Source organism: Diadema setosum, chromosome 5 (genome assembly GCF_964275005.1).
Source record: "Diadema setosum chromosome 5, eeDiaSeto1, whole genome shotgun sequence".
NCBI classification, from domain to species: domain Eukaryota; kingdom Metazoa; phylum Echinodermata; class Echinoidea; order Diadematoida; family Diadematidae; genus Diadema; species Diadema setosum.
In genome coordinates, this window is record NC_092689.1 from 1,636,834 (window position 1) to 1,698,071 (window position 61,238).

Genomic DNA, 61,238 nt, shown 5'->3' on the forward strand with positions numbered 1-61,238 from the left:
TTATGGTTCATTCGAGCATTTCTGTCTGCGGAAATATCGAATAATATACGCCGTCAGCCTACATACTTTTTGTGTTTTAATATGTTCCACGATTATTTTCACTAGTAATTTTTATAGCTTCATCATTACGTAATATCACAGACACTGGTCATGCTGGTAGCAATTACCCATGATTATCCAGATTGGCTCTTTCCAAGTGGAAACATCGTTAAACAATGCCTTCATATTCGTAAGTAGGTTGATGTGCAAAAGTGCATTTCGTGATCTGTTGAAGGCTTTAAATCGCAAAACCAGTTAACTAAGCTGTAAGGATTTTGAGAATATATTACTAATCAACGCTTCTAAAAACAAAGTGAATCATGGGAAAATACATGTATGCATAACTTTAAGAATATTCCTTGCTATGTTACATGTGAGGCATCAATGGAAAGGTTTTATTTGGCTCTATCTGTTGGCGGACTAAATACTGTAAAATGTATGGAAATGGCGCTTAACTCCTTTTGCCATCAAACTCTTTAGTCTGTTCGTGGAAGTGCAAGAGAGACCCTTCTCATAATGCTCTCGGGTAGGGCGCCCTTCCCAACCTCATGACTTTATGACTCGTGATAGGGCAGTGTAACTTTTTTAAAACAGAGACTGCCGGACAGACGTTAACTCGTCTAGGCATCTTGCTCGTGGTGATATCGACCAAGGGAATGCAGAAATAGGATATCATGACTTTAAAGTGATTTGGGTCATACCATTAAACTTTTGATTTGCCAAACATGTGTCAGTCCCGAATGATCATACAGAATAGTATTCTTAGTCAGTTGTTGGTTAAAATGAATGTTTGCCGGAAATGTCTGCTATTTGAATACCTTTCAGTTTATACTTCTTGTAGCAGATTCCGAGAGAATTTTATATAGAGTATAGTTTAATAATGGATTTACTCTGTTGTTGGTGTGGTTGATGCGTATTCATTGATATGCGCTGAGTCAGTTTGAAGTACATTAATCAGAGAGGTGAGCGTGATGCCACATGACTGTTAAGATGAATGCACGTGAATAGTTTTCCTAATCATGGAAAGCATTGTGTTACACATCGTCACAATTGATGGGAAAAGGTGATCGTACAGCGTTGGGTGTATCAGGAGGTTATTCTATACAGAGTGTCCTGACTACGGTGCATAGGAATATGATGTAGACCAAGACCTGAATGAGAAATATCGGCATGGTAGCAGGTCTAAATCAATAAATATTAATTGCTTCATATTTGCTTTCCTTTGCGATAACTTCCAATTGTGACAACAGTCTGAGTGAAAGTGAGTTTACGCGTAGGGGTGTTCTAAACATTATGCAGGAAGAGAAAAAAAAAAGGAAAAAAAAGAAAGAAAAAGAGAGAATGTTGTATTGTTACCGTCTTCTTCACTATTTTCGTCCCCCGGTTTCTTAATTTGAAGATATTATGGTGTAATTTTATACATTTACAACATATTACGATCAATATACTTCACTTCAGGACGTATAGAACTTTTTCCCGATGAAAACCACTGTCATTCTTAGGATCAGTCATTTAGATACCTTGTAACTATTATGGATGATCAAAGTATTTCTACCAAAATGGTTTCGTTTCCTTTTTCTTACATATTTTTTTATGTTTATTTATTTATTCATGTTTTCTTTAAAAGCAGAGTTGTCCCGTTCAGAGCCACATGGCCTGCTTTGCAAGGGAGCCCTGCATCAAATGCAAGGTTACAAAATCAACAACAATACGGATTACAAAATCGAGTGACATAATTATATACAAATGGAAAATACAAGGAAAACATATGAAAACATAATACGACATAATACAAATGGTGGTCATTATACAAAATGATAACTAAATCAAAAGATAGACTGGTAAAGCCGGAGGCGTTTCTTGAAAATTTGTAATGAAGGGGATAATTGAATGGAAATTGGTAACGAATTGAACATTTTACAGGCGGAGTATGAGAAGGACCGTTTTTTATTGTCTGTTTTTGGCTTAGGTAAATATAACTGATTTGTTAGGATATGTCTAGTAGGATATATAACGTTACGTCTGGATAGAAGTCTACAAAGATAACATGGGGCTGCGTCATTAACTATTTTATAGGCCAATATACAATACTGATATTCTAATTTTTTTCAGTAGATTGCAATTTAAGTGTATCTAATAAGGTAACAGTTGATGTCCGATAATCTTGCATTCAATACCAAACGAGAATATTTATTTTGACATATTTGAAGTCTATGGATGTTCTTCTTAGTTATGGATCCCCACACTGTGCAACAATAATCAATGTGAGGGAGAATCAAAGTATAATATAATTGGATTAACATATCTTTTTCTAAACAGTGCTTAATTCTACGTATACACATAACAACATACGATACTTTTCTTATGACTTCATTTACCTTAGGAGACCAGTCGAGGTTTTGGTCAACAACATGTTCTTTTCTGTTTTGAAGGACTTTGAGAACAGGTAAGAGACGAGTTTAGGTATCTCTCGAAAAAGAAAAAAAAAAGTTTTACTCAAAATGTGTAATGATATTATTCAGTTTGTTCATCCCTCTAACATCCATTATTTGTTGGCTTGAATGTTTACAAAAACTAGTTTTCACCATTGATGAACAGGTTTTCTTTGTAATACCACTATTAATGTAACGCGTACCCATTAGACGTAAACAGGAACAGTGAGTTCAGCATTTAAAAAAACAACAACAAACGTTGATAATCGGGTCATTAGGAAAGCATGTCTTACCAACATGTGGAGCTTGAGAACTTCTCGTCCATTTTCAAAACCAATTTAGACGGCGCCATTGATATGCAGGGTATACTACTACACGGTCATGACAAATCTGGGGTACTCGGTGAAAATGTAAGTAGCGCGAAGCCGCCGCCACCTTTTCACGTTCGTGGTGGAGCACGTGTTAACGTGACCGGATAGCTTCCGGGGAAAGTAAGAAGAAGTGAGAAAGGTGGCCGACGTTAATCACCCTAAAAGGGTTATAATGGAGAAAGTCTCACAAACTCGCTCAATAGATGGGAGGGAGGAATCTCGTGTTTTGCTGCACGCATCGTGAGTGGTCACGGCCTATCCCCGCCCCATCACAGTTGGGATTGTCTCGTCGAAGATGCTCTATTGTGTAAAAAGAAATTGGGGGAGTTTGAATGGATTCGGACTATTTTAATGGCCATTGCGATTCGTGATTGCACATTAAATGGTCTACCAGTCATCCTCGTGCTATTTGATCAAGATGAGTGCATCACGATGAAACCCTGATGTCATTCTGTATATTTCTTTATCTCTACCCCTGTCTTTCTTTTTACTTCTGTCAAATTCTATAGATTCCTTTGGATGAGGAACTCCTATCCAAGTCTGTGAAAAATGTAAAACATATTCCTCTTTGCGCAATGAATTTGTGCAATGGAAAATGTCTGTATTCGTGAAAAAGAAACATGACAATAAAACTGTTCAGCAATATGTATTCATAAATAAAAACGCCACGCATGTCCTTTTTTCTTACATCAACACTAGACCACAAACTGAACATAAACAAGAATCATTGTCTACTTCTACTTGTTCGATGGAACTGTTTTATCAATATTAGTGATATTAGTGTATGTTCATGTTACTTTAATGCCGTTTTTTTTTAGGCACCAATCTCGAATGACCTGCATCCCTTGTGTGTTATATTCACTCATTTCATGGTCAGCGAGGTTGAAATTGTTTCTGTGTTCAGAAAGGTTCCTTCCGTTGTATCTTTATCGGTTTACCTAACGTGATGTTTGATGTAAGCCAGCACGGCCTTGGTGATATCTCATTGGTCTGCATTTGCTAGTGCATATAGTCACGTGCTCTCGAATGGACATACATTTTCGTGTTTACACTTTGTAAAGTGCAAAGCGTTCTGGCATTAGGCATTCAACTACACATTGACCAAAAGTTATCGCAGACCAAACTTCCTGATATCATCCAACTTGGGTGAGGAAAAATATGTCGACACGCCGTCGTCAAGCATCGCCATCACTCGTAGTGGGGTCTAACAAAAATTTAAGCCAACAAACATGATGTGATCAATAAACTAGATGCAAAGCCTATTATGGACTTTTTATGTAATATTGACACGATTGATGAGATTTTGTTTGTATTCTCTGTTGTAAGGGTAAGTTGTTCTCTTTAACAGACGCTATCACAATTCCTTAGCATTCAACCTGCGGCCTGATTGTATACAATATTAATGAATGGGTACCTCCCAAAGTAGTGTGGTGACCTTTTATCACACATTACGTGCTAATTGACCAACCAATCAGGGAAGCAATGTTCCGCTCAAATGACGTACTCTTGTCGTCATTCAGTAATCTGAAGGATGACGAGGGGCAGTAAAGGAAAGTGATGTTGTATAAATTGTCGAAACTGAAGATGGGCTTTTTGTTAAAGAAATAACACGAATGCAAAGCAAAATAATATTACCGCAAAATTACCATAACTTACAAAGTCTAATCTTGATAGAACGAGATAGAAAGATTCAAAAATTCAAAGGCGTGAATTCATTCTGCATTGCATTATTTTTTCATTAGGATATATGAGTACAAAGTACGTCACTTCTATGATTGACCAAAGTTCACACACACAAAAAACAACAACAACCCAACAACACGCCCACAGGGCTATTGTCATTTTCTTTATTGGATAGTTTCTCTAAATTGTCATAAACTGTAAGTAAAGGAAGTTAAGGGTTCTCTTTTTACTGCTCTTGAAAATCCCAGCTAGCCATCAATTTCGCAAATTCATTTGTCCCTATGTACGAGAGTGTCTTATTTACTTGTCAAAAGCCTACAAGATGTTGCTGCACTCATCACTTTAGCATCATGAATTCTAGAATCTGACCTGCATTTTTTCTCTCAATATTCTCACGACTCTAGGATAAATCGTCCAGCGGCATTTCGGAGGCTTGATGGTGGCGTGGATGATGGTCACAATCACCTCAGCGCTGCATCAAAGGCTCCGATCTCAACTTAACCCTTTTCTTCATCTCTTTGGTATGTGATGTGGCCCTAGCTAGATTAACAACTTAAAGAGGACAAAGATAAAGTCAACGAGATTATCGCCGACAGACCGACAAAGACACATCCGTCTGTCTGCCATTTAGCGGGCCTCAGAATGTTTCTATTATCGTAGGTTATATTCTGCTGGCATGACAGCGAACTGCAACTTCGAAGACCAAGACAGTGTATGGGATTGCAAGTCGATGAGGCTGCTGGAATGATGGTGCTCGATGACTCCAGTAAGCATGCAGAGTGTATATTGAATCTGGAGAGGCACGGTTGAATTTACAGGTGTGAAAGGGGTCATCGGAGGATGTGGGGCCTGATTTGCGCATATAACGATGGTGCAGAATCTATAATGTAATTAAGGCTCGTCAGGGACTGCAGCTTGAAATGGCGCTTTGAAAACAGTGGAGGAACCATCAAATGTGTCGGAGAGATCAGTTCGAGAGTTAACGATTGCCGACAACCTTAAACAAAGTGTAATTAATCGAACTCATTCATAGAAATCAAAGAGGTGCTAATAGGGGTATAGACATTGCAGTCAAAATATTGTGCATCTTTGCTGAAGTGTGTCCTACCCTGCAAATGGTGTACCCCCATGACGTAACGACAGACATCTTTAACGTCTGAAACACAGATTCGTAACTAGTCTTGTTTGTTCATAATATCCAGAGCAGTATTAAAGCTCGAAAGACGCAAATTTGTTTACAACATGGCGTTAGGGATGGAACAGGAGACTTATCCCGTCACGAATTCGTGGATTGGCGTGCACTCACGCCTGAATGGGTCACAAAACCAGTCAGCGTACGAGTTCTTTAACAATGGGAGTACATACTACGAAGAGGTTGGTACGATCGAAGCGACACCGCCACAGGCGGAGGTTTCGCCCGTCGAGCTCTTCTCCAAGGTCGCGGTGATCGCGCTGAACATTGTGATGACCCTGATCGGGAACATCATCGTTATCGCCATCATCATCCGTAACAAGCACATGCGGACGGCCACGTACTACTACCTGATGAACCTTGCAGTCGCCGATATCATCATCGCTGTGTTCTCGGAGTGGACCTACCTATGGGGCTCGCTTACCAACTCTTGGCCTATTGGTGGTTTCATGTGCAGGTGCTCTACTTTCGTACAGGGTAAGCTGAAGTACAAGTTGACTCCATGTTCGATCATATACAGCGTGAATGAAAAGAGTAAAAAGTAAATGAAAAACAACGGAACGATGAAAGTTTTATCAAAATCAATTTTTCAATAAAACATAAAAAAAAATAAAGCATGCAAAATGGGAGGAGTGAGAAAATAGAGTAGGACCGTAGAAGTAGAAGTGGTAAAATAAAAGAAATACTCATTTATCATTACTATTATTATTATTATTATTATTATTTACACCATACTCTCTAAAATGACAGAAGTTAGGATTGACCCATATAGTCTATGAAATATTGTGGACAGTAGGGATCATATTGACAGAATGATCGTACTACGACAATTTAATTCAAAGTGTCTATATCCAACCATCCGTACTTAAATCTATTTCTGTGTTTTGATGTCTTCGTGCATGTACGGGTGTCTCGTTGTTGTTGTTGTTGTTGTTGTTGTTATTGTTGTTCAATCCGTATGTATGACATTTTCAAGACTCCAACACTTTCTTTAATCCTTTAAACTCGGAATATAACTTATTGATATTGTTTGTACTTGCATTCCAATTATCATCGTGCATTTAAATTGTTAAAATCAGTGAGAACCCCATACTCCCTACACTGTGGGCAGTTTTCGTAGCATCTCGTAGCAGCCTATCTTGAAATTTCGAGATATGTTGAAATATATAAGTTCAACTTGTCTCTTTTGCAGTGTTTTTATGCAAAACGAAAAGAAAAAATGACGCAACTAGACCTTGTACGAATAACAATGCAGTATGCTAATGAAGCAGATGGAGGCACTAAACATGGCACAAATGCTGCAGAAACAGGAGCAGAAAAAAAAATGAGTTGTACATGAAATATGGAGATGGCTATATTTTGTTCATTGCTAATTGAATTTTGAATTGAATTGAAGTCGTTCTATATACGGGGCCGCAACTACAATGAATGCTTGTCACACGAAGTTTCGAAACCGGTGGGCTTAATTACGTTCCACCCGACATTTGCCCGAAGGACTGCCAATGAGAAGAATGTGCCCTGTAGGGGTGTAACACTACAGCTTGGGGACTCCAACCAGGAGTCCCCGCATCCATTGATATATTAACGTTCTTACCAAGATTATTATTCAGATTTTGTGGCCTGACTCTTCAAAACTTTTGTATACAATAAAATAAATCTAATCATGATAATGACGATTAGCGTATTTTCCAGCAACACCGTTAAAATTAAAACCGGAAAGAATTCGATGGATATAACTGTAAGTCATATTGATAATATCAGTGTAGTGGGGAAAAATTTTTTCTTAGGGTGGCTATCGGGGTCTAAAGTGAACTTGTCAGTTACAAGTAAAACTTCTTTTGCTGAAACAAAAAAAAAAAAACACGACTGTATACCCCCTTCGCTTCATTTGTATAGTATATCTGTCTGTCTCTAAAGAAATTTGTAATATTTCACAGAGATTTTCTAACCACGAGAGGCTATAACAAGTTCGCATTCTAAGCTTTCCTAAATCTATTCGCCATCGAGACCATGCATGGTGATGCGTCAGAAATCGCCACCAAAGCCATGAAATTAGCTTCATTAAAACAAACCAACTTTAGAGCAGGAATGAGAGAAGAATTAGATGGAACATCCAAGGAAAATACAAATCTTTTATTCCTTTTGACAGTATGATGATAGTAAATAATAGGAAATACCCATATCATAAGCGTGTGTACGTATGACATGGATGTGAAAATATATATATCAAAATATGTTCAAAATGTCGCAGATGGTTTCTTTAACTTTAAGATTTCCTCAAACATAGAGTGCTCTATGAACACGCTCGTGCTCTGCGAGGACACTCGGATTGAATCGTGAACATCTTAAGCTGTTGAGTATGCCCACACAATGCACTTGGGTGTTAAAAATTATGGACGCAATATGTCGGGTGGGAAATATATGAGGCCCTAGGTATCTTTTGAGCCCCATTTGGTAGTCAAAAGACTTAAACAGTCAGGGAGTTGACGTTTTAAGCATATACAAAGTGTGTGTGTGTGTGTGTGTGTGTGCGTGTGTGTGTGTGTGTTTGTGAGTGTGCACGTCCGTGTTTGTGTGTACGTTAAAAAGCAGAAGACAATTGAGGCAGAGTACCAGAAATATAAGATAGTAGCTCTAAGTTTGCTGTGAATGTTGGTCTATTCCTAATCAAATTCATGAATTCGACAGTCGCCCAATTTAGTTAGATGATAATTTCTGTTATATTAGCGAAATGGATGACACTGCGTTATCACTGGGATTTGTACTCAACGCAGTTGACTTGCGTAATCATGACTTTACAATGTCGCAAAAATTTGCTCGATGGCGACCTTGCATGGCGGCAAGACATTTTCTTTCCATTAGCTAGGTTCACATAAATTAAACTGAGAACGCAGATGAATCTGTAATTTGGTTTTCTCCAACACCATGTTGGATTTGAGCTTATAGTCAGATGTCGCCAATAGAATAATGAAATTGATACGTTTTGATGAATACATTGCTATCCAGGTAAAAACAAACAAACAAACAAACAAACAAACAGAATCAGAGTGTGTATGTAATGTGAAGAGATGGAATGCTGAACGGGTACTTGAGTAACTTTTATATACTTTATACATTTTTGTCATTCCTTTTCTCCTCATCAATCAAAATGATAAGTTATGGAATATACGACTTGTAAAGTGGTAACTTATTCAGAAAGACACATTATGCAAATGAAACAAAACTTCAGAAACGGACACAAAGATTGTTGTAAGGTTTGGCTTCCTCGTCGAAGACCTCACTTCTATAAGAATATTTCTTTGATTTGCTTTGTGTTCATTTACATTAACATTGTTGTTGATTAAGCTCGACAAAAGGTATTCCGGAGGTGTTAGGTGACGGAAGTGAGTTAGATGACTATGGATAACATCTGATATATATTTCGTTTTCATTTCATTTATTTATTATCATTTACAAATGTATATATATATATATATATATATATATATATACATATGAATATAAATGTACAAAACATACGCTGAGAAAAAGAAAATTACACGTTCTAGACAAAATGTCAAAATGTAGTAAAATCATTATAGGTTGTAGACCAAAGATGCATGACACATGAATAAAATAGCATCATTGCCGGGATATCAATTATATATATTGCTGGTGTATTGAACTGCGCATAGATACACAAAGTCATCTAGTCTAAAAAAAAAAAAAAACACACACACACACACAATTAAGAACAATGTAAAAATTCAGCAAGTCTGGAGAGTATGTTCTTTAGGAAATTCAAAAATTATTGGGAAGTATGCTTTAATTACCTCGTATTCCCGCCCCCCCCCCCCGAAAAAACTGATTTGAAACAAAAATACGTGTTTGTGAATAAGGGTTTCTTTTGGCTCCTCTCGCATTTATTCCAGGTAATGTAAAGAATTCTGACATAGTGGGACACAAAAAATCGATTAGCATAATAACGTGCCTTTGATTTCCTTTGGTGAAATATAAAGAAAAAATGGCACATGTCTAACTTAGATTTGGTGACCTTTATTTTTCTTTGCTTATGGATAAAAATTATAGGAAACAGAGCCCACGTTTGGAATTGAACACTGGATTTCGAGTACATCAGTGATTTCAATGGGATATGCTTTAATAATGTCACAGAAATGATACAAGAACAACATGCACCCGAACACAGCACCCGAAACTTTATACGTCTGTACTGCTATTGCAAATGCCAGTTACTTCGTTTGTTTGTTATTTCCCGAAAATAAATAAATAACACACATATATTTCATATTTTGCTTGTACTGTAACAGATAGAAATTCTATTCTCCATTACTACAAGCCTCTTTTCCATCAATAATTCTTAATTTTTGGAATTCAATTTCGGTTTATTTGCAACAATATTTTTTTTTTCCATTTGACAAAATATAACTGAAAAACAACAACAAAACAATATCATTATAAATATATCGTGAAAACTGTGCAGAATTGAACAATGTATAGGTTTATTTTCAAAGCAGAGAAATACAGGAAATAGATATAGGAAAAATGCATATAGGTCAATAAGATATTATTACATGTTGCATATGATGTCTCTGGAAGCAGAGCTTGATAACCATTTTTCACATGTTTCGGGTGTCATGACAAGTACGAGTAAAGGATAAATGAGTTGACAGTCTCTCTCTCTCTCTCTCTCTCTCTCTCTCTCTCTATATATATATATATATATATATATATATATGTATATATATATACAGGGTGGCCCAAAAAGAACGGAACGCCTAAGATCTTTATTTCAGCAATATTGTTGCAAATATGTCATCATGTTGCATACTATTAGAAAGGCCATTCTTTTTCCAATAGAATGAGACAACGCTCTTTAATTTCAGTTAATGTGTTACGATTTTAGGCCCATTTTTGTCAACACTTGCAATTTTCAAAATGTGATCATTTTGCACTCTCAGAGATACAGAAACCAGTGAGAATTCGGCTTACCGTAGAACCAGTAGCGTTCGCAATGTGCGGAATGTGGGGCTGACAGTGTTATTGTCGTCAGGTTGTCTCATTCACAATGGTAACGGACAATGACAGCCACATTCCACACATTGTGAAAGTTACTGCTTCTATGGCAAGCCGAATTCTCGCTGATTTCGGTGTCTCTGAGAGTGCAAAATGATCACATTTTGAAAATTGCAAGGGTTGACAAAAATGGTCCTAACCATGATGCATTAACCAAAATGAAAGAACTTGGTGTCATTCTTTTGGAAAAAGAATGGCCTTTCCAATAGTATACAAAATAATGACATATTAGGAACAACATTGCTAAAATTAAAAATCTTAGGCGTTCCGTTCTTTTTGGGCCACCCTGTATATATATATATAGTGAATTAAATTTGGACAGTTCAAGAATTGAACTTATTCCGTTGACGTCTTGAAATCTTCGTTAAGTTAGTTGACAAATCTCCAGCTGGAACTACCCTTGAACTTATTATTGAACTTACTATAACTCACTGAAATTAACAAGAAAGTATTTGTTTTTTCTTTCCACAAAAATGCAATTCCCGCATTTGAAATATTTGTCATTGCCTACAGGAGACAGGGATATGCATCCATGGTGAAAGAGAGAAGGACAATAGACAATGGTGTGACGTAGATAAAATGGATGAGCCAAACCAAGATGAAAAAAAAAATCTTCTCTCATAATTATCAACATATTTCTCAATATCCCGATAGCTACCTTTCGTAGCATTTAATTGAGGAAACCAGAAAGCAGTGAATACAAATGGTGGTTGTGGCCATTGAGGTTTTTAATCATACCTCAAAACATTGACCGAAAGTTATAAAGTGATGCTAAGGTATTCGAAGAGAGATTTGAAGATGTAGGGAGGAAACTCTCGACCGTTGTGCGAAATAAGAAACGTTGGGGGGAAAAAGTGCTGATGTGATGAAGGGGGAAGTATCTTTCCGAGTGTTGTTGGCGTCCAATGAGGTAATTATCACAAATCAAACTGCTCTGGTTGCCCACTGACCGGGAGACGCTTACTTGTACCTCTCGTTTAGCAGGGTCATCCATTTCTCTCCCCGGTGACGCCTGAGCAGCGGAATTCGGAAGTCGGGCAGTGCAGGCTAATAGCTTGTCAACATCCAGCAGACGAGTTTTAAGATTGATGCCGCAAATATTGGGCCATTACACATTACGTCGTCAAAGGTCGACACCATTACAAAGAAAGAAGACGAAAGTAAATAGCTTTGGATAAACTAACGAATAACCAGAAACGTCGAGATGGATTGATAAGTAGTTGATAAATATAGGTACATAGATAGATAGATAGATTGGAAGATATACAAATGGTAATATAGAAAGGAAAGAGTAAAAAAAAAAAACATGTTCAAAAGCAAACAACTTGTAGTTCTATCGATTAAAGAGTCATTGGCTTTTAAGAGTGATATTTAAAAATGTCAATGCAACGCAGCAACGAATGTACATGTTTTACATTCAAAAAAACACTCACACTGATGTGTTATGTGTATATCGTCACATAATGTATGTATCTATTTGCATGTCATTCATTGCAACGATGTATATAAAGTGTTCCTAAACAAGACAACATCTGTAAATACCACAAGCTTTCAGTAATGCGATGCATATTACTTGATCTAAAAGTAGTTGTAATGATGTATGGCTTTTAAGACGATACTTTTAATGGTTGAAAATATTCTCTCTGTCTAAAAGTTCTTGGCTCTAAGATTAGCGGTGTGAGACCGGGATTGAAAGGCGTCTCCAGTGGCTCCCGCAGAACCTCGGGTCTGATCGGAAGTGAGGGAATGAATTGCCGAGGGGGGTCTGTGGTGCACCCCAGTAAAATAATGGGGCATCCACATGACTGTGGTCGATGGGAGAGCGATGAAGTCAAGACAGTCATTTCATTTTCTCAGCCAAACTTAACAAACGAAAAGAATAGCTTTGATACTTTCGACAGTCAGATAAATCAAAATAATTCAGCAATCTCACTTGCCAAGATGATATGGCTTCTCATCAAAATCATTGAAATATTTGAGAGCATTTGATTTTATTTCAAGTCTTTATACATATCAGCTATACTTATACAACTCTGGACAAGTTTAAAGGTATTAGCCCACATTTGTAAACCTGCAGCAAGCAATTGGTCTCATAGTTAGCATGGAGTTTGGATATGATTGCAGTAACACCTGTGCAAAATTTCGTTCCAATTAGTCCATTACTTTCATAAAAATGAATGAAAATGCACCGTATGCATGCGTATAAAAATGCTCGCTAGCTCCGGTCCACGCACGTACTACATGCATGCGATACATGTGTAAGTTTATGTGCGTAGCTAGCCCGCGCTCGTAATTTGATTTTGGGTCGGGTTGACCCGGTTTGAAAATTGATTTTAAAACGATGATTTTCTCTCTTTTATCGAATGGTATAGACAAAGAGCAACAGGTGAGGTATGTTACTGTTATAACTTGTACTTGAAGTCATATTGGACCTGTTTTATGCAGTTTTGATTTTCGTGGGTTTGCAAATGTGGGCTAGTACCTTTAAACTTCCGTTTTCAGATGTGAAATAAACTCTTTTACTAGGTACCTGAACACCATGAAAAACAAACATGCTATTACACGCTATCATTTAAAGGAGAGAAAATGGTATTCACATATATTGATTACATACTTTTTTGGTTAAAAACGACAACATGGTTGCAATATAACATATACATATATGCGACCGTGCACCACAAAACCAACAAAAAGTTGCACGCATTGATTTAGTGTGAGGGCTGAAAATATGTGAGATGGGTCAACCTAGCCAATCTTGACTTTTTCATATTTTCTGAAAGAGCACGTCTTCTTCTACATTATACTACAATTTGGGAACATGAAACAAACAGGAAAGTGTGTTTTTTAGCAGTTTATATCGAACACCTTTTTTTAGAATAGTGTGATGAGGAGTGTCTTTAGAGTCCCCTTTTCATTTCTTAAAACCCCTGTACACATTCTGCACTTTCAACTCTAATAACTTCAGAAAGGATAATGCTGCTGCTTTGAAAGTTTCGACTGATCACGGACAGAATGTGTTAATAAAACATGGTCAATTTCAGCATAATTTCTTTATTGTTGTTACTCCGGTGGTTTACATCCTGTTTTTGTCCCATTCATTGCATAGCTAGCACGACTTGGTAAAGATTAAGCGCTTGAATAGACACTGTGCTTCAGAGCCTCTTTTCTCACTTCACACTTTTCCTGAGTGTGGGCTTTCTTTTCAATATTTTGATGGGTTAGGAGGGTATATTGGATTTGAGAGAAAACTTATTTTAATAACGCGTTTGGGCTGTTTTGAAGGCCCCGAGTGTGGGCTATTATACTCAAATGGCTGATAATTGATGATTATCATTAGCTTTCAAAAATGATGAGACATATCTTTCAAGAAGATCGAGACAGTCGTTTGATAAATCACCCCCATCGCGAGTAAATGAAACGATTAAATCTCGCCTGGTCACCATCGCAACGTGAAAGAGCTAATGACCGGTCATCACACTTTACTAATGACGGGTTATAAACAAAATTACGTGTTAGGCAAAATAAATGCCTGGTCACGTGTACGCTATCAACCAATCATTTGATTGGGATCTGATCCATCATTCTATGAAAGGTATAACCATGCTGTTGATCGACACGATAGTATCACTACTTCAAATAATATTCTATTAAACAATACGTTATCATCAATATCATAGTTTGCTATCTTTTTCGTAAGGATTATAGCGTAATGTTTAGGCATGTTAGGGGAGACCATTGACCCTGCCCAGGAAACCAAACGGACCTGCGTCACACAACACTGATCATAGTAATGGCGCTCTCTGTTCTGCATTTTTGTTAATTATTCCTGACAACATTCTGCTTCTTGATATCTATTTTTGTTTCGAGCAAAACACACTCATTCGGGTAATTGGTCTCTGCTCCTCACAACCTTCAGACATCATCAAAACGATTACATTTTATCGACACTCGACAAAGATTCCAAGGACTCTTAATCAATTAGGTTATTAAAGATTAAATGACTGCTAGCATGCTGCTGATGTGTCCGTACCAAAGGAGAATGATGTAGCTCAGCTTTACAAAAGTTCCCCTGTACATCAGTCTGCAGCAACACCGGAAAGTTCATCTAAAGTAGATATAAACTTGTTTTGATGATTTCATTCGATCACAGCATCTCACGACACCGAGCAAGTACTAGTACACTCTTTCAAAACATGCGCATGCGCAAGCAAATACGATATATTTCCCTACCACTTGTTACCGAGTACGGTATGATCCGCAATACCCAATAGTTGCGGTTCTCTTATAGGAACTTTATATCCAACCACTGCCGCATGTTCTATTTTGAGAGCACATGTTGCTCTACGGTGAGGAAACAAAAATGAAAGAATAGACAATTAGAGTAATATGTAATGTCATCCTACATCGCATATCAAAGTGTTTCTCTCCCTCTCTCTCTCTCTCTCTCTCTCTTTCCCAGGCCTGTCTGTTCACGTTAGCATCCTTTCCCTGGTTGTGGTTGCCGGAGATCGATACGTCGCCATACTTCATCCGATCAAATCGCGCGTCATCAAACGCAACGCATGGCTGGTCATCGCGGCGGTTTGGCTTATTGCGAGCGCTATCAACGTGCCGACCCTGTACTACACCCACTTCCTGAAATATACGTGGGACAATGGCGTTACAGTGGTGAGCAGTACAGCCTGATATGGAATGCTAAAGACTTTTATATCAGCTCCTTGTGACAAATGTGGTTATATAAATGGCGGGCTTAAACTTTCACTGGGAGCCTTAATGAATAATGTGGCAGTCACAACTCCGAGAATAAATGATATTTCATGAACGTGGTACGTGTAGTGATAATGATAACGCCAGAAATGATTAAAAAATGTAATAATGATGATTATCTTGATAAATCCTTAATAGAAAATCTGATGAGAAGTACATCACGTCTTCGTTGATTCAGTTCTCGTAAGAAATAAGTTTCCCGGCCTTTAATCATTGCATCGTAACTGATTCTGCTCATCACCTCACCTGGTTCATTGCGTTAATCTTATGAAAAGCGGTAAATCGTGAAATATCCGATTTTCGATTTTTCAATGATGCTCACCCTTATATTTTCCCATCTTGAAATTGACCTATGACCATTTTAAACCGTATCAACTTTTGTTTCTTGGTGGATCACTGATATAGTTCGATGGTGGAAAATAACAATACTTTCCTTGAATACGAAATTGTGCATTCGGACTACCGCAAACAAAGGTGACAACGAGATAAATTAAATCCTCGAAATACTGGACATCAACTGATATTGATTTTATCAAGCCGAGCGCATCCATTAATCAAATTGGGATATTCAAAGACACAGATAAACGGTAAATAAGAGATGCAAGGTTAAAATGCAGGTGCATTCTTATTCAACGTTTCAATCGACTCACGGTTATATCTATTTGATTTGATGACTGCCTGGTACAAGTTTTGCTTTGAACAAGACGTTAGTTATGAAAGGAGAAAAAATTAAATTCATTGGTCTCTTACAAGGCGCACTTTCATGGCATCTAGATAATATAAATCTAAACAATTTAAAGCGTTTCATGCGTACAACAAAAATGAAGAGCACAACAAGAAAAGGATTATATTCAAATAGTGTTTTGATAAAGATCTATCGGGCTGATCATTAACCCGATTTATTTCCTGTCAGTAAAAGTTGGGTATAACTCTATAGAGATGATTAAGAGAGTCATTTAATACAACATTATACAACATTATACAATACAACACATCAAGGGGTTGGCATTAAAGTTCACTTCACTATAAGAAAAGTGTATCAGTGATGATACTGAATGAAGATATCAAACTCTGAACTAATTCAAAGAGCAAGAATTTCCTTGTCTGCTTGAAGTCACAATAACGTAATATATCAAATCGTTTTCGTTTTTATATCGTCCGTTATCCCCTTTTGTCTGGTGTCTTCTTTTCTTCCTATTTTCTCCTTTTTGCTACCATATCCTTTTCTTTCACTCTTTTCTTCCTGCCTCCTCTCCTCTTGTTCTTGGTTCCTCGTTCATCCCTTTTGTATCATCTTCTTTTTTCATCTTCTTCTCACCTCTCCTCCTCTTCTTTCTCCTCCTCCTCCATCATCATCATCATCATCATCATCATCATCATCATCATCATCATTGTCATCCCCTTGGGCTTCCCCTTCCTTTTCTGTGCAGTTTTACTGTTTCGAGCACTGGGGAGAACTTGACAACAAAGAGATATATCGGGCCAAGGAAATCTACTCTACTATCGCTTTCGTAGTGGTCTACGTGTTGCCCCTTCTCATTCTACTTGTCACATACATCCGGATAGGACAGACCCTGAGTTCTCGGAGTACCAGCGGTCCCGGGGTAGCCATACAGACGACGATCTCTGCGCAAGACCGATCCCGAAGGAAGGTACTTAACGATTCCAAACATTAGAAACTATCAACAAGGGAGCATCTGTTCATTTCTTTTCCTACTTTGTATCATTTATCATTTGTGTTTATCATCATCAACAACAACAAGATAAACAAACAAACAAACAATAAACAAGTCTTAGTCTTGCCACTTAATCAACGACAAAGTTCATATACCGGCTTACAATGCTCCACCGCCCCGGAGTCCCGAGGACATTTCATGAAGCGTTTTGTCCGACGAATTTGTCGGACAGATTTGCTCTCAGCAAATTAGAAACATGGATTTCAGTAGCTTGTAACAGTTTGTCAGAAAAAAAAAATATATCTGACAAAACGCTTCATGAAATCACCCCCCCCCCCCCCCCCGACTCCACTTATTTAACAGCTCCCGGCTCTGGTGAACTGCTAATCCCGTCTGTCCGGTGTGAACCTTTTCTATCGCGACACGTACAATATGTGTCGATGTACCAGGTCTGTTTGATAATGTATTCAACTACATATTTCTATTTTTATTTTGATAATTTGTTCATTTATTTATTCTTTTATTCACCAAAAGCTTGTAGCCAACTATTCAGTTAAATTTCCCAATCTCTCTGCAAAATAATGAAAATCATGTGTGTATATTCCTTTGTGAGATCGTTCTGGATGATGGTTTTTGTACACCCGTCTTCTTTCTGTCTAGCGCACTTGAGGGAACTTACAACCATAAATGTGCACATTTAATGAAATCGGCTCCCATTCGTTACTTGACAGGTAGTCCGGATGCTGATTGTCGTGGTACTCGCCTTCGCGCTCTGCTGGTTACCCTTCCACGTGTATACATTAACCATTCACTGGGGAACTGGGTCTGTGAGTATTTGTGAATGTAAATTATGACATGACTATAATGTATTACAGATGGTGATTTTGATAACCTCAGCACGAATGAATACCACAATTTTGTAGTCAAGCAGCTATCATTAAAGGGAATCGTAACCCAAAGAGCAATGTGGATTGAGTGAAAGCAGCAACATTTGTAGAACACATCAGTGACAGTTTGAGGAAAATCGAACGATCGATGCAAAAGTTATAAATGTTTAAAGTTTTGGTTTTGGAACCGCTGGATGAGGAGACTACTATAGGTTATGACATAAATATGTGTGGACAACAATATAAAGAAAATATAAAGAAAATTTCACCCAAAAAACAAAAACAAAACATTTTTCTAGCATAATGAAAGAGCACTTGACTAACCGCTTTCAGAAAGCGGGGGAATAATTGCTATCCTTAACATATGTCAGTAGCAAGTTGATAGAATGTGTAACTTTCATGAAAAATTAATTTTTGTGGAATTCCCGTTATATTTTCTTTATATTGTTGTCCACACATGACGCCACACATGACGTTCCCTTGATGGAAAGGCAGGAAATTGTTAATTATTGACTTAAACCTTTTTTTTTTTCAGGGGAAGTTAGGCTACTCTTCGAAGAATATAGCAAGATGTTATCTTGAATCTCAAATAACCCATTGTTAGTAGGATAATTAGGTGTCATAATTCAAATAGTCTAGCGATTTGAATTTTGATCATCAATACATTCAAGATAAAAATAGAATAGGGCCTAATAATTTACTAAGGGCTAACGAACAAGTGCAATTTGCATTGCAAAGACATGGATTTCTATAGCGAATTCCACCTACCTAAGAAAAATGTCCTGAATTTCAATATATGTGTTTATGTTTGCTTTTCGTGTTTTTTTTTTTTCCTGACTTTTGTTTCCCTAGTTGCGAATTTTTAAGAATCGTGATGTTGACTTCGGCCTGCTTTGGCTCGGCTACGCAAACTCGGCCATGAACCCGTTCATCTACTGCGGTTTCAACGAGAACTTCCGGAGAGGGTTTCGCTACGCGTTCACCGGACAGTGGTGTTTCAGACGACCACGTCAGACAAAAGTTCCTATTGGTGCTCCAACGAAATCGACGGTCACGACGTTCACCCATAGCGACCACGTCGACCCAACGACTCTCGAGTCGATGCTGTGAGGAAAATAATAAGTGAAGTTTCTACACGTTCATCATGAAACTCCACTCTGGCTGCCATGAATTACAGCTTAATTTGAATGAAGAGATAAAAGTGAACCACTGCCAATTGAAAACCCTCAATTATAGAGAATACACTTTTCAAAGACTTTGATCTTGTGCGTTGTAATATGATCATTCAATCAACTCTGATTAAACTTTTGAAGAAGCGATCTTGTGCTTGAATACCTATTGGATATTGATGTATTTATAGTGATATTTGGAAAGATGCTGTGTGTGTGGTTTTTTGTTTCTGTTTTTTTAGGGGGTAAGATGATACATCTATGGTGCATCGCTTTTAGAAAGGCTCTTCCCCTCTTTCAGAGAAATAAATCATGCTGTCAAAGTCAATCATCCTCTATGATCAGAAATAATCCTGAGTATAAATCCTGGCAATGATGCTCATCAACCATTCTTTCCGTTTCGCTTCGTATTACGAATGGTGATGTATGCCTGCTTGTGCCAGGCCAGCCCGGTAGATGAATATTGGTGGTCAAACTTGCTGCAACCATAATGTAGTGTGTCACATGCATTAAATAAAAGATCAACGGAAAGTAACTATCATATTTCAGTTCATTAATAAGGACACAAACATTAATATTGTAACGGCCAGAAATAATTCAAACATAGAAAATAAAACAAACAGCAGGTCTAAGATTTTGGAATATCAAACTTAAAGCAAGCTGCCACGAAATCAATTTTTGACCGCTAAGATGACAATGAATTGATTATTGAATGCTGAAAGTTATTCATAGTATCACACATATTCAAATGCTTACCTCACAACATTTTCTTTCGAGGTTTCTGTTGATACAGACAGCTTTAAGAGACAGTCTCGGAGAAAGTTCGCTGCTGCCTTGTGAGCTACTGCCACAATCCCAAAACACCAAGAATTCCCTCACTAATAGCTGCGGACCGTGTTCCGCCATATTTCTAAACTCATGTTAACCAATGGCTGTACCTGAAGGAGGGTCACCACTAACCAAGAAATGAAGATTAAGGGATAAAGAGATTCGAAGAGAGGTGATATATCAAAATATTGTTAAAGTGAAAATGAGCTTCTTTGCCAATCTATTATGGTGACGAGTTTATTTGCTTCTTTCTTAATCTGTTGAATATTAAATTGATGCACCCTTTCTATATCGTAATAACTAGTTGTATGGAAACACCACAATCAAAACCCACGATACTACTTTTATACCAATTCGCATAATGAGTCCTGCAAATGCTGTTTAGATAAAAAAAAAACTCAACGTTTCACTTCACCGTATAGAATAAAGAAGTAATCCTTGATCAAATGATAGAAGGGATAAATGCATTGGAGGTGGTGATCTAGGATGGGTTAAAACGTCCACGCCATTCTTAACACAACAGAATTCTCCCAAGTCATTTTTTCCTGTACAGTAAATGATTAGTGCTTACTTGTTCATAACTTCATAATGCCCAGGACGAGAGCAGTGGACACTGTAAAAAAAAGAAAGAACTTAGGAATTTCAGAAGACTTATACACCTGTACTATGGATTTTAAATCAAATATGTACATGTATGTTCATCTAAGGACTACATGTGAATTAGCACTGAAAGTCAGATCATCCAGTGTATTGTATTCCCAATGTGAGTTATCCTGATCATGACGAAAGTAACAAGAAACTCCCAAAATATGAATTACATACATGTATTAGTGATAACGAAATTTTCAAGTGAACGTAGCTTGATATTCTACATAGAACTTTACATTTTTTTTTGTTTGTGAAGCTATCAGTGGCGGACAATATTTCTATCACTATAACCACTCGTATGGCAATGGAAACATTAAAAGCCTACTTGTTGGCAGCAGTAACTCTTAACTGTTTAAAGGTATTGTTTGCCATTGGGAGCAGTGATTTCAAAAACGTTCGAGATATCACATTTGATGCAAATGTGTAGGTCAGTTATATCACAAAACATTCTGCCATGTACAGAATTCGTAATACAACGAGATATCACTATCTTTCCCACTAAACCATATAACTGTAGACATGGTAGACGGTTTAGTCTAGAAACATTTTTATTCTAACTATTGTTCACATTTTGTATATTTAAAAGTACTTCTCATTGATTATACGGATTCAGTTTTTTACATTAGTTGTTTCTATCCCTAACTCACATTTTAGAACTATTTTGAAGCACTACAGCTGGGTTTTTGTTTCATCTGCAAATAGTAAATAAAGCCTTTAAGTTCTATGAGGCGATGGCTCTGATATGCATCTCGTCAGGGTGGTTAGATTAGCTCCACCCTATAGCTGATGTTCAATTTTAAGGAAGAGAAGAATATCATTGTTTTGCTATGAAGAAGAGAGGGGATTAACAGAGAGGGAGGGGTAGAATCTAAGACCTGTTTATTTATCGATTCAACCAAAGAGAGAATGACACAGGACGGCAGTGCAGTTAGACTTTGATGCACTTCATCCATGACGCTGGGAACAACAACAACAACAACAACAACAACAACAACAACAACAACAACAACAACAACAACAACAACAACAACAACAACAACAACAACAACAACAACAACAACAACGACAACAACAACAACAACAACAAAAGGCCAAAGAAATAAAACAACAATACAAGGACGTACAAGGAGGATAGATTGGATATACCTTCACCTGTCCAAAAATCCCCGAGGCTCAGTGACACGTTAATGCAGTTACTCAGTCTCCCTCCCCTCCCCCCCCCCTCTCTCTCTCTCTGCGAAAGGTCGGAACATCTTGCAGTACAGATTCCCATCCCATCCCAGTCAGCTTCAGAGCAGTTCAATTGCTGCTTTACTGTATGAAAAAAATCTCAAATTTATATTTTCTTTCGCTCTTTGGATCTCCAGGAACATAATGTTGTGAACACATATTTTGTCGTGATGTGGGCTCTTTTTTTTTTTTTTTTACCTCTTTGTCTTCACACAATCAATCCACAACACACCAGAATATATTGAAATAAAATAGTGAAACTCTACAATTCCTTGTGGTGCAGTCGAGAGTTTTTCAGTTTATGCTTTCTTCTCACCGGTCTTCACACAATCAATCCACAACACACTAGCATACATTGAAATAAAATGGCGAAACTTTATAATTCCTTGAGATGCAAATCGAGAGTTTTTCAGTTTAAACTTTCTTCTCACCTGTTAAACTGAAGGTATTGTCTTTGTACTAAAGATGTGATACATGGACCACAGTCACTACAAGCAACAAAAAGTTCCCAAATGAGAGACAAATCCTTAATTTGAACCACTGTGACTACTAACGGTACGAGGTGATAAGATCGATTGGATGATTGGAACACAAGATACATTTATGATAAAATATTGTTCCCCTTGATGAGATAAGATGTATGTTTTTCTTACCTGTTGCGTGCACTTTGTGGTCCAGCTATTTTTTTTTCTTTTCCAAAACACATGAAATTCTGTTCTGCACATGACTGTGTTGCCATACGCGTATACGTCTCTGTTACATTCCGAACACAGTAAGTAATGATTTCGTTAAGACACTATGTAACTAATGATGGAGAGTTTGGATTGTAAATACAAATCTATACATACATTTCACCCAGCAATGATGTCATGTGACTCTACAGAGTTTAGTGAAACTAAAACAGCTTATATTTTGTTATTGTCTGATTGATGTCGGTGAAAGCAGACGATGTAAACACGCGAATAGCATCGCATCAAATTATTTATAGACTCACAGTGTGAACTATGCGTTTCCTATGCTGTGAAATCTGTATTTGGAGTTTGTGTGTTTGGAGCAATCACGTGACGTGACATCAGTGACGTAACATCATGATTCCTCCTTACTGTAAAATATATAGTATAATTATCATCATGATGAAGAGGTTGAGGGTGAAATGTTAATTGAGAAATCAGGAATGATGTTAGTCGTGACGGGAAAAATGAAATGAACAATGCCTCTTGATAATTTCCGATGCAATTATTACCACTCAGTTTAATATTATGACTAGTTTATTGAACAATAAAGCTATAATTATGTATAATTGAATACAGTGACACCTGATGCATCATTTTCCCCTGATGTGATCAATGGAATGATTATCATCTTTCTCAATTCTAAGGTGAGTAATATTTTCAATAGAGTCGAGTCATACATCATTATGACATAGACAATTGGGGGCGCTAGAGCTCTAACTACACACAGCTAGATTGAACAAAGCTGTGTGTATATACCAAGAGTAGGATACCCCTACTAGGCTTCAACCATGAACACATTACAGACACATGCATCTCATCTTATATATATATATATATATATATATATATATATATATATATATATGTGTGTGTGTGTGTGTGTGTGTGTGTGTGTGTGTGTGTGTGTGTGTGTGTGTATAAGAAAGAGAGGGAGAGGGCGTCGCAATCATGTGTACACCAGTGTAGCTCCTACCTCTTCTCAATGTATATAATAATATTACATAACAGAACTCAAGAATTAGTATGTATCATGCAGTTAATACCATCAATTTATTTGAAGAACACAAATTTTCGGGCACTGTGCCCTTTGTCAAGTGATTTTGGTATTGACAGCATGATACATGCCCATTTCAGGGCCCGTTGCTATGGTAACTTTGCCATCCAGTGGTAACTGCCATGGCAACACTACTCAACAGCCAATCAAAATCAAGAATTCCATGGTAGTTACCATTGGATGGCAAAGTTACCATAACTGTAACTTTTATGCAACGGGCCCTGCTGTTCTACTATTGATAATATCATTTGACTAACACGAAGACTACACATAACATTATAAACATATAGATATATTTGATGTATTATATATCATATTATAACTCCACGTACACATTGAAGAGTATATTACCACATTACCATAAAGACACTGGGAAACAATCAATTTTGTTGATAACGTATTCTTTGTTCTTCGTGCCATTACTGTCTTTCAAATAGTCTCTGTTGGTATTACCTGAGGAAACTTCAAATCTGGTTATTTATTTTATTCTAACATGTCTAATAAAATTTCGCTTGTTTGGTTTGCTCTATCTTCTTTTATTTTCATGTAGGAAAAGGGTTGAATGTCTTGGATATAAGAGATGATATGGGAGTGGTACACTCATTAATAGCAGCCTTTGTGATTATAAAGATGAACATTCATTTTAATTATGTGTACATCTTATAGACAAAAAAAGAAGAATGACAGATATATATCAAATAGGATGGGGGATTTAACAATGAAAAAAAAAAGTTATATGTACATATACCTAAAAAAATCCATATGTATATGTGATATGTCTGTTGTGTGTGATTGCTATGTGCGGATATGATCTGTAATAGGCGGCTTATACGATGTGTAGGTGTATATACTGTAACTTACATGAGTTGTACCGTGAAAAAGCGTGTGCGCATAATGTATGTATGTGTACGTCAACTGAGCTGTCACAATAATGCAAGAACTAGGTGCAATGCATCAAATTTCTACCATACAGTTCCGCAGAGATGACATTAAATATTGAAGTACCAGGAACTGTTGAAAGAATCATTAATTATTCAACTGGACCATCTTGTGATATCAGACGATAACAGCATCAATAGTCACCTATTGCATTGAACGTGGATCCATTGTATCTTTTTGTTTTTTATTTTTGTTTTTGCAATGAACTTTGTGAAATGGTTTTGTGGGTGAAATGCTTCTCAAATATTAGAATACCAAAATGGACTAAAATTATCTTGTGATTGTCCTATAAGTTTTTATCTTCATTTGCCGTCTTGTTTCGTCTACCTGTGAATCATAACCAACTAAATATAACTGTTCTTGTTGATTGGTGATAAAATCTGATCCTAAATTGCTGTGGCTTTAAAGATGTAGCCCTCAGAAGTACAACACAAGGTGGTGTCAATACATGATCCTCCTCCGAAGAGTATGTAATATTGTGAGATAGAGCTAATGTATTGGGTGGTAAGCATCGATTAACAGTTCTTTCGAATCACATTGAAATTTTGAATGCAATCACTGTTTTTGTTTAAGGTGACTGTAAAACATTCGAAAAAAAGAGGGAGATGTGAATTAGGGGGCGTTTTGTATATCGTACAGTCAGTCCCAGTAGCGAAGTCAACTGAAATTTAGCGAACATTAAGCTGATACCAAAGTCACCGACAAGTGAAATTATTAAGTGAGGGGGTGGGGTGGAAGGGTGGGGGAGAGAGGTATAAGAACGGCTATCATAATTCGGATTATGGGGTAACATCGTGGTTTCCCCCCCCCCATGTTTCCCCTTGGGGATGTCTAATCACGCTTCTTGATAACGATCTGATATTCGGAAAGGAAGCGGGCAGTCGGGGCGGCTGTAACCTTCAGCAGGTTGTCACGTTCCTTGCCGGGCACCTTGCTGAAGGTGTACTTCTGCATGAGCCATGTAAAGATGATGAAGAGATCGGCCTTAGCAACCGCCTCACCAAGGCAGCTACGCCTCCCGGCACCAAACGGGAGGAAGCTGGGAGGATGCTGTCGTACCATCCCGCTGTTATCTAGGAAGTGCTCTGTGGAAATAACAATCGCAATATTAGTTCATCCCACGCTTTCTTTCGGACCTTCTAACCAAAACAAAATGATACAAGTATTTTGTCTTGCAAGGTCTTTGAAAATATTTGAATGAAAGTATATGGCGACCAGTTGATCAAATTTCAGGTACTATAGAGAGTTCCTGGTAAAGCCTGACTCTTGACACTCGAGTTACGGGTTGATTTTGCAACAAGCCTTTCCCATAGACACCTGCTCAAGTATACACTCGGGACTCGGCATCAACGGGTTAAAGCCATTGGTTAGAAATTTAGTGAGGAATAATTGTGTAGGTCATTGGTGGAATTATCAAGTCATGACATCACCACCTTATCTAATTTGCATAATGAGGTCGCCGCTGACACTGCTAACTGATGTCGCTGTTATGTGTTTTCATTATTTTCCGCAACCTTCTAAGCTCGGGTCCTATTTTGAAGAAAAAAACAACAACAACAACGCTTTAGAATTCTGTTTGGTTTTATCGTTTTGATACAAGTCAAATTTGGAATTATATGAAACTGTAGTCCACTATTGTAGCAGTAAAAGTAGTGGCGATGCTTTTGTTATGACAATGATAATGATTATCATATAAACGGCAAATTTGAAGCTATCTTCATATACCCCAATATCAATAATAACGGTATTAAAGAATTTAACTGAGTTATCACCATCGCACAAAAAATTCGACATCCTGTTGATCATACCAGGTTTAAAGGACTCAGGATCGTCCCACTCCTTAGGGTCGTAATGCATGGAGTAGGTGTTGATGAAGACGATGGTATCCTTAGGGATTCTGTAGCCATCTGTTGTAATCAAGAGCAAGGAAAGAGAATGGGCAAAAATAAGACTATACACGCCACGATGTCCGTCCGAATAGAGATAGCGCTTATCTATACGAGACTGTGAGGGGAAAGTATCAATGTCAAGTCCAATGGGCGCCCTCAACGTAAAGCGTCATAATGAATGACGAGTCGGCCGACACCTCTCTCTAGTCTTTTTATAACAATTTTTCGCTGGAACGTCTGATGAATGAAATGGATCTATCAAAAAGAATTCATTCATCTACCTGTAGGAAAATATATTTCACTTCCTTGATAACACGTCACATATACATTTTAAGACTTTTGTATCTGTTTAGTCTTCTTTTTTGGCTCACTGAATTTGATATACACCACACAGTCAACAGTGTAAGTGTTCGGTGGTCTACCACGTTTCTGCGTTCCGAAAGGTAGAGTTTCAATGTTTACGAGTATAAAGCGCTCGGTGTATAGGGCTCACACGGGTATATATTTCCCAGTAAAGAGGCGTGTTAACATTCAACATTAAAAAATTCTGTGAAATAGCTGGGAGAAATGAGGTGTTTCATCTTTGGTAATCTAAAAAAGTGAGATATACCCTTTCAGCCATCAAATTTCAAGGGGGTTCTCCAGCTCAACTCTGTCCAAGGGTTCGCAAAGCCAGACTACGAGTTCTGTTTACTCAAAAAGTCACGTATATTCTGTACATGCACCCAATCACATAATAGTCACTTCAAATTCCAGGAGAAAAGCTTTCATCTTCCAACCAAAACGCAGTTTGTAGAGGAATTTATACTCAATATGTGCAGCTATTCAGGGTTGTGGTTTGTTTGTTTGTTTTTTTGCCAAACTAAATTTCTGACTTTTAAGTAATTCTTTTCTTCATTTATTTTAATATTTTTGGTACAATTTTGTGACGCAGTCAGGGATGTTCTATTATATTTTCAGATGTGAGCCCTATAATGACAGAATACGATGGGTAAGTGTTGAATGTCTACAACTTACGGAGAGTAGCGTCCTTCATTGTAGAGTGAGGTAGAGCAATGGGGAGCAGCGAACTGTATCGCATGATCTCGTAAAGCGTCGCCTCGGCGTACGGAAGGCTTCCGCGGTCGCCGATCTCCGGCAGGTGGTCGCGCCCGATGACATCGTCAATCTCCTGACGCACCTTGGTCTGGATGTCCGGGTGTTCGGCCATTATGGCCATGGCCCAGTAGAGAGTCTCAGTTGAGGTGTTGATTCCAGCTGTGCGATGGAGAAAAGGGGGGAGGGGGCGGATAAGGAGGAGCAATGTGATTAAACAGATGTCGGCGATTAATCCCGACTCACATTTTAGAAGTATATTTAGATCCTAATGGACTTGGAAAGATGCTAGCTAAAATCTTAAAAGTTTACTGCTCTTACTGGGATGGAAAGGGAGAATTGCATTATTTTTCTTTTATAACACTATAACACTGTATAAGGGTTGCTAATGGAAAGGGAGGATGAAGCGGAGGAAAAGGGGAGGAGGAAATAGAACGTTTTTATCACTCTCCGAAAACTTTTTTTTTTTCAGAGTGACATCTAGATGCCCTATGTGAGTGGTCAGCTTTACTTCTAACACACAAAACGAGCAAAAACAGAGCAAAAAGATCCTTTCTCGGGTCTTTCTGACGACATAAGTATGCCATGGAGATACTATATCTCCACGGTCATACATTGACGTGTGCATTCTGGATGTTAGCGAGTGATGTCGCCAGACTCCCACCTCGATCTCGGCCCCCTCCGCTCCTCCATCTCCCTTACCCGCTCTCTCTGTATATAATTCTCTCTCGTTTATGTAAAGCTAACTACACACACATACACATATGCACACATACAAAAAAAAAATGCCTTTAACGTCTTTTGCAGATATCCATGGATTACAATAGTTAATGACCCGGTAGGACAGAATACACAAAAAAATGTTTTTGTTTATGAGTGGTATCTTGGCGATTCCAAGAGATCGATAGAATAATGAAGAGTCAGGACAAACACAAGACAATCAATTATAGACGTGATCAGTTTGTACCTGAAAACATGTCTAACACGGTGTGGACCAAGTGTGTGTCGGTGAGCTTGTCGACATCGGGGCTGTTTTCATCCTCGGCCTCCTTCTTGGCAGCCAGGAGAAGGTCAATGAGGTCGTTCACCTTGTCTGAAAGCAAACAAACAAACAAACAAATGTTTATACGCATTGACGAATCTTAATCATCTGCACAAACGGACGTAATCTAATATCCTTGCGTATAATGTAGTCTCGCTTATGATATTTAAACCTTGATTGCAGTCTCCGAAATATAACTATTAGCTAACTGAAGCTGTGCCTTACATTGTGTATATGTCCGCGTGGCGGAGTGAACAGGTAGTGTCCTTTGTAAGTGAAAATGACATCTCAAAAGGGAAACATTAGGAATCTGCAGAAAACGTCTAAACATTCAAATGCGATTAAGCATGTTACATATACAGATTACAATTTATTCTTCGTTCCCTTGTTTAGGCAGTATTTTGCTATTTTTGTTCGTCCATCATACGACCCCATCCAAAATACGCACGTGGGAAACGAAACTGTCTCTAAATTTGATTCGGTCGACGAGTAAACGAATCAATTACTCAATCTAACAATCAGTCATTCACTAAGATTACAACAAGACTCGCTACTAGACTCGATACAATATTGTGAATTAAAAGGATCGTATAGTTGTGGTTGAGACCTAATTTCAGGTTTCTAACCTTGTTTGGTGAGATAATGAGAAACATCTTATGAAAAATGAAAGAGAATGCAATTCCATGAGGAATTCAACGTTTATTTTATGAAAATTGGTTTTGAAATGGCTGAGATATCCAAAACAGAGCGACTCTAATAAAGTGTAGGACCAACACTTTTTTACGATCACTTTATTTTACTTTGTTTTTGGATGTTTCAGTCATTTAAAACGCGACTTTCATCAAATAAACTTTGAATTCCTCTTAGAATGGTATGCTCTGTACTATATCACGAGTGTTTTCTTGGTATCTTGCAAAAAGTTAAAAGGCCAATTCTCATCTCCACCAATACTGCACCATCCCTTACACGTTGGTTAAGCGGTAGGAAGGCAACGGTTTGGTTTAAAAAATATTGAAACAAACAAACAAACAAACAAATACACACACATTCAACAAACAAAATGAATAGATACTACGGATGTGGTGCCTAATATTTAGAATGGACAAACCTGGATTGAAAGTTTTCTTGTGGTTCTCAACCTCAGGTCGTATAATACTGAGAATCTCCTCGCTGGACTCCCGGAGCAGGCGAGGCCCGGCGGTGGGAACGTAGCGGGCGAAGGCAAAGAAATCTGCGGCCAGCCCATACCCGATCTGATCCGTCGCCCGTTCTATCACCTCTCGCCACTTCTCCAGGCGGGGGTCTTTGAATTCATACCTGTCAAAGTTTACAACCGTAACATCACAACAAATACTCTACTGGAGGGGGGGGGGGTGGGGGTGGGAGGAGGCAGTGCACTCTGGTCGGAGATGGCTGTTTCCTATTAGACGAATATTTTGTCTTATGGTATCATTATTATCCTATAAGTTAATGCGCTCTTCTTTATGACGCCATTGGCCCGTTGCATAAAAGTTACTATTATGGTAACTTTGCCATACAATGGTAACTTCCATGAAATTCTTGATTTTGATTGGCTGTTGAGTATTGTTGCCATGGTAGTTACCATTGGATAGCAAAGTTGCCATAATGGTAACTTTTATGCAACGGCCCCAGATAGGTTAATTTTTATATTCTTTTTATAATGTAACAAGTTTGCTGGGGGGGGGGGGGAGGACGTTATTAAAATCTTTCCGATAACAGCTGCATACCTACCACTTTTCATCACAATAGTAAGTGTAAATTGACAAGTCACTTTTTATATTGATTATGACGTGCGATTTACTGGTTTGTTTGTCCATTTATCGTTTTGCTACCTTTTTGCTCTATTTTTTTTCGTCCCAGCCATTAACATAATTATCTATCACTTGAGAAATGATGAAGAGTCAGTCGTACGATTTTCATACGAGACAATGCGCCAGCCAATAGTGTAGACGGATAGAACTTTCAAAGAATACAAAGATGCATAGGAGGTCCTCTCGAAACCTACAAGACAGAGGCAAATGAAACCACAAAAGGGAAAGAGCAGTTAACACTTTGTGAGCCACGTTTATTTCCTGGCCATTGGTATGTGGATGAAATTTGTGCACATTTAACTTTAATTGGCACCGAAAGGGCAGTCTACCGGCAGCGCTCGCTCGCGCTGTGCAAAACGTGAACATTTTTATTTTTCGTCTCGCGAAATCTCGCGTGCAGATTTCGCTGCACGAGATTATGAGAGAAGGCAACATGCTTCGCGAGATCAAATTGCTGGTGTCTTCTAGAAGTACCTTTCAGATATATGTATTTTTCAAAAAATAACATTGAACAGAAAACAATTTATAAGTGAAAGAAAACTGGCTTTCTTTTTTTTTCTGCATTTTGTAAGCCGTCAGACTTTGCTGGATCCTTACCCTTCTACAAATTGGACGGTAACACCAATTACATCGTTGGAAAGCCAAAACTTTAGCAAACATTTTGATAGCAGTCTTGTTTGGGCTCAAAAATAAAACATTTTTGCTATATGTCTTCAAAGTGACGGAAATTTTGTGAAACGATGCGGACTCCGCAACTGGCTACCACAGTAACTCTACGGTATGTGTCCGCATTACGTAACTTTATGATCACTTTATCATCACGGGGCTACAAAAGTATATCCATGGTATCACTCACACTTTTCCGAAGCACATGGTGGAGAGCATGTTGTACAGCAGGAGGGTGATCATGAGCTTGGGGTCCACGGGGCGGCCGTTGTTCTCCTCTAGCGCCCTCTCGAACTTCGGGAAGACACTGTGGAGCAGACCGTCCAGTCGTTTCCCTGTGGCAAACTGTCTGTACTCGTAGAAAATGTGGTAGAAAACAGCAGGAAGGAAGACTATAGCTATTAACCGGACTACAGAGTCGCTGATTGATTATTACAGGGGGGGGGGGGGTTGATTTAAAGGAGGAATCTACCCTGAAAATTAGTTTGTGTGAATAGAGGCAAAAAATAGAGTAACAGAACAGAGACAGCTTGAGCATTTTTTTTTTGTTTTTTGCGGGGGATGATCTGTCAACCCCCCCCCCAAAAAAAAAAAAAAAAATCTGAGCGAGGGGGAACACTTTGAAAGGGAGTTTCTCTAAAGCAGCTATATGGTTTAAATGACTGTCGATAGACTAATAAACACGAAGAAAATTTTGAGTAGAAATCGTACGATCCTTTCAGAAGGGGTGATTTTTTTGATTTTTTATTATTATTATTTTTTTTTTAGCATTGTCATTTAATCCAATCCCCTTTTAGATGAGAGCGCTACAATATTTACAATGTCACTGTAGCGGAACGATTATAAAGTAAACATCAAAGGAATGCCATAAATCTGAACAGTTCTAGAACATCGAATGAGCACTTGACCTTACCTTTCCAGAAGGTATAGGGACTAATGTTCACCGCACACATTTAGGTCAGTATTTGCATTTTTCACTACAAAATGACTTTCCTGCACCCCCTCTAGCCCTCCATGATCCCCTTTCTCCCTCTGGGGTTTCGCTGCAAACGAAGTGTTATGTTGGATGGTAAATATAATGATGTTACATATAAGTCGTATTTTTCGATGCCTTCTCCTTATCCGATACTCCCGACTGCCTCCTCACGCACAAGTGTCACGTTCCTGTCCAATTATGCTTTCTCAAATTTATGCCAAATACTTAAGAGAAAAGCAAAACGTTTGTTATTATGGCGCTTACAGGCAAGGTGATAACACTGGTCAAGTATAGAGTTTGGTGAAAATGGTAAGAAAGGCTGTTTCAAAACTTGTCATCACCAAATTCACGCTGGGTGTTTTACGATTGATTTCTCTAAGGGGATTGTGGACGGGAGCTAAGCGGATTACGGTTTACTAGCTACCATACCCGTCGGAATAATTGGACGCCCCATGTTAATGAAACTCTGGATGAAGAAGCTTAGATTTTCACATTTAAGAATTAAAAAGGAAATCTGGAAGAAAGTTCATCAAATTGCTGTCTCACCTCAGAGCTGTGTGCGCAAGCTTACGATGAAGCTTCCACGTGTCCGAGTAGAATCCGAACACGATGTCCTTGAATCCCTCGCTGAATATCTCGACTAGGGTTGAGATCGGAAACAGAACACCATTTCGCAATTAGCTTATGACCACATTTCGAAAAAAAAGATCTTTCCCTTTGCGCAGTTGGTTAGGCACTTCATTCGTTTCAAAGAGACATAGCGCATAGGGTAGCCCGACGTAACATAATAATTGTGGAATTCATGTTTAAACTAAGAATGAATTTGCATAGACAGTATGACCAGAGAAGACTCTCAATCAACAATCTGGGAAGCACCATTTCATATGCATTGATATGAAGTAACAAACTATTTCTATTATTGTCGCCAAATACGAGGCTTTCATGAACACTTTGCTGCTGTCAAATGGAGGTGCTGGCAATCACCATTAAGGATTACATGAATAATCATTACTTCACAGATGCTTATCTCAATGAATTTAAACATGCATGCCTGTTATGGCAAAATAACCTTGTTTTTTTTTTCTGCCCATGTGGAAAGTCGAACTACGAAATAGCTTATCATCAAAGATAATGAAAGGGAATGTATCACTTCTAGCCAAGGTCAATAAAAATCGTAGAGGCATTATAGATGATGCTTTATGAAAAATAAATGTATGCGTTCAAACAATATGACATACCCTTGACCCAGAATCTGTTCATATTCCAAAATGAGTAGAAATACTCATTTGTCACTCGCGATTGTTTCCTTTGCGCTGGGATAACTGATGATGCTTAATTGTGTTAACAGCTACTTCAAATGGCGATCTGTCAGATGCCATTGTCCTTGCGATCCATTACACTTTCCGCTGTATAAAACGTATCACCCCTGTTCACAACGTTGGGATTTTATATACCCTAGTGTGGATTGTGTATGTAAGTGCTCGCAGAATCTTATCGTTACAGATTTTGTTTCACATCTTTTGACTATTATTTTGTCTGGGTGGCCGAAATAGATTTTGGGCCTGACAGTGTTTCATCATCTGTCTGATGTTTGTTTGTTTGTTTTTTGTGAGTTCATCTTGTTAATAGTGATCAAGTGATAGATTAAGGAGAAAGACAAATTGAGCCTTGCTTTGTGCGTCTTTTATAGTTTATGGATGGGGCGTAGCGACGCTTGTATTCATGCAATCTGCTCCTTTGCTTGTCTTGTCTTAAATGCAGAGCGGATAAAATACGGGCAGAAAGCCTCGGTAGTCTTACGCAATCCGTATAAAAAGTCAGGCTCGCATTATCCATTGTCCGCTTAAGTCTTTTGAACTTCAATTCCCTACCATACTGGAATGATACCTGGTACTATACGGGTGTCCAAGTCCCTTTTTAGCAACAGCTTAGGTCTACCAACAAGTGTATTGAAACTGCCATCATTATTCACAACTTGTATACAGAATCGCCGAAGCCCTGGGATTGTGGTTGCGAGGGGGTTGATTCCTCATTGTGTAGGTATCTAGTTGGAAATTACTCCGGACAATAAAGGGTTTGGTTTTCACACACAGTCTTTTCACATCACCTGACATAATAGTATTGTGGTTGTGCTGTTTTGGCTGCTGTCCTCTCTGGATTTTAAAGAAAGTGACTGGCATGGAAGACTAGGCTACTGAGGCTGTTGGACACTGTCTCTGGATTTAGAGAAAGTGGCTGGCAAGAAAAGACTAGGCTACTCGGAAATCATTCATGCAGAACAACCAGAGTCAATAAAAGAGATGCAACCCCCGGATGGTCGGGCGGAATTCTCCCTGGTCGTCGCCATGAGTGGAAGTGCAGCAAGAGACCGCCACGCACCCGCGGCCACACCCACCCCCACCACCACCACCACACCCTCGAACAAGCCCAACAGCAAAACATCCGCATCCCCAACATACTCGCAGTATCTCATCCCTCATGCACTCAAATACCGCACAATCATCATTCATCATTAATACATTCCTTGAGAACTGCGGCATGGGAACCTAGATGACTCAACCTTTGATACGACCTTTGATCTCTGAGGATTTTGAGAGGCCCTATTATATTCAAAATGTTTCAGTCGAACAAAACTGATTTTTTTTTTCTTCAAGTCAGCCAAACAGTATCCATTATGCCCGTTACAATATCATTGTACACCAAGATAACCCCAAAATGTACCTTTATGTCTCATTAGTATGTTTTCATACGAACACATAGTGAAACCAATATTTTGTATCGTTATTTATATTTCAGTTGAGCAAATTTGTCCAAAATGTCCGCCACAATGATAATCCGCATTAAGATAGCAAAAGAGATATATCTCATAAGATGCTTTCAGTCGTAAAGAAAAGGTAGAAATTAACAGCTACTGACACATCTGTAAATTTAAGAATAATCTGCCAAATTATGCTTTGTTTAAAGCATTTGTGAAAAAACAACAGGAGCTAGAACATTCAATAGCCAAGAAAAGAAATAAGTTACCTGCACATTTCAAAAAGTGGCGATTTGATATATGATTTTTTTTATATAGTCAACACATCATAAGAACATTAGAACATAATTGTTTTATTTTATGTTCAAATAAGATAATTTGCTGAGATTTAGTGTTTCTTTTTTTTGTTATGATACTGCACTCTATGTGTTTATCTTAGCAATACTTGATTGTGGACATATTTCATATTTTGTCATACAACCCAAGCTTAGTAATTGTAATTCACTTTATTTGATGTAGTAATTGAAAATCTTATACATGTATATTGCTTTATATGACCATGATCTGTTGTCCATCAATGTTATCATTTATTTGCTAAGAAAACTATTGCATTTTTATTATGATTTTTGTTGTTGTAAATTTTATAATATTTACTAAATCACTTAAGTTTGTTTTGATTAAACTTATATAAAGTCATCACTTTGCTTTTTTTTGGGGGGGGGGGGGCAGGGAGATGGATGATGTTAATTAAGAGTATTATATTTTTGCTGATGTACCTTTCTATTTTGTGTAACCTTTTTGTTTTGCTGTGATTTGTAATCATGTAATGATTGTTGTAAATGTTGTAATTGATCTCAATTTGTTCTAATAAAAACAAACACAAAAAACCAAAAAACAGCTACTGACACTTCTGCAAAAAACAAAACAAACCAAAAACGTAAAATCGCTTTTAAAATAGCCACCAGAGTCGGATTGTCGGATTCAGCATCCTCGAATAAGGGTAAAATCATTGAAAAGATGGGCGGACAGTAAAACAAAGTTCAGCCCCTTGCATCTTGACAATATGATTTTTCCTTAAAGATGCTTGATCTAAAATCGCTCAAATACAGCACTTCCTGACAGCAAAATTCGTAATTTATCAGTCATAATATTTCCATTAGGCTATGAATTCACAAGAATTGCATTGGTGAATTTAGATAAGAACAAAAGTGATCTCTGATTTCTGTCTGCTCTGAATCAGCAAACAGCTGTAAACAGTAGAAAAAAGGCAAAGAAGTGACTAATCATGACATTCACTGCGTTGTGGAATGAGAAGGGGGAGGGGTGGCCGACAGAGAGTTCTTCCACCACTATCAGCAACTGCATTACCTATGATGCTAATCTTACTTTAGGTTGGACGTGGTGACACACTTAAATGAAGGTATACAGGCTCAACCAAAACCAGTCCCTTCGCACTTAGTTGAAGCACTAGATCTTAAAAGCTGACATGAATTCGTGAATAAATCGTAAACCAATGCGATCTATTGCCACGCATCCAATTGATTCTACCATGTACATATACTTTTGTAACCCCCAAAAGAAAGAAAAGAAAACAAACAAAACAAAAACAGAAAAACATCAAACAAATTGAAATTGGAGAAGGTAGCGAGTTCAAATAAGGAGCTGTCCTTCATGGTTGAACGAGCGAGCTTTGTGTAAGAATAATGATGTAGGCAATCGGTACATTTTCGCACAAATTTTCTGCATGCCGTCTCTTTGTTGTGTTCCTTTTTTTTAAAACTTTACTTCACCTTTTTGTTTTGTTTTGCGCTGCCGTGAAAGTAGCCTATTGAGATGGCAAACTTGGAAAAAAAAAGATAACAGAAGAAATGAAATCGACTTTGAGTTATCAAAACAACAAAGCACGCAGGGAGAGAACCACGTCTGCCCTTTCACCTGGTTTTCTATGGCACTTATCGAACAACAGGTCGCAAGTCAAATATTTGAGCACTGCTGGATGCTCACTGGAAAAAAAAAGAACATCATTCCATATTAACAAAATTCACACTCAAACACACACACACACACACACACACACACACACACACACACACACACACACACACACACACACACACACACACACACACACACACACACACACACACACACACACACACGTTCCATGTATAAAGATAGTATCTTACTATTGCTTTTCGCTGGCCTTTTTGTAACCTTGAAATTTGGAAGTGCGTGCACACATCTCTCGAACCCGATAGGTACAGATGATAAATAAATATTATGACAGATATAGTACAATGGGCCAAGTTCAGCGTACCGGAGTAGAACCAAGGTCTGTTAGCAAACTCCGCTCCCTGCTTCAAGATGGCCTCTTTGATGGCGTCTTTGCGATTTAGGACCACCATCCAGCGCTCGCCTGCCTTGAAGCCGAAGACGTCCCCGTACTTCTTGGCCCACTTATCAAAGATGATGTCCGGACGGTCTGTCATATCTGTCGAGGAGTTTTAAAAATTAAAAAACGAAAATTTAGTGTCATCTGTTGTCTTCTGTTCTTTTGTTGTAATGTTATTCTGTTACATTTATTTTGATAATGTTATTTATTGATTTACAACAGCGGACTCGGTTTAAGCGACTATGTTCCTCTTAAAAGGAGATCTAAAAAGATGATAAAATATTTTATTGTGATAGTACTGATAAGTGATGGAATGAGGACATAGACGAGTGTAAACAAAACGATTAGATAGAGAAAGGTATACTCCAACAGAAATATATAGATAGGGAGAGATTGTCCTAACGGGAGAGAGAGGAGGGGGAGAGATTCGAACTTTAACATTTCATGCTAGATGCAATATTCATGTGAGGATACACAGAATATGTTATCAGGAAATCAGAATTACACAAGTTTCAGCGCAAGATTTCAAGTGATTATTTAAAACTTACTGCACAAGTCACGTGACATGACAATCATTTTATCGTGCTATACCTCTTTAAAGAACTATCCGGTATCCAATCAAACCCATTATGAAACTAAAAGAAAGTGTAACCATGATGACGGCAAAACAGATGTGATGTTGAAAAAATGAAACCACTCAGAAGACTGTTGGCTAGCACACAATTTGAACTGTAAACAACAACAATAACTACAACGATCACGGCAAACTTCAATTGTTAACGTCTTAATTCAAACATGAATAGAAGAGTAAAGGTAATATTTATAACAGAATAATTTGCGTGTATATCTTGTCTCATCGAGAATTCCTCTGCTTGGTTTTCCTTGAAAAAAAAAGTGTTGAATACATCTGACATTGTAAGGGAACACCAAAAAAAAAAAAAAAAGAAAAAAAAAAAGAAAAGCTAAATGAAGACTCGGTCTTTATTGCCCCAAGTCCACAGCTTTCAGATTTGCGACGCTTATCTTACAACTCGGCTATTACAGCAAAATATGTTCTGCACATGCAGCATGTAACGGTACATATCATTCATCTAATAATTTCTCTTTTGATTGTTGTAATAGCGCCATTTTTTTTTTTTTTTATTCACACATGCGCTCTGGCTCTCATTTAGCATATAGCAAAAATTGGAAGGAATTTCATCGATTACTTTCAGCGCCATACCATAAATGGATCCGACAACAGGCAGCCCTCTAGGACCGGGGGGAAAGCCCTTTGGTCTGACGATGGTACGGAGGGCGAGCACGGTGACGATCACCCCAAGGACAGCGGTGACCATCACACTGTTGACCTGACCAAAAGTGGTCTCCACGGCTCCGACTGCGTCCAACATGACGAGGCTTTGACGCGGCTGTTATAGGCGATGAGAAGCTGTACCACAAACTGTTGGCAAAAAGACATGGAAATCACAAGCTGACAGACAGAATCCTAGATCATAAAATGATCGATGTTGCTGACAAGGTAGGGTGCCTCTGGGCTCTAATTGATCATCTCTGATAATCTTCCTTGGTGCTTACAAGAGATGATTATTATCGTCCTCAAGATGTGTCTGTTCGATAGAACAAAAATGCATTGCAATAGACATAGAAAAGGAGGCTCTTATATTTTGTCTTCATACATTGGAAGATATATTTTTGATGAGATAACTAATATTGGTATTGACTAGGCAGCTTCTTCCCCAATAGCACTCTTAGCTATTAAAAAGAGAACACTTCCTTGATTATCAAACGCCCTAATTTTGTCGGATACACAGTGATAATAATATTGATCAATGTTAATCAATAGTCTGGTTATACTTAATAGTGTTTAATATAACTAGTGATATGGTTTTATTAAGCCATGGTAGCCTTTTCAGTCTTAGCGCTATATTCTTAGAAAGGACACTGTCATTATTACTACCCCACAGCTATTCCAGGTACCAACTTTTTCACCTGCATTGGTCGAAATGGACATGGTGTAAACTGTTAAGACATCTTGTCAAGGACAATAGAACTCGAACTCTCTACAAGGCAAGAGTCATATATACCACTTTACCACAATGCCCACCATTAAACATGACTATATTATTTATGTTCAAGACAGTGTGAGTAGAACATAATTTAATACAAAATCCAGGTCCATCGTTTCTTTCAAAACGAATGGCAGTTGTATATAGATAGATAGATAGATAGATAGATAGATAGATAGATAGATAGATAGATAGATAGAACTAAATATTATTTTATTACATGATCTCACAGTAAATCCGATGAGTGATGAGGCAAGCTACAAGAAAGAAAAAATACAGGCATCATAATCTTGGAAAAAAGAAGGCTACAGCAGATAGACTTAAACAGTGAGTGAGACCTTACCCAACGTCCGTTGCCCGATCAAGAGTCACAAACGCTGTCACACGACGGAAGCCTGTTTGCGCTTGCCTTCAGGGGGCGAAATAATATTGTCTTATAGAGGTTTCGTACGTGACGCAGAGATCTTGCAATTCAAATTCAAATATTTGATGTATTCCTAAGTGCCATACTTCTTTTGTTGGGTGTGTGTTTGCGTGTGTGTATGCTGCCACAAGCGATGACAAGATATTCTTATCAGTCAAACGTTGTGACTCTGACAATCTCCTAAAAAGGGCATGCAACCTCCTGTCAATTGGGGACATTGCAATTGCACGAAGGTTTGACATCACGTGTTGCTAGTGCGACCCTAAATAGTCATGATAGTACTACTCGAATTTGTATAGTTCTAGTATCATTGAAATAGACTCGGTGTGCATTTGATAAAATGATCTGATGAATTGCACGCTGCACGTAGTGCAACAACAGCTTCCAATCTTTGCTGTCTGAAAGATGATTCAGAATCTGTCATCGGTTATTCAGTTATTTCAGTTATTCAGTTATAAATCCCTGGCAATGACTGCAAAAGGTAAACTTTTCTTTTTTCATTGGATAGCAGACATAATGAATACACCAGAAAAGTATGCATTCCTTTCGCCACGTTCGCATGTATCGACATGTTGTGGGGTGATATTTGTTCTTGTTGTTGTTGTTTTTTTTTTCTGGTAAGCCCTTGGAAATGGCATTGAGAACTTTAGAATATTAAATTATCAAGAACTTGTAAAAGATACGATACAACAGAAGTGATTATAAACAATCAAACACGTATGAACTACAGATGACTTCGTCATTATGCCTACACAATGGACGGCCGGCGATACTTTTCACTCTCAATTTGGAAACCAGAGAAACCAGAATCTCTCTCAATATTGCCTGGCAAATTGCTTACAGAGTTCACTGATAGAAGAGTTCGCCTCGTGTTCGTATTGCTAACCGTGAATTAGTTTAACAGGTCTCCAGCACGTCTTCAAGGGTAAGTTTCAAGGTCCGGATATTCCCTATTTCAATTACGGTCCTCTGTGAAAAGACATTGAGTGTTTTTCTCAGTTTCATCACAATAATGCCTCCTGACTGTTGCTAGGAAACCGCACATCAATTCTTCATCAGTTTCCCTGCGGAACGATTGAAATAATATCATTATTTGCAAGGGAGATCGCCTGATTTGATTTAAGATACGGTCAATGCGCAGACGTATACTTCCAAACAACTCTGTGTTACCTTTAGTTGCAGAGTCAGATAAGCCTTTTAAAACGTTCAGTCTGTATCATGGCGTTCTAATAGACTGACTTCATGTGGTCTTCTTATAATTTCTCACCTTTGCTCTATCTTGTAGTAACTAATAGTCACATAAACGCAGGTAGCATCCTTTTTTTCATCCTAGTCTACATCTGCCATATTGAGATAACGACAGCTGAATACAACCACACATGCATATATACATGCATACATACATACATACAGATATTGTTCTCTTCTACTACTAGTAATACACAACACATACTAGTACAACATCTCTCCTCTGTGTGTGTGTATATATATATATATATATATATATGAAGAGTTTGTTTGCAAAAACCGATAAGTCCATTTTTGAAGATTTTGAAGTACGGCCTCTGTCATAAAGTATAAAATAATACCTTTTAAATGATATATTGGTCACTACATATAAAGGTATATTTTTGAAGTTATGGTCAAAAGAAGCAAAAATTTTCTTATTGTCTTCATTTTTCTTGACCTTTAATCGCAAATATCTCCATTTGGCAAATATGGACTTATCGGTTTTTGCAAACAAACTCTTCATATATATATATATATATATATATATATATATATATATATATATATATATATATATATATGTATATGTATATTTATGATAACCTTTCAGATTTATATAATATATCTGACCTAACTTGGATTTTATCGTCAATATGTATTCTGTTATTTCTTTTGATTTCTTTTTTTAATCATAAAATCACTTCCCGTTTTCCTTACTTGGTATATATAATAATAATTATCATCTGGTCTTGAGTTTTATTCGTTCTCTGTTTCTCTTTTACAAACAATGATAACTCGGGAATTACAGCAAACCAGCTTGCTTTCATGTAGGTCCCGTCATACTTCTCTTTGTATAACCAAACCGAGCAGTTCTTATAACTACTGTGTATACCATGCATGTACATTGTAAATTGTATTTTGTTTGTTTTGTATATTATTGACAAGGTACAAGAATTTGTGCTATTACTTTTGATATAACATTGATAAATACGAGAAGTATGAAATATATTGGAATTGAATTGAAATTGAAATTATGTAACTGGTAAATTAAAAATCTTCACCATTCATCTGTTTGACTCTGTTGGTTTTACGTTTACAGAGTAGACAAGTCTGGACTACGTCACAATGGATACTTGAAATCATTCTGATTTTTATTACCATGATTACCAACTTTCTCAGAAGACACGCCCTCACCACACACCGTGTTAGACTACAGGTATTTTACTTATACTTATTGACAATACACCATTACCTCAGGTTACAATTCTGCAAAATGTTCGCAGTTGACACTTTCTCAGTCAAATGTGTCTTGATGGGCATTCTATCAAACATAATCTAGCCTCGTAAATTTATACACCACCGTGTACGCGTTACACCAAAAGTGTATTCAGGTTATCATACTCATCAATCAACAAAATGACAAACACAGACAGGCTAGGGTTCAAGTGGCTCAGAACGCGATAGCTTGCCCTACAAAATAATGCACTTTGTACTAATAACTCTGCGGATAACATAAAAAAGGAACACACGAAAATTATATCAATATCAAGAAATGAAAAAAAAATCAATGATATTTGAAAAAAACCCACAAACGATAGTCCTTCTTAAGGTGAAACATGTAACATCTGCTTTGAAAACGTATTGAATCACAGAGGCACTGAACATTTATCATTTCATTTACAACAAGAGGAATTCGACGAACATAATATCATTTCACCTGCTCACGTCCTAATAGTGATAGTCAACCGTAGGATTTGGTATAGTGAATCAGCGCATCAAACTTGCGACGACCAACTATACATGCCACATCATCAAAGCAACCGGAAAGACACGATTACACTTACATTCATGAGCGCACACATTTTAACCCGACCTCCTACCTCAATCCATTCGGGAATTGCATTATATGGCATAATTAAGGTTTCTATACATTTACCCGACAGAATGTACCCGACACAATAATGTATGTGTATTGAGTTGCATTGACTTGCTTACGATTCACTGAATTGCAGCACACACAATACCACCACAAAGTAAAACAACACAAACACACCTAGAGACAGTAATACGAGCCCATCCACCATTCCGGAAGAAAGAGGAAAACCGCCCAAAGTGACAAAAAGATCAAAGCAACATTAGATGATGCATAATTGGTATAAAAAGTAGATATAAACTCTCCACATATTTATCCCTGTTTGAAAGAAAATAAGTATTTTATACACTAGAAATTACGAAATACAGATGAACATGAAAAAAAAAATGGTGAAATGATGTACCGTACACGGTGACTATCAATGCCACAACAAAGTAATTTGCATTGAAATGTGTTGAACACACGCAATTTAAACATTACAATGTACTAGAATGGAGCAGTTGCATTTAGAGCGCAGGAAATTAAAGTCAAGAATATCAATGGCTTTACATATTTCTAAAATCAACATTAAATGGCATTGTTTACCATTTGCAGATAAAACAAAAACTCAGCTTTTGTGCTTCAAAGATCTAAAATGTGAGTTACGAATAGGAACTACCAGTGCAAACAATTTTCTCATTATCACCAGTGTTAAGTATTGTTAAAACAGTTAATGTGAACAATAGTTACAATAGAAATTCTTTCTAGACTAAACCGTTTACAGTTATGGTTTATCAAGAAAAAATAGTGATATCTCCTTATATTTCAGGCTTTATTGCGAAATTTCTATATGGTAGGATTTTTGTGATACAACTGATATACACATACAAAGTGTATATGCATAAAAACTCGAACATTTTAAAATCACTCCTCCCAATGGTAAACAATATCTTTAATCACCCAGTTAACGTCTTCTCCAAATGAACTCATTATTATCATCATCATTCGCAACACAATCTTATTCAAACTCCACAACTGAATCACAGCCTTATTCGACAAAAGGAACGACCAAAATAATTTTTACCAAAAGCGGTACACGGACTTTCAATACAATCTCGAAAAAAGAAGGAGATAATACTTGAGGGATAAATATCGATAACGATATCTTAGTCACTGTTAGTCACTGAAAGATTTCAAGGATCATGGTCATATACCCACACTTTCATTATCATTTCGTGTGATGGATGATGAGGAAACAGTCTGAACGTCAATTGAATACATTAAAAATACGATTGAGCATGAATTACACTAAATTGCTAAAATGCAACACACGCTAAAACAAAAACAATGTAAGTAGACATAATCGACGTTTCATCTTCATCTCTTTTTCTTTGTATTGTGTGAGAAATCTTTCGTGCCCTTTATGCGATCCGACAGAGAGATGAGAAGCATTCACTGGAACACCTCTCATATCATTATGCCATCCGTAAATTGCACGTAAACCACAACAAGCGGAAATGCGACAACATTATTATCATAACACGTTTAACATCCAATCATAGGTCTTATCAGTTGTCCCTTGTTAGTTGTGTCTTTTTTGTGTCCTCAAATCACGGGGAATGTAGCATCCTCCTTTCCCTACTGAAAGTGTCATCAAGGAATGCGGGCGGTGATTAGGATTTGACCTCGAACAGCAATAAAGTCAATCACTATCCATCCAAATTATGCCATAATTACAAAACAATAGGGAAAAGATAACCTTCCGCCGTTCATAACTTAATAATCGTTCTTCATTATGCATGCCTGATGTTTACAATCTGGCTTTCTCTGACACCTTGCCACGTTTTATTCCCTGGCGAAATTTCTTTCTAGTGGACTATAATAGCTGACAAATGGATTTTCCTAAATAGCCATTCCGACGAGCAATCAAGTGTCCTGATTACTGTCATAACGTTTCGATAATCTGCATCGTATTTAACCTTGTGGGTCAGCTCAACCAACCAATAATGCAAACTCTTTTACACATCAATGCTGTAATCTTTCTCCCGTCTGGACTCGCCAGACGATCGACACTGAACACCAGAGCAATGACCGCTCCTACGGTCAGCATCGTCCTTGTGGGCACAGGCCGTCATCTTGCCTATATGCACCGGTGCAGTTTTAATGGATGGTGAACTGACCATAACGACGCAGTACATCCCGTTCATTTTGTGTCAGAAGTATTGATTTTTCCATATCAAGGCGTCTAATCTAAAGAGTACATTTTTATCTTAAAGCAGTTCTTATAATCGCGTGAATTAGATGAAAACATGAGATAAACATGTTCGTGCCATTTGAGCACTTGGAGTTAACTACCCCATTATCGTTTTCCTCTAAAGTACAGGTTGCATTTACAAATTATTTCGGCATGTACGTCACAATAAAAACAAAACAATGCAAAATAATTGCGAGAGAATTGAATGTTGGTAAAACAAATATGCACGACATACAAAAAAACCAAAAAAAAAAAAAATGAGGAGCAGTAAATAGAAAATTCTTTGATAACAGCTTAAATGTGTCTTTTCCAATGGGCAAGACATATGATTTTATTCTGTTTTTATATTCATTTATTCATTTACTCAGGTAAGCGCTTGTTTTGTAACTTTGTCTTGCTTCCAGCCGTAGTGCATTTGATATGTTTGAATTCACGTAAATAATATTGCCTCTTCAAGGTCCTGAACCTAATTCTATCACTAACCAGTGTTTGGCCGAGGGGTTGTATTGTCCGTAGGGGGTAATTGTCCTAATACGGCGTACACACATGCGGTAATTGTTTTAAGCGCCAGCTGCATGCGTCATAATAGCCAATTTCAAAATCTAGGTCATAGCATCACAAATACTGATAGGTGTTACAATAGGCAACTCTCTGAATTTTGCATTTAGAGCACTATGAAACTAAAAGTCACTACAGCTGTATTAAAGGGAGCGGGTGCATTGGATAGGGAGGATAGATGTATAGAGTGCGTTCTTAAGGTGTAATGAAGGTTACGTGACTGACAATCAGCCTGTTCTCTTCCGTTTCGAGAAATGAGTACGTGATTCGTGGATACTGAATCGTGGCAAAGAGGAAAGGCAATACTTTTTCCCCACATATAATAAAACTAATATGTATACCTGCACATGCAGGTCTGCGTAAGATACCTCAGAACGACTACAACGACTACAATCTCAGCTGCAAGTCTGTATGATATCATAACTAAACGTTCTTTCTGTGTTTGAGCAAGCCTAACGATTGCTCAACATGTTCCCTCAGCGATCAGATGTCACATTCCCAGATTCGTTGGTCGATTCTGCGCATCAGTTCATCATCGTGACATCATCAAACCAGTACTGTCACTTCTGTAACTATTCTGAGCAGGAAACAATATTGAACACAAAACTAACAGGAATATCGTGACATTTAACTAATACTGTCATGTTTGTATCTTTTTTTTTTTAAAGGAGAAAACAGCACGGAACATAAAACTAAGTATAATGAAGCGAATCATTCAGGTCACTAACTCGTCTCAACGATGACGCAGTGGATAATCTGGGTAAAATTATTTTTGAAGACGTTGATCAATTGCATGCCTTGTGGCGTAAACGGCCAATCTTTGGCTTTACGAGAATATCGTCTCTATCCCAATGCGTTGAATCCTCCTCAAGAAAGATATGGAAACAATCATTTCCCTACACACTAAGAAAAACGGTTCAATAAGGGAGCTAGAAGGTTTCGAAGTCGCGGGAATGGGTGCAAACTACACGATTTGCAAAAATGGTGGAACTTTGCTTCTTATAATGTGCATTTGGGGTTCGATCTTGCCACGGTCATTGACGGTGCAATACTAGTATTGCGCCCCCAACTAGTCTCAAACAAAGACCTCATAATTATGGTGTTGCTCGACACTTGATGCAATATTACATACCCTCGTGCTCGTATTATGTACACGCATTTTTTGATATCGGAAAACTTTTTCTTTCGTATTCTATAATCATTCATCGAAAGTACTGTATTTTTTTTTCAAATGAAGTTGAGTCCATGATGAAAAGGGTCTGCGAAAAAATAACGCAGAATACATGATTCCCATGGTAGTGTCCAATCACATCGTACGCATAACCTAGGAGGCTAAAGAGGTGGAGTTCCAACTAGCTGTAATTATTCAAATGGTTTTCAGCTTTCTATTTGATGTACAAAAGAATTCCACAAGTGCCCTTGTGCCTTTGATGATCAATGTTCCATACCGCCGTCTTGCTAAGCAATCTGAAGATTCATTTTGAACGTTAACATAATGTTGGCTCTATTTTGCTTGTTTATTTATCAAATGAAATCTTATAAAACAAAAGTAAATTCTGAACAGAAATATGTGCAAAAGTGTACATCAGAACTGTACATGTGAAAGTGTTTTCAATGTAAAATTGTACCCTCCAGGAAAGCCGGTTTTATTACTTTTCCACATAATTCCGACAAATTAAACTGACGTGTATCTTTTTTTTTTAATTTATGTTTTATTGAAAAAAAAAACTGACGTGTATCTTCAAATAGAATATTCTTTATGAACAGATATATCAGATTACTGCCCAACATGCCCATTCGAGTAATACAACTTGTATTCGTTTTACTTTCATCATCTTTTTTGCGCATTCTGTAATCGCACCTCCCCATGTCTTTACCATTTACCTCACCTATCTCTTAAAGGGGGTTTCACACCGGGCTTTACGTAGTTGCGTAGAGTTGCGTACTGTTGCGTAGTCACTACGCAACATTACGCATCTGTATGCTGTGAGTACGCAACTCAACGTAACAGTACGCCGAGGGACGCAAAATAGGTACGCGAGATGTACGAAAAAAATTAAACATGTTTAATTTTTTCGCGTACCCTCCGCGTAGAGCACCGATACGCAGATTTTACGCAAGTCTACGCAACACTACGCAATTGTGCGCCATTTATACGCAACACTACGCCATCAAACCGTGTTCACACGAATGCACTTTTGGGGCTCGCGTATGACATGGCGTAGTGTGTGTTGTTTGAAGGTTTGCATGGTGAAGTTAATTAGGAAGAAAGATTTGCGGTGACACCATGTGTATGTAGTCCTTAACCGGATCGTTGTTTGGAAGAAGAAAGAGCAGTGAAGATTCATGAAACCAAGAGGAGAACGAAGTCGATGAACAGTGTGGCTATGGAATGCGAATCAATGGAGAAAGGACGATTAATAGAAATAAGGAGGGATAAGTACAGGAGAGGTGAGAATATGCGGAGAGAAGGGAGAGAGAGAGAGAGAGGGGGGGGGGCAATGAAAAGAAGAAAAGAACAAATTGAAATTCAAATGTTCGCCGACTTCGTTCTCCTCTTGGTTTCATGAATCTTCACTGCTCTCCCCTATCGCCATGATTCTCCAACATTCAACTCCTTCCTCTTCCTCTTCCCTTCTATTTCATCTTTCCCCTTCTAACGATGTCCGAACATCTTACTTGATTCTCACACTATTCTTCCTTACCACTCTCTGTGTTCCTTTCTCTACTGTCTCCACTAGTGCAACTTCAACTTCCAGCCCATTACTGTCTCCCACTCTTCACTTTTTGCCCTCCTCACAACCCCCATATGTCGCTTCCCTCTTCGTTTCTCCTCTTTCTAAGCTCTTCTTCCAAACAACGATCCGGTTAAGGACTACATACACATGGTGTCACCGCAAATCTTTCTTCCTAATGGCGTAGTGTTGCGTAGTGTTAGGTGGTCATTTGCGTAGACTTGCATAGATCTGGCGTGCATTTGCGTATTGTTGCTTACAGTTGCGTATACTATTATATTGGTGAAGATTTGGCATTCCAATGCCTGATCCATGTTTGAAAACTGCTTGATATTATTCATCTAACTGGACTCTGAATGGCTGGTGAATGTATCTACCTGTGCTCTTCGAGTCTTCATTATATCTTCTCTATGCCTAATAACTGCAAAAGGCCGAAAAGGAAGAGCAAATGCCGTGGTATAAAGGGGCAAGAGTTCTTCTCCTGCTCAGTATTTACATGCCTCGATCTATTAATCAAGATGCAGACAATTCGCCACCACTGCGTAAACTTAGTGATGAATCTAGCAATGAAGCTCCTCGGGAAGTTCCCAAACCACCGAAGTAGAGGAAACAGACCATGCTTCCACCCTTATTAGTTTCAACTGACCAAGAAACGGTACACGTTATTTTGGGTGGGTTCAACAGCACCCGATACTCTATGATAAGGCTTGTGAAGACTTTAATAACAAGAAGGCTAAGAAGCTGCTGTATCAGTCAACAAAAACCATGGAAATTGGGGTGGAAGGTACAGTTTAGTGATCAACCACACTAGCGCTTGCAGACATAGCTAAAAACTCAACGAGATAAAGTTGGCAGGCTAGTGAAGATTTCTGGAGGAGCATCAGGGAACCTTGGTAAAGGCATGTTGTCTCCTAATATTATTGGTGGCTTAATGCCAAAAGCAGAGGAAGCTACTGCGATGTCATTTGGTCACACTGATCTAAATGATTGGTATCTCATCTTGCCATGGCACACTGCCTACGGGTGAGTTGAAACACTACGAGGTAGTTCCTTTGCGTATTTGCTGCTCTGCTTGTGTTGCCACACTACAGTTGTTCCATCATGACCATCTGGCAGATGGTCATTGTGTCTCCACGAACCTGAAGTTACTTCATGATTGTGCTGCTGGTCATCTTTATTATCAAGTGTAGCTACATCAACTGTAAGGTTTCTGAATAGTAGAAAGTTGTGTAGGACACAACATGCATGAGTAATATTCATGGTTCTCTCTGGAGTTAAAGGCAAAGTGACCAGAAGACATCGGAACCTTGCTGCCATTAGACCAAACGCATTTTTCTACCACCCGTCTGGCTCGTGAAAGCATAGTTGTAGACTCGCTACTGGTGAATCATGTCACGAAGTGGCAGAAGCTTCATCAACCAAGTCCTCAGCGCATTTATGATCAAGAGTCATCTCTCACAACAAAGTAGGCTCTAGTAAAGTGGCTGGTCATCACGGGGCAGAGATTCAGCTTCCCAACCTCAACGGCTGTCTTGAAATGGCTCTGGATGAACACCCCAGCGTCGCACAGCCAGAGCCGGTCGTCCAAGGTCGATCCATGAACCTAATGTGAGCGTCTACATAATTGCCAACAGGACAACGGAGAAGAAACCTTTGAAATTATTTTTAAAAAATCGCTCCCATGCAATGATGAAAGTTACAACGCTTATAAAAAATATATTATCTTGTGAACATGGTTTTAAGTGTCCTGCCTCTGTGTGGGGATAAGTGTCGCAATTGTGCTTGGAATGGGATTGGGTGATGTAGGAAAATATGTCCTCATTGGGGATAGGTATCCATTCACTGGGTGCATGCAGATATGTGTACATGGATATACATGTAATTGTTTACCATCTCTGGTCCATGGGGATGGGTGTCACAATACGTACTACTCGTGGGTAGTGGTTTGGGGGAGGGGGTTGCATGTTTAAGAAAAAAGCTTAAACAGTGTTAAGTTTAACCCCCTTCCCCAACCCACCCCACAATTGAATCTATTGGATTGTATAAATTCCCTCAGAAATTGAGTTGAGGTGATAAGGTTATACATGTAGATGTAGGTCAGTGGTCATAATTGAATGTACTCGGGTGCAATTAAAATGCTGAGCTGCAAGATCGAGAAAATAGTGATGATTGCAGGGCACAGGTGAAACCAACGCTTGGCATTCGCCTTGTTCAACTCATTTTCATAAATATTGTCAAATTGATGAGGAACTCACGCATTTTCAAATCAAATGTTACCCTATTGATTTTGAAACATGACCCTTATTATAGGCCACCTCTATTTCTGTTCTGATGTCTGTCTTGGGGGTTTTTGCGTATTGCCAGAAATGCACCGGGTTTAGCGAGTGGAGTGGTTTTATTCAGATATGGTAGGTATGAGCACCCTCGAATTGACAAGACACTGTCAAAGAAACCTAGTATATATCGAAAAAGAAGGTTGGGTGCACTCCTCATGGAGCCTAGCCTACACGGGGTCTTACTACGTGCTTGACCGAGGGCCCGCGAGACCGAGGGTCCGAGAGACCGAGGGTCCGAGGGTCCGAGAGACCGAGGGTCCGAGAGATCGAGGGCTCGTGAGACCAAAAATAGCAAATTGTGATCGTTATAGGGCTAATGCCACACCGCTCTGACAAATTCCAGTCCTAGAGAGGAATTTCAATTATTAAACAATGAATAAGGTTTAGAATTATATATGGCATTCATTCGGACGACATAATGCTCCACCGACATTTGCAAAGTTGACAAATGGTATTGCTTGGCCAGTACTTTCTACACCAAATGATGCTAAGTTCATGATAATTGATAGGAAGTAAAAACCTGTTTCGGAATTGGTTGATTTTCCGACCAAAAAACTACACGCTATGTTTAGCGATTTCTTCCAGAAAAGCGACCCATCTGAGCAGCACACCCCCTGTAGCATATTGGTGAGTGCTCCCCCCGCCTCTCATCCGATTTTTTTTTCGGAAAGTGACGTCAAAGACCCCCTTCACCGCAGTACCTTCTCAGGGGACGCGGAAGCGGGGGGGGGGGGGCGGCTGCAGCCCCCCCCCCCACACTTTTGGTTCGTCACAAAAATCGAAAAAAAAAATCGAAAAAAAAATCACAACACTCATGAATTTCAATTCCCAAACATTCCGCCCTTAGATTCTTCCCGTCTGAGGGGGGGGGGGGGGGGGGGGGGGGGGCGGGGTCTTGACCTTGCCACCTCCCCGGTCCCGCAGCCCCCTCCCCCCCCCCCCCCCACACACTGAAAAACGTTCCGCGACCCCTGCTTCTTGTAAACCGTGTTATAGGTATGAAATACGAAGTTTCACTCTTAAAAATTGTTTCCTGTATCAAGTGTTAATCGACAGAGGTAATTTTAGAAAATTAACACGGAATAAAAAAGTTTTGGGTATTTCAATCTAAGTTAAAACAAAAAATGAAAGAAAGTAATGGGTCAAACGTAGGCCCTATATATCATTAATAGTAACTTAATCAACCTCTCAATTCAGTTCATTTCATTCCAGTTCACTTCAATTCGCTTTTATTCAACCATTCAAAATCAATAAAATACAATCAACTAAATACAAATACATTATACATGGTTTGGAGGCCCCTAAAAGTCAAGCCTTGATAAACGGAACTCCCACTTCTAACTTCAAAATCTAATTGATTGCTATCATAAGCGGCGAGGTATTTTAGAAAATACATAAGGAATACGAGTCCTGTGTATTTCAGTCTATGTTAAAAAATAAATTACAGATATAAGTAATAAAGGGCCGCGGAAAGTTTATAATTGAAGGTGTGGGACATCCCGAAGAAACGGGACTTAAGGTTAAAGGAGACATAGTTATTCTATGTACCTTAAGCGCATTACTTGTGATAAAGGAAAATATGATAGGAGAAAATCGGTCTCGCGGGCCCTCGGTCTCGCGGACCCTCAGTCTCGCGGGCCCTCGGTCAAGTGGCCGTAAACCGCCTAGACTGATACTCCTTTGGAAAGAAGACATAGTCTTTAATGCTAAGAATTATTTATACCTCAAGGAATTTTAATTTTTATGCCTCCGCCCACCGAAGTTGGGTGCCAGAGGCATTATGTTTTTCATGTCGTCCGTCCTGTCTTTATTCCTTCGATAACTTAAAAATCATTTGACGGATGAACTTCAAACTTGGGTCATGTGTGCATATGGGAGGGACGATGATTTGATGAGATTTTGCTGTCACAAAAAAGATCAAAGGTCATGGTGGTCACTTTATACATGTACCTGAAAATGGCTCGTTCTCGCAATGACTCGTTCTCGCAATAACATAAGAAACATTTTTACAGGTCAACTTCAAACTTGGATCATGGGAGTGACAATGATCTGATTAGATTTTGGGGTTACGAGGTCAAAGATCATAGAGGTCGTTGTATACATGAAAGTAGGTTGTTCTTGTGATAACTTATGGATGGTATGAACCAATTAACGAATCAAGTTCAAACTTGTCTCATGAACATGCATGCATATGGGAGTGTCGATGGTCTAATTAGGTAAAAAAGTTTCTGAAAATTTTAGAAGGTCAATGTGTAATATTAATGTGTCAGTGGCAGAGGCATAAATTTTGACTGCGCGCAGTCGAGAATCCATCTAGTTTTCTAAATTTTCTCCAAATGGAATGGATTATGAAAAGCAAATGGGCATGTCTTGAATACATGTAGGTATTGTGTACAGCTGGATGCCATTTTAAGTTTCATCCCATTTACATAACAGTACAGCCATGGACTTATTCAAATTTCTGCACATTGGTTATTCATATAAGATATCCCCAAAATTTTGTAAAGTTTCGCAGTCAATTTCAGGAAATACCAGTGGAATTTGAATGTAAACACATCCTTACTCCTAAAACCTTCAGCATGTTTATGCAGGGATTACTGCTCTCTGAAGTCCCAGGAGCATTGAAATCCTTGAGGATATTGTCGTCCCATGCCTTTGCCAAATCTGCAGAATTTCTAGTTTTCTTCTAAATTCAAGATAATATTCTTAAGCAAAATTATCAATGGATCCTTGAAAATGACATGTAAGCAGTTTGAAGCAAGTCTAGAAGGAAAGCATGTCCTGACTAAGAAAAGCAGCATTCGTGGACTGTTGTCCAATTAGTTGGTCTCTGAGGGAGGGACAGCTTGACAAATTGGTGTGAGCTAATCTATTTCATACAGCTGTAGTGGTAGTTGTCGATTGACTAGTAATAACTTTAGCTTATAATAAATATTATGTAGCTTAACACATTTTTCTTGTGCAGTGAATTAGTTGGAATTTAATTTTTTATGTTTAATGCCAGTAGCAGTATTATTTAACATTCATGTATTTTTCATATCCTGCAGATTGATGCCACGGTCATTGGAATTCTCTCTGATGAAAGTCTTCAGAAGTATATACCAAAGTATGGTGATCGCATTGCTGTTAAAGCTTATGTAAACTCTACAAGAAGTGATGCCAATCCAGGAGAAATTCCCAGGAAATCATTATTAGAGCGGCTACGAAACAAGGCGAAGAAAACGAAAGAACATGTATCTAGATCTACTTGTTAGCAAGGAAATAAGCATGCTCAGAAAACAAGGAGACGTGTACAAGTTGGCTGGCTTGATTTTGACATACAAACAAAGACCTACAAGCAAGTTAAATCTCCCTCAGGAGGGGGAACAAGACACGAGATTTTTGATGTAAGCTGTACTTTGAAAGAGATTCTTGGTACTGTTTTACATTGGTTTTTCCCAAATGGAAAAAGCTGAAGAGGAAAAGTTGAAGACTTTAATTACTTCTTAACTGAAGCAACACATGAAGAACTTGATGATCAACTTGACGCTGGAAGTCTATACACTACAAGGAAATGCAAACTTCTACATTTGTATTTAGCCTCAAAGAGGAAGGAATACTGTGAGACAGTGCCATGGAAAGCGCAGTCTCGGATGATTCCCTCCCAGATGTCCTTGCGGAATGTGAAGTGATGGATAACGATGACGTTGTACTACTTGACTCCATTTCAATGTCAAGCATTGACTCTGAAGTACTGATTGGCCCGAGCCTGAACCCTCCAGAAGCTGATTTCAATTTAACATTACCATATCAAAGGCAGGACACTGACAGTGATGCGCAATCAAAGTGTGAAGAACAGAAAATACTAGAGCAGATGAGCAGTACACTAACATCGGACTGTATGGAGTCAACTAGAAGTGGTCAGACCACAGGAAACCAGATGGACAGAACATTGAAAGCCAATTATTTGCCTCCATCTAGTGATGGACAAAGAATGGAAGAGCAGAGGAATAATACATCAACACTGGACAATATGGAGTCAACTAGCAGTGGACAGACCACAGGAAACCAGATGGAGAGAACATTGACACCCACTCATACGCAGCCAGTAGGCGAGGAACAGACCACACAGGGCAGTTCTCTAATTGTGACCATACATAGAGCAAAGGTCCTGCAAGAGTTCATAAGCATTTTTATTGATCCAGATATAGTTCATACTGAAATGAAGGTGATTCCACATCTATTCTTTATTCCAGCTCTAACACGTGATGTCTGCTGTCTCCTGATGCCCATTCTGCTCTGGGAGAAGGACATGCTGTATGTCTCTAACAAAGTGAGTGGTAGATTTTGTTGTTATTGTTTTCATGGGAGAGGGGAATTCCGTCAGGAATTATACGAGGAATGTTTTTGTTCAACATTATGTTTTATTTCCATAACAAGAAAGTTAGGAAAACCTATTTGGCCGGATCTGTCTATATGTCAATATCAAAACTTAAGTTTCCATTTTCTGCTTATAGTTATGACCTGTATATGAAGCACAACTGTGCAGTGTAAACTGACTATTGCTCCAGAAAATTAATATTAATTAATTATCATTTCTTTTTAACCAAAATCTCTTTCAGGACCCCGTAGAACCAACTCCCACGATTGTCATCAAGGGACAAATGCTGCCTCCCAGTGACATCACCATCTGGCTGGATGGCTGTGAAATCTGCCGGAACTCTGGTATCGTGCCTGCCTTCGCCACAATGTTTGCGGCCTTCTATGTTTATGGAATAGAATATCCCAGGCACGGTAAAAACACAATGTGCTTTCTTCAGCATTACACAGCAGGCCTTCAGCATTACATAGCAGGCGAATGTCACAGAAACTACAGCATTTCATAAACAATATCATTCAATAATTGTTTTTGATAGATTACCAGCCAAGAGTTGCTCTGGTATATATTGATTTATTGTCGCCACAGGGTTTTTTTTTTTTTTTTTCAGGTTGTCCATTCGTATATCAATCTGTAATCGATTATGTCGACAATGCAAAATGAAGGGAAATGAAGGGAAAATATACAAAAGGACTGAATTGAGTAAGAATACTTTAGAAGTTGAACACATCATTGAAAATCAAGGAATATGGGAAAATTTGTTGAAAGAGCTATATTTTTTTTTTACAGTTTCAGTGCCACCATCACTAGATGAAAAAGCTACAAAATCTTTGACGTCAAGCCCCCCCCCCAAAAAAAAAAAAGATATCAAGAAATGTTAAGAAAATTCGCCATAGATATACATTTATTGGCATTACAAAAGGGGCAATATTGACAAATCTGTTTTTTTTTTTCAGAAAGCAGGGGAATAATATTGCCCTTAACATAATGTCAGTGACAATGCAGTCGAGGGAATTTGTACTCTTCACAACTTTTTATTGGACTGTATACAATTTTTCTTTAATTTGCACTGATCCCTTAAGATGCAGGTCATGTTAGAATATAGATGAAGTCCGACAAGATTAAAGGTGATATGGTCATTGAACTGCACCTGATAAGCACTCTACTGTCAATATGTAATTGTAGAAATACAAGCTTAAGTCACTTTACTCCAGGAGTATTATACTATCATTACGAAACCTCATTTCCGTAGTTTGGTATTCTATTTTTGTGTCTTACCTGGTAAGCACTGTCCAACATAGTATTGTGATGTACTCTCAACAAATTTCATCATGTTTTAGCTATATGACCACCAAATTTATTCCTCAGATACATCATCTAGAGATGGCTGTCAACTGTTGTTATTTGTGAAATCCAACTCCATCAAGTCAAAAGGTCAATGAACTTACATTGAAAATCACTATAATCACGAATTACGATATGCGTGAGAGAATAAATGATATGATGTAGTTCTGACGGAACACTTTTCTTTCCACAATTTAGAATTGACTCCATGTATACATTCAAATGAAGTAGATATATAGGGGCTATATCCATGACTTGTACATGCATTACGGCAGAATGATTCTGCGAAGGAAGTTTTTTTTTTTTTTTTTTTTTTTTGTAATGGAATTAAGATATTAAGAAGTCAATGTCAATACCATGTCAATATTTCCCTATCCAAATGCTCCACATTTCGGAAATGGCTGAAACTACTTTTCTAATACATTGTATATACCTGCATTACTAGATGCATATTTTCTGAATAATGCGAGGCTTTTGTTCAAAGATCAAGGGTCAAATGTTAATGTAAGTACAGCATTTTACTAGTTTCCCCATCTTTTTGACAAGATTCAAAATGACCTAAGACCTCGAATAATACATGTATTAGAAATTTGTAATGACGATGCCTGCTGCGTATGATGTCAAACTGTTTCTGCGCATACAAATGCAGCTGTTTCAAGGAGGGAGGATAATTTTACTGAATAGATTGGTAATGTTTGAGTGGTTCGTAACATGCAATTAATACTGCGTAGCAGAAAGTGGATTAGACAATGCAGTATACTCTTCGCAGTTTACTTTACGAGAGGTTCTACATAATTATTATCCCATAAATATAAATTGAAGACATGGCAGTCCCCTAATCAGATATTTGCAAGTCACAATCATGAAAAGAGGCTGCATTCATTATCTCAGTACGTTGAGAAAAATGAATATTTGCACGTGAGATCTCTTGACGAAATTAATGTTCAACATCTTTGTTGCTCAATGTTCGTGATATTCCTGATCTGTCAATTACACGTGACTATGGCGTTATTGCCAAAGATGATCCGAGTATGTTACTGTTGCACAAATATTTTTCTCATGGATGTATGTCTGGATTTAAATTGCATCCAACAACTACGTATCATTATCCTCTTATCTCTTCTTTTATATACGCTGTACGCTTTAGACATGTAAGTGGCATGCTCTTGTTATGTAGTCATTCTTTACTGGTAATAAGCATATTCTTGTGAACAAGTAAGCATTGAAGTACGTTTTCCAGACAACTGCATTGTTAACATTTGACCTCTTTCTTTACATTATGATGTATGCTTTAGGAATGTAAATGCCTCGAAGGCTTGTTTGACAGTGCTCATTTTATTGGAATTCAGGCGATTAGGTAAATTTTGGGTTCCTACACAACAACAACTTTGACTGACAGACCACAAACGCACATTTCATCATTTAGTTCCAAATTACATCAATCTTTACCCTGCAGATTATAACAATAACGTTGTTAAGTTACTGAGCAAACAGGCTAACATCAGCGCTAAGTTGCTCCATGAGATTACGGGGCAATAGTGCACTTCTAAAGGAGTAGGCAGTATGACACTGATTGACACCTTTAGAAGAACAATTGTGCACCAGTCATGGAGCAAATTGGCACCGCATAAATACAACATTGTATCTCTAAGGCTAAAGATTGCGGGTACCAACAAAGTGTGGTAACTTGCACCTTTTCTTGAGGGTGCAATATTAGTACTTGAACTTTTGGGAGCAACTTTGACCCCTTCGTTGGGGTGCAAAGCAGCGTCCAAAGTTCCAAAGCTGGGCCTTGACTTAGGGTGCAATCTTGGAACTTTGGGTGCTGCATTGTACCCGCAAAAAGGGTTCAAACTTGTACCCTTGGGATCAACTTTGAACCCTTCGTTGGGGTGCAACGCAGCACCCAAAGTTCCAAGAGTGCATCTTTAAGTCAAGGCGCATTCTTGCAACTTTCGGTGCTGCTTTGCACCCAAACGAAGGGGGCACAGTTGCTCCCAAGGGAACAAGTTTGAACCCTTTTTGCAGGTACAAAGCAGCACCCCAACGAAGGGTTCAAAGTTGATCCCAAGGGTACAAGTTTGAACCCTTTTTGCGGGTACAATGCAGCACCCAAAGTTCCAAGATTGCACCCTAAATCAAGGCCCAGCTTTGGAACTTTGGACGCTGCTGTGCACCCCAACGAAGGGGTCAAAGTTGCTCCCAAAAGTTCAAGTACCAATATTGCACCCTCAAGAAAAGGTGAAAGTTAGCACACTTTGTTGGGGTGCGAAGTTGCGCCGTAACGTAAAGGGCACAAGATTGCACCCCAAGAAAAGGTGCAACTTAACACCACTTCGTGTGGGTGCAAAGATGCACCCAAGGGAACAAGAATGCACCCTCAATGAAAGATGCAACTTTGCACCCTCTCTGGAGGTGCAAAGGTGCACCCACAGGGTGCCAGATTATACCCTTGGGCATGGTGCAACTTTTGCACCCATTTCTTGAGGGTGCAAAATAACACCCATAGGGAGCAATCAGTGTGACATCACTTTGCACCCTTACAAGGTGCAAGAGTGAACCATTTTTTCTTAGTGTGTTATAGTACCATCGTTCCTCCACATGAGGCTAGTGGTGCCGGGTATATCATCCTCGTTACTTTCGTTTCTTAATTTCCCTCCTTCGTTATTTTGGTAACGTTTCTTGTCTCAACAGCAGTTATCCACCAAGGAGTCGACCTTGACCCTTATCTTTTTATCATAGCAGTAGATTACATTCTCAGGCAATCAGTTGGCACCATTAAGGAGAAAGAAATTGTCATCAATCCAGGGAAGTCGAACCTTGACAGGAGCATACAGCAATATCTCACATTTTTTGATAATGCAGGTAATATTGCACGAAGAGATGCACTTTTGAAGGAAGCTAAGGACTGGCTAGCCTCTCTTGAGAATACTTCTGTTAAGATTGGTCTCATCCCCAATGCCAAGGAAACACGAATAACATATGACAATAAACGAGGGAGCTGAGCATCTGCAAATCTCCTCCTCTGGTAGTTCCCAGCTAAATGAGGTCAACGACCTTTAATATCCAGGCTCCTTTGTGGCTGACTCTACGAAGAACTTCACGACGCGCAAAGTACAAGCTTGAAATGTATGCAACAGACTGCATCCCATTTGGCAGACAAACATTGCATGGGCCACAACACTTTCTTTCATTATAAATATCAATCTTTGTGTCTCTACAACCTATCTTTCTTCCTTTTTTATCCATCTTTCTACTATCTTTCTTCCTTGACTTGTATTTTTACGAATATAACATCCCGACCGTAGGAAAAGAAAAGAAAAAAATATTGCTGTTCCAATACGTCACCTTTTCGGATTTACTTTGTCCTTGTGCTCTCCCACGTACGTCGTCCAAAGAATATTTGAACTCAAGGATTACATTTCGTCAATTCATTTCGTCCACTCAGCTGCAGACCACAGCGCCAGACTTTACGGTGACAATTTCTAATAAACGACTCAAAACGAGACCCACCCCACCCATGATATCCGTTTGCAGAATTAAAGGAGAGATGCCTGGTAAAATCACGTGTAAATAAGTATAGTCACTATATATCCAGCAGCATCCGTGTCACAAGGTGCTTTTGCGATTCTGAGGCTTATAGATACTGCGAATAACAACGAAATAGATAAAAAATACCGTTGGTGCTCTACTACCAGGTTATGTATAAACTTTTTGGATGGAACAACGGCACAGGAACTATAGCGCATGCATTCATTTTAAGTCACAAAGATAATAAGAACGGTTTGCTCATTGGAGCTCCGGAATCTCAGCTTAAAAGACTCCAACGTACACAAAATTCAGCCACAAGGCTTGTAACACGTAAAACGAAATTAATTGATCATTATCTATCCTTCGTAGTCGGTTCTTACACTAACTTGTAATCAAATGTCATCATGGGAAAGCTCGTGCCTATCTCAGTGAACTCAATGAGCCATATTAGTCCTGCCTTTATCTACGCTCAAGGTAAAAGAATATACTCTCTGAAATACGTGTGAAATCCAAGACATTTGGTGAAAAGGTTTCTAGAAAAAAAAATAGCACCTGCATTTCAGAACAATTTCCCCTTATTAGCCTCAGACATACTGCAGATTTTTGCTAAATTCAAATCTGTGTTATTATGCGTGTCTAAGTCCTGAATACTATTATTTACTTGCTCATTAGTGGTCGATATGTGGTCCGTGTCCATTGGTGACAACGACAAACAAGGAAAACGTAAAACGAGTAATTGTTTTTAATGAAATCATTAAAGTCAAAATGTCAAATATGTCCCATTGAGAAGGACGATTCTCTACTGACGAGTTTGGAATCCCGTTCTTCATTGTCACGCTATGGGAATCCTGAACACGTACCACCATCGCGTGGGTGTAATATGAAATAAAAATGATAAAAGCAAGCGTAAGGGGCATCCATGCATACTACTTTTCCGACTTTCCACATCCTTTTTGTATTCTCTTTTCATGCATTTTTCTAATCACATTTGTAGCTGCTGATTGGATTGCTGTATTTTTGTCAGGCATCTGCGTGGACGCTTACTTTTATTACACGCTACAATAATAATATCGTGAGGGAAATCTAATCCCATCTAACTAATGCTACTACGACTAACATAATTGTCACAGGTTATACCTGCAACGAGAATAGTAATCTTGGGAGGTAGATGAAAATATCCTT

The 61,238-nt window shown here is 38.4% G+C and overlaps 2 protein-coding genes across 2 annotated transcripts; one reads left to right on the top strand and one right to left on the bottom strand.

The window, feature by feature from the left end:
• The first annotated feature begins 5,767 nt into the window (after positions 1–5,767).
• On the top strand, positions 5,768–19,230 carry LOC140228406 (neuropeptide FF receptor 1-like). Its single transcript, XM_072308626.1, has 5 exons — positions 5,768–6,194; positions 15,250–15,458; positions 16,988–17,209; positions 17,965–18,060; positions 18,988–19,230. Exons 1-5 carry the CDS (start codon positions 5,768–5,770, stop codon positions 19,228–19,230), a joined length of 1,197 nt encoding a protein of 398 aa, XP_072164727.1.
• Positions 19,231–25,553: 6,323 nt separating this feature from the next.
• On the bottom strand, positions 25,554–39,816 carry LOC140228984 (steroid 17-alpha-hydroxylase/17,20 lyase-like). The gene is made up of 10 exons (XM_072309243.1): positions 39,779–39,816; positions 38,592–38,810; positions 37,295–37,468; positions 32,769–32,862; positions 31,437–31,595; positions 29,857–30,065; positions 28,674–28,799; positions 27,629–27,868; positions 26,531–26,629; positions 25,554–25,807 (listed from the first exon to the last, which is right to left on the bottom strand). The coding sequence occupies exons 2-10, from the start codon at positions 38,758–38,760 to the stop codon at positions 25,554–25,556; spliced, it is 1,524 nt and encodes a 507-aa protein (XP_072165344.1). The 5' UTR covers positions 38,761–38,810; positions 39,779–39,816.
• Positions 39,817–61,238: the final 21,422 nt, after the last annotated feature.

Excerpts from the sequence above, each read along its gene's own strand:
- LOC140228406 (XM_072308626.1), top strand. The coding sequence starts at position 5,768 with ATGGCGTTAGGGATGGAACAGGAGACTTATCCCGTCACGAATTCGTGG. Across the intron at positions 17,210-17,964 it reads AAGACCGATCCCGAAGGAAG|GTAGTCCGGATGCTGATTGT; the intron begins GTACTTAACGAT and ends GTTACTTGACAG. Across the intron at positions 18,061-18,987 it reads TTCACTGGGGAACTGGGTCT|AATCGTGATGTTGACTTCGG; the intron begins GTGAGTATTTGT and ends CGAATTTTTAAG.
- LOC140228984 (XM_072309243.1), bottom strand. The coding sequence starts at position 38,760 with ATGTTGGACGCAGTCGGAGCCGTGGAGACCACTTTTGGTCAGGTCAAC. Across the intron at positions 30,066-31,436 it reads ACCATGTGCTTCGGAAAAGT|GTATGAATTCAAAGACCCCC; the intron begins GTGAGTGATACC and ends AAACTTTGACAG. Across the intron at positions 26,630-27,628 it reads AATGAAGGACGCTACTCTCC|ATGGCTACAGAATCCCTAAG; the intron begins GTAAGTTGTAGA and ends TGATTACAACAG.